The sequence below is a fragment of the Dromiciops gliroides genome, chromosome 1 (genome assembly GCF_019393635.1).
Source record: "Dromiciops gliroides isolate mDroGli1 chromosome 1, mDroGli1.pri, whole genome shotgun sequence".
In the NCBI taxonomy this organism is placed as follows: Eukaryota; Metazoa; Chordata; class Mammalia; order Microbiotheria; family Microbiotheriidae; genus Dromiciops; species Dromiciops gliroides.
Window position 1 is genome coordinate 15,697,851 of NC_057861.1, and position 71,482 is coordinate 15,769,332.

Consider the following 71,482-nt stretch of genomic DNA (forward strand, 5'->3'; position numbering starts at 1 on the left):
CCTCTCTCCCTCCTCCTTCCTCCCTCCCTCCCTCCCTCCCTCCTTCCCTCCTTCCTTCCTTCCTTCCTTCCTTCCTTCCTTCCTTCCTTCCTTCCTTCCTTCCTTCCTTCCTTCCTTCCTTCCTTCCTTTCTTCCTCCCTAGTTCATTGAGCTAGAAGGGACCTCAGAGGACATTGAGTCCAACCCTCTCATTTTACAGAGGACAAAACTGAAGCTCAGAGAGCCCAGGATTTGAACTCAGGTCCCATGACTCCATGTTTAGTGCTCCAAGTAGGATGTTCTTTTTTGCTGCACCACAATTCAGGTCTTTGTGGTCCTAGTACCCAGCACTGTGTCTGGCATACAGCAGTTACTTAATAAATGCTTCTTGATTGATTTAGATTGCCTGAGAGCAAAAGGGGATCTCAGGGATGATCTCTCCTGTCGCAAATGTGGAAACTGAAGCCTGGAGAGAACATGATTTGTTCAGGATAAGGCTTGAGTAGTAAATAGTGGGGCTAGGATTTGAGGGTTCTAAGTCCAATGTGCTCTTCCCATGACAGCAGGCTGGAAAGAAGGAAAGCATGAGAGCAAAAAGAATCCTGAAAAGAAAAATGGATACAGGCATGAACTCAGTGGGACTGGATTCTCTTTAGCTGTTTAAAATGGGAATAATAACTTTCCTTTCTTTCCTTCTTTTTTTTTTGGGGGGGGGGAGGCAGTGAGGTAAAGTGACTTGCCCAGGGTCACACAGCTAATACGTATCTGAGGCTAGATTTGAACTCAAGTCCTCCTGACTCCACGACTAATGCTCTGTCCACTGTACCACCTAGCTGCCCCTAAGAACATTGATTTCCTAGTGCTGGAAGTGTACTTGGGAAAAACCTCAATTCAAACTCTGTCTCAGATGCTTAATAGCTGTGTGACCCTGAGCAAGTCACTTAATCTCTCTGTGCCTCAGTTTTCTCATCTGTAAAATGGGTGTCATAATAGCATCTGCCTCATAGAGTTATTACAGGGACCAAAGAGATAACATGTAAATTTCCTTAAAACCCTTAAATCATTATATAATTGCTATTGTTATCATTATCATTTTCATTATTATTCCTATATATATTTTATTGGGGGCAGCTATGTGGCACTATAGCAGATGGAGTGCAGGCCCTGGAGTCAGGAAGACTCATGGTTCTGAGTTCAAATCTAGCCTCAGACACTGACTAGCTGTGTGACCCTGGGCAAGTCACTTAACCCTCATTGCCCCGCAAAAAGCCAAAACCAAACCAAACCAGGATTAGATGATCTTTGGGGTCTCTTACGGTGTTAAATTCCAAGGGAACTCTATGAAATAGAGACTAGAGATCCCTTCTCTGCTGACCTGCTGACCTGTTTTCATGATCAAACAAGATAACAGATCTGAAAATTCCTTGGAAACTTCCAGAGTGCTTTTGTCATCATTAGTGAATGCTGGGAGGTACCTGTTGCTGGTCTTTTTTGGAGAGGACCAATGACATCACAGGGTGATGTCTTGACCGAGCCTGAATTGGCTTCAAGTGAGACAGTTGTGCAAAGTCACTCCTTCTGAGTCATCAAAGTCCAGAGGCAGGACAAAAGTCAGGATGACTGACAGCTCGGGAGGTGGCGGATGACTTTGGCTTCTGCAGCGTCTGACCAAGCTCTGAGCACTCCACAGAGCCTGCTTCATGGTCATCGGGACCAATTGTTCTCATTGGCACATTCCAGTGGGGGAAGTCTTCACGTGATTGGGGTAGACCCCCCTCCCCCAGACTCACCGATGGGTCTGAGGGCCGTCAGCACCTATAAAACAGTAAGGGAAAGATGCCACTCGTCTGCTCCTAGCTTGGGTCACCCACTGGCCCACCTACAGCAGATGAGTCTCTCTATTCTCAGTTAGGGCCATTCTCAAACACCAAGCACCATCCACTGTCAGGCCCATCCTTAAAGTCGTGGTGGTTCTCGCCAATGAACATACTTGTCTGTCCGAGCCTTTGAGAACCCCGGGCTCACCATTGCTCCGCCATGATACCCTTGCTGGGGTTAAGCCATGGGAAAGAAAACCTATTTGTTGACATCTGGCTGGGCACGCCTTAAGGCAAGCAGCTGGTTCTTTTTTTCCTTTATTACATCCCCCGGCACCTAGTAGGTACTTAACAAATGCGTTTTGACTTGAGTTGAGGCATTGATGACTCAGGAGAAAAATGGAGAAATGGAAATTGAGTTTGGTGACATGATGTTTTCAGTTGTTGGTTTGGGGAAAGGGTGCAAGTTGTTTTGGCTGATGATAAATGATACTGAATAGGGCTCTGGGCTTGGACCCAGTGACCTGGGTTCAAATCTCATGTCAGACACTCACCAGCTGTGTGACCCAGAACAGGTCATTTGACCGCTTCAGGCATCAGTTTCTTCATCTGTAAAGTGAGCATGGTGAACTCCATGACCTCTAATGCCTTTTTCTCTTCGGCGTGTTCCTGCTATAATGGAGCCCCGTATTCCTGGAAACTGACTTAACCAGCCTCCAAGTGGGGATTGCAAAGCTTAAGACTCTCATAGGCTGGTCCTTCATCATTCTCTGATATAATGGAAAACAACTAGAAGAAAAGGGGAGAGGCAAAGGAGGGACCAGGGAGAAAAGATGGATTACCATCTCCTCACAGTCTGCATTTTATCTGCAAATTGTCTTGTTTTCAATTTATTATTTTTAAGTGGGTACGCCTACGCCTACGCCTCAGGGCCTGAGAACAAATCAGACAGAGAATATCCCGGAAATCCCACGTCCTGACCTGCCTGGCACCAAAACTGCCTGGGAAAAAAAGGTTGGGAAAGGTGAGCTTCAGGTGAATGGAAACTTGGAATCAGGAGGACCTGAGTTTGAATCCTGCCTCAGAAGTTACCTAGCCTTGAGTTTCCTAATCTATAAAATGGTAATAATAATAGCACCTCTACCTCCCAGGGTCCCTGTTTTGGACCAGATATTGTCTGTAAGTGAGATTTTATTTGTAAAGCACTTTGCAAACCTTAAAGCCCTGTGTAAATGCTAGCCTTAACAGCTGAATGTGCCTTCTGGATGATTGTACACTCTAGGGCCAAAAGGGAACAAAGTTAATCAATCCCTCACTCCTGGGACAGCCTTTCAAATACTTGGGCTGAGTCCTAGGAAGATTGGCAGCTGAGTAGAAGATGGGCTGGAGTGGGGAGATCCATGAGGCAGGCAGACCCTACCAGCAGCTATTGCATTAATCCAGGGGTGAGGTGATAAGGGTCTGCACGAGGGTCAGGTAGGGTCAGAAGAGGGTGGGGGTTGTTTTTTGTTGTTGTTGGGGTTTTTTTTGAGAGCTGTCACAAAGCTAAAAATGATAGGACATAATAAGGCAGCTAGGTGGCGCCATAGTGCATAGAGTGCTGGAAGACGTCTTCTGGAGTTCAAATCCAGCCTCAGACACTTACTAGCTGTATGACCCTGGGCAAGTCACTTTACCCTGTTTGCCTCAGTTTCTTTATCTATAAAATGAGCTAGAGACATTGGCTTTTAATTTTCACTATTGATAGAGAGAATGTTAGAGTATCCGGGCTGAAAAGGGGCCTTGGCAGCATAAATTCATAGAATTGGCAGGCCTGGGAAGGGCCTTAGAACAGGGAATGTCATAGGAAAGAGAAGACTAATGAAAATTAAATATATATGGGGACAAGGTACTTTTATTCCTGCATTATTCGCAAGTTCTCAAAGCTGTCTCCTGGACTCTTTCATCTGTGCGAAAGATATGACTCATTCCCATCTGCTACATTCCCTTTCTTTGAGCTAAAGGACAATGAGATGCCCAAGTCAGGTGTCCGGTTACTCACTGTATTGGCTGGTAAAAAGTCCATCTCAAACACTGTGTACAGAGACAGCAATATTGTTTGATGATCCAAGACAATCCCAAAGGACTACTGATGAAACATACTATCCACCTCCAGAGAAAGAACTGATATTGATGGAACAGACTGAAGCACGTTATTTTTCACTTTCTTTCATTTTTTTTTTCATTTAATCAAGTTTTCTTCTATAAAATGGCAAATATGGTAATACTTTGCATAATCATGCATGTATTTTTTTTTTTTTTGGTGAGGCAATTGGGGTTAAGTGACTTGCCCAGGGTCACACAGCTAGTAAGTGTTAAGTGTCTGAGGCCGGATTTGAACTCAGGACCTCCTGACTCCAGGGCCAGTGCTCTATCCACTGCCCCATCTAGCTGCCCATAATCATACATCTATAACCCATATCTGACTGCCGCCTCATGGAGGGGGGAGGAGAGGGAGGGAAAGAGGGATAAAAATTGGAACCCCAAACTATAAATAAAAATGTTTATCACATTAAAAAAAAAGTCCATCTCAAGCTTCATCAGACCAATAGGGTTACGTAATGCAGGCAAAGGTAGAAAATGCATTTGTTGCTCTATTCCTACTTTCTTTTCTTTTTTCTTTCTTTCTCTTTTTTTTCTTTTTTCCTTTTTTTTTTTTTTTTGGCAGGGCAATGAGGGTTAAGTGACTTGCCCAGGGTCACACAGCTAGTAAGTGTCAAGTGTCTGAGGCCAGATTTGAACTCAGGTCCTCCTGAATCCAGGGCCGGTGCTTTATCTACTGTACCACCTAGCTGTCCCCTCTATTCTAATCTAATACTTGTCCTCAAGAAGTTTCCATTCTTTTTCATAATTAGGACCCTGACGTCAATCAGGGACAGGAGAAGTATGTCTCTGGAGTTCTGAGAGAGTAGGAAAGGAAAGAAAAATGCCTCTCATTATCGTTTGGTTCAGTCTTCGGGGCCACATTTTATGAAGGATGTTGATAAGCTCTCAGGGTAGGGAGAGGGAAGATGGTGAAGCACTTCAAGATCATGCTACATGAGGACTGGTTGAAGCAACAGGAGCTGTGTGTCCTTGAGAGAGTCAATGAAAGGGAACAAGACTGGAAAGACAGGTGGGAGTGAGATCATGGAAGGTCTTAAATGTTGAGTTAAGGGGTTTTCATTTTATCCTATAGATAATGGGAACCACTGAAGACTTTTGATCACTGCCCTTCCCCATTCAAAGGAACGATGGAGTCAGACCTGTGCCTTTAAAAAATTATGTTGAGAACATGAGAGAAACGTGCAAATACTCTGTGACATTGAATGTAAAGATGGTGAGTGGACCCTTCTCCATGATTCTATCTGAGTTGGCAGATGAGGTTGATGGAAACAATCACCTGAGTTGGCTGCTAACACTGGGAGGTGGTAGATTACTAGAGTTGATTTAGCATATTGAATTCCTATTGGAAGGATGGCATTGGGAGAATTTACCTGTTGTTCAGTCATGTCCAACTCTCTGTGACCCCATTTGGGGTTTTCTCGGCGAAGATACTGGAATGGTTTGCCATTTCCTTCTTCAGTCCATTTTATAGATGAGGAACTGAGGCAAACGGGGCATACTGACTTGACCAAGGGTCACACAGCTAGGAAGTGTCTGAGATTGGATTTGAACGCTGGTCTTTCCTACTCCTGGCCAGGTGCTGTATCCACTATGCTACCTAGCTGCCCCCACATTTAGTATTTGCCTATAAGAAGCCAATCATCCAGAGCAGCTAGGTGGTGCAGTGGATAGAGCACCGGCCCTGGATTCGGGAGGAGCTGAGTTCAAATCCAGCCTCAGACACTTGACTCTGGGCAAGTCACTTAACCCCAATTGCCTCACTAAAAATAAATAAATAAATAAAAAATAAGCCAATCATCCTGCCTATCATGGGGCAGCCCGTGATCTCATTGACTACAGGTTAGGAATAGTGATTACTGTTTTGTGAGTTGGTAGAAAGTTACTAACTTATCATTCTTTGTCCCCTCTCTCCAGTTTGGAATTCTCAAACCAGGGTGTCTGGATAAGCAGGATTGGGTGAAGCAAGGTTTTTAAGGATGTGGGGAAACTACTAAACTTTGGGTGGAGCAGACTTGGGAAAATTATGACATGCTTTCAGTTGAATAAATTACTTACCTTTGTTGAGTCAACCTCAACCACAGTTAACCCTATAAAGCAAGTTGATACCAGTATGTAACGAGGAGAATGGGTAACCTTGACCCTAGGTGCATGGAACATTAAGGATAGGATTTAAAGCTGGAAGAGACCTTTGAAATCATCTAGTTCAACAGGCTCATTTTACTAAGGAGGAAAACTGAGACCCAGGGAGAATAAGGGGTGTAGCCAAGATTCAAGTCAACTCAGAAAAACATTTATTAAATACCTTCATTGTGCTGAGTGAGGGTCAGCTTGGGCTAGTGCGCAGAGAACCCCCTGGAGAGTCAGGAAGATTTGGGTTTGGGTCTTGCGTCTGACTCAGTCTGTGTACCTCTGGGCAGTTGCTTGCTCTCTAAGACCCCGCCCCCCCCATCTCCACAGCTCTCTAAGCTCAGTGGTCATTTTACATTATTGATAGAGATTTCTCTGGCAGCAGTTTTTGACATTGGTGAAATTTCAGGGCCAAACCAAAGTGAAAAACATGCCAGGCTCTGTGGTCTCCTAGGTAGCAAGCAGTCCTACTGACTCCAAAGCCAGGTTCTTTCTGCTGCCCCCCAAGCTTGCTTTTGTCCCAGATCTCTCTCTTTCTCTCTCTCTCTCTCTCTCTTTAGTGAGGCAATTGGGGTTAAGTGACTTGCCCAGGGTCACACAGCTAGTAAGTGTCAAGTGTCTGAGGCCGGATTTGAACTCAGGTCCTCCTGAATCCAGGGCTGGTGCTCTATCCACTGCGACACCTAGCTGCTCCCAGCCATTCTTCTGAATAGGCCATCCACAGTGAAACATATCTCAGGGAATCAAGTAATATCTCTGAATGGTGCAATAGTTCTCTGAGAGCTGAATCACTCTGGTGAGCAGGAAGGGGCGCATCTGAATGAGAAGCCCCTGGACTTCTTGGGTTCCTCCTCCTGTACCCCAACAGGTGACATTAGTGGTGAGACTGCTAGATTTGGAGTCAGGAAGACCTGAGTTCAAATTCTGATTCAGACACTTCTTAGCTGTGTGAGTGACCCTGAGTGTCGCCTACCTTCTCTCAACCTCAGTTTCCCCATCTGTATCATAAGAGCAGCTACCTCTCAGGGCTGTCGTGAGGATCAAATGAGATAAAGTATATAAAGTACTATATAATAGTTAGCTGTTAATAATAATATTAATGATAGCTAACATTGATACAGCATCTACTATGTACCAGGCACATATTTTATAAATATAAACTCTTTTATAAATATCATCTCATTTGGTCTTCTCAACAACCTTAAGAGGTATCCCCATTTTGTAGTTGAGGAACCTTGTTAGGTGACTTGCTCAGGGTCACACAGTTAGTAAGTTCATGAGGTCAAATTTGAACGCAGATCTTCCTGACCCTAGACCTAGTTCTTTAGATTTTTTTTTTTTTGCCTTTTTTTTTGGGGGGGTGCAGGGCAATGAGAGTTAAGTGACTTGCCCAGGGTCACACAGTTAGTAAATGTCAAGTGTCTGATGTCAGATTTGAACTCAGGTCCTCCTGAATCCAGAACCACTGCTTTATCCATTGCGACACCTGGCTGCCCCCATAGACCCAGTTCTTTATCCATTGTAGCACTGAGATCCCTCTATTATTCTGATATGCCCAAACAATCTTTGATGGAAAACCTCCAATTACAAGGGATCTCTCAAGGTAGCCCATTCCACTTAAGGACAGTTGGTGGGGGTGGGTTGTTTGTATATTTTTGTCCAGATCTGGGATTTTATCCATGCGAGGAACTGCTAGTGTGGAAACTCCCTCCACCAGTACAGATCAGCAACACATATGTAACATACAGAGAACTGCCTTGGGATGCTGAAAACTTGGGGCTAGTATGAGTGAGAGGCAGGATTTGAGTCCAAGGCTGGCTCAATATCTTCTAGGCCAAGCAACGTCTCTGGCTCTGATCATTAATATTATTATTATTAATATTTCTTTTTTGCAGGGCAATGACTTGCCCAAGGTCACACAGCTAGTAAATGTTAAGTGTCTGAGTTTGGATTTGAACTCAGGTCCTCCTGAATCAAGGGCCTGTGCTCTATCCACTGTGCCATCTAGCTACCCCCAAAAAGTTTTTCCTTTTATCAAAATCAAGCCTAGATCTTCCCTATGACTCCTACCCATACTTTCTAGATTTGTCTTCTGAGATCTAGCAAAACAAGGCTTATCCCTCCTTGACATAGCAGCCCTTAAGAGACTTGAAAACATGGGGGGACAGCTATGTGGCGCAGTGGATAAGGCACCAGCCCCGGATTCAGGAGGACCTGAGTTCAAATCTGGCCTCAGACATTTGACACTTACTAGCTGTGTGACCCTGGGCAAGTCACTTAACCCCCATTGCCCTGCAAAAAACAACAACAACAACAAAAAACCAAAAAAGAGACTTGAAAACAGCTCATGTCCCCAGAATCCTTTCCAGGCTATACTTTCCTGGTTCCTTCTGTTACTAAATATGAACTCAAGGTGACATCCTGGTCACCGTCCTTCAGACTCTCTAGTTTATTAATGTCCTAATACATGGTGCCCATGACTAAACACACTATCCCAGAAAGGGTCCAATCATAGCAGAATGCAGAGGAATGACCCCTTTCCCAGTGCTGCCTCTGTTAATGCAACTGCAGACTACTTTAGCTTTGTGGCTGCTCCATCACCTGTGCTTGCAACCCACTGAAACCCTCAACTGTTTTTTAAATAGGAATTGTTATCTAATCACATATCCTCCCTTTGTGTATTCATGAGGTTGATTTTTTTGAATGCAAATGTGTGACTACATTTCACAATCACAGCAACGATGCATCAGTGATGATAGGGGGAGTTGGGCAATGACAGCATCCCTAGTCTTATAGGGAAAGTTGGCCCATGGGCAGTGATCTGCTTGTATAACTGCTTGGGGAGTGTGGAATCATGCTTGACATGTTGGTGCTTGTTTCTTTTGATTGGTGGGTAGGATTGCCACCCAGCAAGTCTTTAACTGGCTTGGCCAGTATTTTATCAAAGATGCCAGTTGCTACTGATGTATCATATTCTGGCCTAGTATCTTTTTTGTTGTTTTCGATACCCTTATTGGTATGTAAGGTGTGGGTTTTAGAAACCAAATATCTTTTTTTTTTCCGCGGGGCAGTGGGGGTTAAGTGACTTGTCCAGGGTCCCACAGCTAGTAAGTATAAAGTGTTTGAGGCCGGATTTGAACTCAGGTCTTCCTGACTCCAGGGCCGGTGCTTTATCCACTGCGCCACGTAGCTGCACCCCCCCCCCCCCGAATATCTTTTAGACTGGGGAACAAGGGAGGGAAAATACTTAGTAAGCACTAACTATATACTCTGGACCTGAACAGAAATCCCCTCTATATCATTCCCAACAAGTGGCTCTCCAGCCTTTTCTCAGAGACCTCCAGTGATGGGAAACTCACCACTTCCCACTCTCCTTATGGATGGCTCTCATTGCTAGGAACTTTCCCCTGATACCAAGCCTAAGTAGATTCTTTCCCTTGCTTTTGCCTCTAACGTCTGGGGCTGAGCAGAAACAGTCTTTTTCCTTCTCCACATGACAGTCTTTTAGATAACCGAGGACAGCTCCCAAGCCATTCTCCCCAAGTCTTTTCTTCTCCAAACCAAACATCCTTCCACTTATTCTCTTGTGATACGATCTCTGTGTCCCTCCCCATTCTAGAGATGCTCATCCAGTTCATCAAGGCCCCTCCTAAACTGAACAGTGTTCTAGTGTTCTGGTGGGGCCATCACCTAGTTACCAGCAGCTCCTGCTGCCTATGAGGTGTTTCATTCTTTGTATTTGTGCCTTCAGTGCCTGGCACATAGTTTGTTGTTGCTCTTCGGTTGTTTTCAGTCATGTCCTACATTCTGTGAATCCATTTGGGGTTTTCTCAGCAGAGATACTGGAGTGGTTTTGCCATTTCCTTCAATAGCTCATTTTACAGATGAGGAAACTGAGGCAAACAGAGTGAAGTGGCTTGCCCAGGGTCACACAGCTAGTAAACGTCCAAGACCGGATTTGAATTTAGGAAGATGTACACATAGAAGGCTCTTGTTAAATGTTTGTTGATTGGTTGATTTCCGGAGGCCACGTATCTCTTCATGTAGCTTCAGGCCACAGTTTTCTCAGCCTCTGTGACATTTGTGGATGAATATTGAGCTTGTATTTCATTAAAAACCCTGGATTACCTGGGGTGGCCTCCCAGGCAGGAGTGGGCTGGTTTAAAAACTGGCTCTCCAAAACCAAAATGTTGGCATGACGCACTTTGAAGTTTAATCTAAGTTATTAACGCTTTCTTTCGTCCATGCAATCACAAAAACAATAAATCATGCCCTGATTTGTAGCTTTTGCTAGTTTCCGAGGTGTAAGCATGCACACTGAAAATGTAACAGTTGGCTGCCTCCAGCACACCCTAGCTCCTAGGTTTGCTACTTACTCATGAATGCCAGGCTCTCTTTTGTGCTCATCTTCTTCATCTCTAAGATGATGGGCAAGTGGTGTAGTGAATAGAGTGACAGGCCCAGAGTCAGGAAGACATCTTCCTGAGTTCAAATCTGGCTTCAGACACCTACTAGCTATGTGACCCTAGGCAAGTCATTTTGCCCTGTTTGCCTCAATTTCTTCATCTGTAAAATGAGCTGGAGAAGGAAATGGCAAACCATTCCAGTATCTCTCCCGAGAAAACCCCAAATGGGGTCACAGAGAGTCAGACATGACTGAACCACCACAACAAAAGATAATTGAACTACGTGATCTCTAAGGGGCCTTCCAGATTCACATTCTTTTGATTCATTCACTCACTCATTCAATTTAACAAGCATTTATTAAATACCCACTGTGTACCTAGGTGCTATGCTAGGCACCGGGGATACAAATAGCAAACAATCTTTGCCCTCGAGGACTTTTATATTTATATTTTTATTTAATGTGCAGAGAAAAAGAATTATGATATATAAACTAAGTAAGTGCAAAATAATTTCTGGGAGTGGGTATTCGTATCTGAGGAGATTGGGATAGACCTTACAAAAAGGTGGTACTTAAGCAGACCCTTGAAGGAAGCAGGTGTTTTTGCAGAGATGGGAAGGGAGAGTATACCATGCCTTTCGAAACAACCTGTGCACATGCAAATGTCAGAGGTGGGATTATTGAGAGCACCAATAAGCCAGTTGGGTTAGAACAGAGGAACAATGGACAGTAAGCCTAGAAAGGGAGGCTGGCTCCAGATTGAGATGGACAATCATTAATTAACTAACTAATTAATTAATTAATCGGTAGAAATCATTAAATCAACAACCATTTATTTCACTTAATCAATAAACATTTATTAAGCACCTACTAAACTGCCAGATAGTGTGCTAAGTGTTGAAGTTACAAAAAGGCAAAAGACGGTTCTTGCCCTCAAGGAGCACAGGATCTAACAGAGGAAGATGATATGCAAACAAATACATGCAAAGCAAACGCTGTACAGAAATAAAAAGGAAATCATTAACAGAGGGAAGGCCCTATCTACCAATTAATCAAAAGACATTTATTAAGCACCTGCTATGCTTCAGGGACTGTGCTAAATGGCGGCAAGAGGAAAAATCCCTGTCCTCAAGGAGCTTGCCATCTTACAAAGCAAACAAATATCTACAAAGCAAGTTCTATACAAGATAAATAGGAAAGCACTGGAGTTAAGAGGTTGGGGAAGGCTTCGTGGAGGGGTGGGATTTTAGGTAGAATTTAAAGGAAACTGGGGAAGTCTCCTGTGTGGGTGCTGAGGATAAAAAGGCAGAAATGAAATAGTTTTTATGATCAAAGGGCTTTCATTCAAAATGTATACACATCAGTCTAATCCAAAGCCAAGGGGGTTGAAACACTGTGCCACTCCCTGATTTCTGCCCAGGCATGTGGTTTGGACCGGGTTCAGTCCTGAGGTGTCTACCTCTAATGGTCAGGGTAAGGCTTCCTTTTCTCATATCCTCTGACTCATTCCCTGTCTACCTCCCACCAGCATCTGGGGAAAGAATTACTTGTATTTTATGTTATGGTTAGGGTCGTCCAAAAAGGGAGGGAGTAAAAAGCTATTCTGTACCATACAGAGGACAATATGAATCAGGCATGGGACAGGTAGTTTATTCTTGCAATCAAAAAGAATGCTAAACACACAATGCGCAAGGATGCATTTAACACTGACAAAACAGGACTCAGCAACAACATTGATCCAGGCTGCTGGAAGGATCATCCTCAAACCCCATCAGAAGATAGAGGAGTTGGGGCTTTCTACATTTCGCCTTCTTCCTACACTGGTGTTCCGGTCCAAAGCAGAATCTCCTCTAATGCCTTGCTTAGTCCTTTCCACCATCAATGACTCCTCCAACATTTGCTGCAACCTTCTGCTCCTCTCATTGGATGCTGCTCTTCTGGACCTCCAGAGGTCACCTCTAAGCCTGGACATGTTCATTTTTTTTCAGTTCTAAATATTTTATTTTTTCCAATTACATGTAAAAACACGTTTTAACATTAGTTTTTTTAAAAAATAATTTCAAATTATCTTTCCCTCCCCTCCCTCCTCATTGAGAATGCAAATGATATGATGTAGATTATACATATGGAGTCATGAAAAACATATTTCTGTTATCCATGTTGTGGAAGAAAACACAGACCAAAGGGGAAAAAAAAAGTAAAAAAAAAAAAGAGTATGCTTTGATCTGTAGTCAGACTCCATCAGTTCTTTCTCTGAAGGCAGATAACATTTTACAATGTAAGTCCTTCAGAATTGTCTTGCATCATTGTCTTGTTCAAAATAACTTAAGTCTTTCACAGGTGATCTTCATTACAATGTTGCTGTTACTGTGTACAAAGTTCTCCTGGTTCTGCTTATTTTACTTTGTATCAGTTCATGTACGTCTTTCCAGGTTTTTCTGAAACCATCTCGCTCATCATTTCTTATAGCACAGTAATATTCCATCACAATCATATACCACAACTTGTTCAGCCATTCCCCAGTTGATGGGCATCCCCTCAATTTCCAGTTTTTTGCCACCACAAAAAGAGCTGCTATAATGTACAGCTAGGTCCTTTTAGCTTTTCTTTGATCTCTTTGGGATATAGACCTAGTACTGGTTGTTGTTATTTATCCTTCATTCTTTTTTTTTTTTTAAAGTGAGGCAATTGGGGTTAAGTGACTTGCCCAGGGTCACACAGCTAGTAAGTGTCAAGGGTCTGAGGCCGGATTTGAACTCAGGTCCTCCTGAATCCAGGGCTGGTTCTCTATCCACTGTGCCACCTAGCTGCCCCTATCTTTCATTCTTAAGAGGATCATGACATCAGGGTATTGCTGGGTCAAAGGGTATGAACAATTTTATAGTTCTTTGGGTATAGTTCCAAATTGCTCTCCAAAATGGTTGGATCAGTTCACAATTTCACCAACAGCTGCATTAGTGGGACATGTCCATCTTGAGGCTGTGGTTCAATCATCTAGTCAGGAAAGGGGGGAAGAGGGTGCCCAGGTATGAAGTCCCCTAGTTGCGTCTGCTCCAACTGGGAATAGCAGCTTGGTCAGTTAAGATGCCCTCCCAGGGAGTCTCTCGACAGAGTCTACTACGTCCCATACAAGACAGTCAAGGACATTCTCTTGATACTCTGGGGGTGGTGTGGGGGTGGGAGGTAAGGACCAAGGGGCTACTCAGCATTTGTCATTTAGTTCTTTCAGCTCTGGCACACTACACAGCAGGAAGCTCATCATCCCCTGAAGGCCAAAGCAATGAGTCACCATCCTTGGAGACCTGAAGTGTACAGAGGAACTCTGCATTCTGGCTTCCCTGGGATGGCCAAATCAGCCTCCTCTTTATACATCTATACAAGATACCTACAAAATGAATACAAGAGAGTTCCAAGAGGGAGTATATCTTCCCAGCTGCTTACATGTCATCATTCTCATTAGACTGTGAGCTCTTTGAGAATAAGGTCTGGGTATTTGCCTTTCTATGAATCCCTCACACCCAGAACAGTGTCTTGCACACTGTAAGCATTTAATTAATCCTCACTGACTTGATATAAAGCTACTGGGAGGATTAGGAGAGGCTTTATTCATAAGGTAGTCGTTTCCTTGAGTCTTGAAGCCAGGGCTTCCAATCCAGGAGGTAAAGAAGGAATTCATTTCAGGCATGGGAACTAGCCAGTGCAAAGGCATGGAGGTGGGAGATGGAAGATCACATAGAGAACCAGCAAGTAAATGACAGTGACCACATTACATTATGCATCAGAAGATTTAAATGTCAAGCTGAGGCATTCATATTTGATCCCAGTGGGAACAGAGAACCACTGGAATTCATTGAGTTATAGGGAGCCACTGAAATTTATTGAGTAAGGGAGTACCAAGGTCAATGTCGGGGAAAATCACTTTGGAGGCTATGAATTGGGGTGGGGAGAGAATGAGGTAGGCTTGGAGGCTATTTTAGTAGTCCAGACAAGACACCATGAGGTGGTATGAGTGGAGAGAAAGGGGAAGATCTGAGAGACAACAGATTGGATCCACAGGGTGGATGAGTTGAAGATGATACCTTGGTCCTGCACCCCAAGTCAAACAGTAGGTTCAATTGTGGCAGAGGCAGCTCCAACAGCTCTCAAGTGAGGTTAAGTGATTTGTCCAGGGTCACAAAATGACAGGTAGAGGCTAGTTTTGAACCCAGAACTCTCTTCATTCCAAATTCAACGTGCTTTCCACTTCCTTCAAAAGTTTTGCTGTCTTGGCAAACTGGATCTTGGGTTTTGGGCAGCAGGTCACAGGTTGGGTATTACTGAGGTGACCTGGGCTCTGTGAGTAAAAGATGGTAACTATGAGTTTGATGGAAGCAAATGATGTTCCCAGGGACCTCTGGTAGACCTGGCACCCCAGAAAACAAATGGGATGTTAGAGCGCAGGGAGAGAGGGTCTAGGGGCAGGCCAGAGAAGTGCCGGTGATCCCTTCTGCTGCCCTGCAGGGAACACATAAGGCAAATCGTGTCCATTTCTGGCTGTCACAGATTAGGAAGGACTTTGCCAAGCTGGAGTTTCGGCAGGTCAGAGGCTCCTGGACCTAGGGAACTGTGGATGGGCAGAGCCTGCCTAGCACAGTAAGGAGCAGGCAGCTAATAGATGTTGTTGAATGAATGAGTGAACAAAGGGCAGCCTTAGGCAGGGAATGGGAGTTATCTTCAGAGATTTGGAGGGTGATCTTTAGCAAAGAGTAATAGACTTTAGGGGAAGAACTGATTTTATCTTTGTATCCCAAGGGCCCAGCACAATGATGGTACATAGTCAGTACTTAATAAATGCAGGTTGAGTGACTGATTCATTTAAAAATTTCCTCATAATTTACTACATGTTGTTATTACATATAATAATAGGAATTTTTCATATATCCATATATATATATATATGGATAGATAGATATCTTCTATATATAGAAGGCAGCTGGGTAGTACAATGAATGGGTAGAGTAGAGTCTTGGACCTGGAGTGAGGATAGACCTGAATGCCGGTCTATTCACACTGTATGACCCTAGGCAAGTCACTTAACCTTGGCCTGCCTCAGTTTCCTCATCTTGTAAAATGAACTGGAGAAGGAAATGGCTCCAGTATCTCTGCCAAGCAAACCACTAATGGGGTCACGAAGAATCAGAACACGATTATGCTGCATGTTTGCGTGTTGAGTGTAACACATTGGACTGTAAGTTTCAGGATGGGACAAACTTGTGGTTTTGCCATGACAGCCCCGTGCCTGGCACATAGTACACAGCTTGTTGACTAACAATTAGAACTCTCCAATAGGGGAATCAGTTGAATTGAATAATGGAAGTGGTTGCCATAAGCTGCACCGGCATCTAGTGGGTGCTTAATAAATGCGGGCTGGGGGGCGGTAGTCAGAGAAGGGCGGGGCAGTGACCAGGCTGGGTCGGTTCCGGTTGGGCGAGGTGGCCGGCAGGTTAAACCTCCCCTAGCCTTCGGCTCCGTGCCCCGGTAGGGCCGGGCCAACCGGGGCGGCACCGCCCTCACCCTACCGTCCCATACTCACAGAGTGGACGGGGCGGGCCCCGCTGGCCGGGCCCAGCCAATGGGCGCCGCGGCTGGGGCTGGGGGCGTGCCTTAGGGCGGGCATTGAACAGGCCGGGCTGAGGGCGGCCTCGCCATTGGTAGAGCCATGCCGGGGGCGGGGCGCGCCGGGTGGCTTAGGCCGGCGGGAGGCCGGCGGGCGGCGCTGCTGGCTCGGCAAGAGGCTGGGATCGGCGGCGCGACTCCAAACAGCGGCGCGGTGGCGGAGACAGGAGGCGGCGATGGCGGCGAGAAAGCCGCGAGGGGCGGGGAAGGAGGCGGCGCAGGCGCAGGCGCAGGCCCTGGCGCCACGGGGGGGCGCGACCCGGCGGCCGCTGCCGCCTTCCTGCTGGGCCCGAACGCCGACCCGGCCATGGCGCTACTGGCCGAGCACCTGCTGAAGCCGCTGCCGGCTGACAAGCAGATTGAGACGGGCCCTTTTCTGGATGCCGTGGCTCACCTGCCGCCCTTCTTCGGTGAGTCCGCGCCCTTCGCCGCCTCCGCCAGGCAGTCCTCCGGATTGCGCGCCCCTCCCCCGCCCCCGGACCTGGGAGGGGAGAGAGACAGGGACTACCCGAGCTCCCCTTATGAAGCCCTGCCCCATCACCTGAAGACAGCCCCCTCCCCTTGAAAGAGAGTTCCCCCTGAAAGAGACAGCCCCCTCCCCTGGAAAAAGACATCCTTTTCCCTTTAAGAAACTTCCCATGGAAAGAGATATTTTACTCCTCTTGAAAAAGACACCCTCCCCTTTAAGAAGTCTCCCTTCCCCTGGAAAGATACCCTCACACACACTTTTAAAGTGCCTCTTTTTTGGGGGGTGGGGGGGCAAAGAGGGTTAAGTGACTTGCCCAGGGTCACACAGCTAGTAAGTGTCAAGTGTCTGAGGCTGGATTTGAATCAAGGTCCTCCTGAATCCAGGTCTACTGCACCGCCTACGTGCCTCCTAAAATGCCTCTTTAAGAAATCCCCTTCACCCATACTTCCTTATCCCTCTCTTCTAAAGAGCCTCTTCCCTTTAATTAGTTCCCCTTTTCCTGGAAAGAGCCCTCCCCTTAAAAAGTCCCCTTTCCCCTATAAAAAGACACCCCCTCTTTTAAGAAGCCTTCCTCCTGCGCCCCCTAGAGATTGCCCCCTTTAAAAAGGCTTCCTCTCCCCTCCTGAAGGGTCTCCTCCATCATCCTTTAAAGCTGCTAACACAGTAAATAATAAAAATACAGTGCAACATAGATAATGCTAATTTATGATTTTCTAAGGCAATATGTGCCCCGCTGGGCGTTTCCATTTGAATTTGACACCACTGTTTTAAAGAGTTCTCCCTCCTCCTGCTTTTTGGGGCTTCCCCTTCTTACCAGCCCCAAAGTACTCCCCTTCCCCTCTTCCTTCAGTCCATAACACTCCCTAATGTGGATGGGCTTAGACTCTGGGGCTGCCAGTGGACACTGAGCGTCCCCTGCCCTCCCGGTGGTTATATTCTGTAGGGGAGGCAGCTTATATTCTGGAAGGGAAAGGTTTCCCCTTGGGCTTCCCTACCCCCCAAGGGGCGAGGGTCATCCCTTCTCTGGGTCTCAGTTTCCCCTGTAAGATGAGGGAGTTTGGGTTCCAGGGTCTCTGAGACTCCCTGTGTCTGCGGGGGAGTCCTTAGGGGGTTGGAGGGAGGTCCCTCCTTCCAGCCTGGAGTGCCCAGCTTCCCTGGGGGAAGCATCTCCATCCATTGCCCCTGTCCCACGGATAGCATGCCTCTGGGTCCGTGGGGGATCAGGAGCTGTGGGTTTCCCTCTCCCCACCTCCAGTGCCTGGATGAGTGCCCAGTGATGGACGAGAAGTGGAAATTTTCCAAACCGATCATTGCTGGGCTGGCCTGGCCATCTGGCCTTGTTGGAGCGGTCCCTGTGCCCAAGAGGAAGCCAGAGTCATTTTGCTTCCTTCTCTTCCTGGATAACTTCTCTCTTGCTGCCCCTGTGGAGCTTATTTGGGGTCTCTATACCCCATGGGGAAACCAAACCTTCAATACTTTCCCAGGGGGAGCCCCCAATTCACAGAAAGGTCAGACTTGGGGTGAGACCCCTCTTTAAAGGGAGCCCTGCTTGGAGCTGATATCGACCCCCCCCCCCTCCTCTGGTGGGTCTCAGGCCCTTCAGCACCAAAGTTTCCTGGGCAGTAGTGAGGCAGGCAGGCAGGCCGGTGAGAGCTGGCATAGGCCACCCTTTGGGCGTGGGAGCACATGGCTTCTGGTTTGGCTTGTTGGATCCTGGTGGTTGGATCAGTTTGGGCATAGATGTTCTTAATCGTGAGGCTGGCAAAGAATTCAGAGGCTAAACCGGCCATTTCTCCCTCGGGAAATCCTCTACAGTTATTACTTTATATTCACTCTTTGTATACCCAGCGCTTGATACAGTCTAGCTGCTTTGTGGTTGATTAAATGGCGAGGAGGGAGTCACTGATTTAGAGTTGAAGGGACCCCATGGAGTCTAACCCCTTTATTTTACAAGGGAGGAAACTGAGAGCCCAATGGAGGGGGCGGGGGGGGGCTCTTCAGGCTTTACATGGAAGACCAGGGGGGCCCAGGACACAGGCCAAATGAAGAACCCCTGATGTCGAAGGCTTAGAATGGCAGCTTTTCCAGGGCAGGATCAGACTCAGTGATCTCTCCACGCCCCTTGACCTCTGAGATACTGACCATGGAGGCAGTGATTCATTCCTGGATTCTCTTCTAGCCTCTGCTCCTTCCTCCCTGAACTCTGACCTCGTCTAAACTGCCTTAGATAAAGACTGAGGAGCTGGAGATAAGGGTCGGGCTGCCATCCCTGATTTAGGGTCAGTGAGGCTCCTTCCCCTTGCTTCTACTCCCTCAAAGCGGTCCTTGTGTCCTCAGAGCTCTGGGACAGAAAGGCTTTATATCCTCCTTTTAATGGGGCTTTGTCAGTAAAGAGTTAATGACCACACTGGGGCAGCCAGTGCCAGACTGGAAGTCAGGAGAGACCTGGATTCGAATCTTACCTCAGATACTAGCTGTGCGACCATGGGCCGGTCATGAAAAGCATAACACCCACATCAGAGGGTTCCAAACGTGCTGTAATGTATGCGAAGTCCTTTGCAAACTCTGGAGTGCTTTGTAAAGGTCAGTTAAGCTCAGAAGACCAGAGATTCAGAGTTGGAAGTGATCTGGGCCTAACCCCTCTTTTTTTTTTTTTAATTAAATTTAATTTTATTTAAAAAAATTTTTTTTTATTTTTAAATTAATCTAACCCCTCTTTTTACAGAGGAGGAAACTGAGGCTTAAGGAGGTTAAGCCCTCTGGTTATAGGACCTTAGACTGAGACCAAACCCTGTCATTTTAGAGAGGAGGAAACAGGCCCCAGAGGGGAAACAAACAGTCTGGGCTGAGAGCTGAACTCAGGTCCTGGGACATGAAATCCATTGTACCTTCCACTCTTTCTCCTCCTTCATCACCATCACCAGCATCATCATTTCTCATCCTGACTCTAACCCTCACTGGGTGGGCGATCGTGGGTAGGACTGGCTTTCCCCATCTGTGAAATGGGTTTGTTATTACCCCTCCAGGGCATCTGTGACCTCACTGATGTGATGTGTCCCTCCAGCAACTTGACCCTAAACTCAGCTGTGCCAGCTTGTCCTGTACGACTTTTCCATTTGTCAGTCAACAAGCATTTATTAGCACCTACTATGTGCCGGGCCCTGTGAATACAAATACTAGTAAAAAGATAGTCCCTGCCTTCAAAGGGCATCTCTTCTGTTTTATTTTTTGTTTTATTCATTCATTTGTAGGGGCCAAATTTAATATGGGGAGAGTTAATTGGACAGCTTGCCAAACTATTGGGGTTCAGAAAATAATGAGGGACCTCTAGGTCCAAAGGTTTCTCCCCTCCGGACTGCCTTTTTTTTGGTTATTTCTCCCAAGCCAATAAGAAAGGAGCTTAACAGCCTCTTTTCCACAAACAAGTCAGGTTTTATTTAATGGGAATAAAATACACAGCAACGGTGAAATTAATAAGGTCAAGGACAAGGGAATAGGGAAAAAAGAAAATGGATTTTGGGTCCTGGAGAGGCCAAGCTACAACACATTCATTCATTCGTTTGTTTGTTTGTTTATTTAGAGGCAGTGAGGGTTAAGTGACTTGCCCAGGGTCACACAGCTAGACTTGAACTCAGGTCCTCCTGAATCCAAGGCCAGTGCTTTATCCACTGTGCCACCTAGCTGTCCCGAATGACTTACCTTCTAATGAGGGTAGACCACCCGCAAAAGGAGGCTGAAAAAGGAAGGGAGCCGTAGTACTTGGTAAGGGGCCACAGGAGAGAAGGTCTGGAGAGGAATGAGACACGGCCCCTCCACGGATGAAGGTTCTGTGAGGAGCTGTCCAGTCAGAGGGGGAGGCCAGCAGGGGCACAGGGTCTCAGGGGTGGCCCAGAGAGGCTTGTGCATGTAGAACTGCCCATAGGTTCACCCTAAGTTAGGGCAGAAGTGGAAGAGTCTCTGACCTCTGATGATGCGGGCATAGAAACCAAGAAGTACATGTAGGGCAGGTGCTAAGTTATCCAAGGCAGTGTCCTGGGGAGGGGGGAGAAAGGAGAGAGAGAGCGGGGGAGGGAGGGGGAGAGAGGAGGAGAGAGAGGAAAGAGAAAGAGGAGAGAGAAGGAGAGAGAGAAAGAGGAGAGAGAGGTGAGAGAGGGAAAGAGAGGAGAGAGGGATAGAGAAAAGAGAGAGAGAGATCGATCTTAAGCTGCTAATATTTACACACACACACACACACACACACACACATACACACACACACACACACACACTCTCTCTCTCTCTCTCTCTCTCTCTCTCTCTCTCTCTCTCTCTCTCTCTCTCTCTCTCTCTCTCTCTCTCTCTCTCCTGACCCCCGCAGGCCTGTTTTACTTCTGTCTCCATCCCCAGCATCTAGCACAGTGCTAGGCACATAGTTGGTACTTGATAAATGATTGTTCATCTTAAGTATGACCTAAATAATCAGTATACCTAAAGCACACCTGGCCCTCCAGACTGTGAAGTTTCCAAAGGCCCCTTTCCTGAGGCTCCTCACCCCTGAGGGCTGGTCAGGCTCTCTCAGGAAGATGGACTCCAAGGGCCAGGTGAGGTGGCAGAGGTCAGTGGGTCTGGAGCTGCTGTTTTATAGATGAGGAGGGAGGCTCCTGCCCAGGCCTCAGCTCGGTTTCAGTCTGGGGATGGGAAGGGATTTCTTCTTAATCATAAGTGAACACACAAAGCAGCAGCAGTGCCTGGAGAGCTGGCCTCCGGGTGTTGAGTCCTCTCTCTGACCCCTCTGGCTGTGTGATCCTGGGGGAGTCTCTTGACCTCTCTCTGCCCCTGGGTTCCTCTGTCTGTGGCCCAGAGGTTGCCCATCAGCATCAGTGGAGGGAGCTTGCTCCCTGGGAGTTCTCCGGGGTGATAAAATCTCAGGTCTTGGTCCCAAACTGAATAACAGCTGACTTCTCATTTCAAGTTTGCAATGTATGTTCTGCCCATGTCTCTTCAGACATGGTGAGGGCAGATTCAAACCCATCTCTTCCTGAGATCGTGTCTAGGCTTTTGTGCTGTTCATTATGCCAAGCTTGCCTTCACTACGTGGGCTTCATTGGGATGGGGCTGTGTGTGGGCACGGAGGGCCTATGAACAGGCCCCTGCTGGGCTCCTTCCCCTTCCCTTTCTCCTTCCCCTCTCCCTCCTGCTTCTCAGCCTTCTTGCCTGATCCCATCTCATTACTGGATTTGCTTCATTGTATCGTCCCAAGGACAAAGGCCTTTCTTGACAAAAAGAGACAAAAGGCAATCCCTGCCCTCACGGAGCTTACAGTCTAATTAATAGTCCTCTTGGGCAGAGGAGGCATGGGGTCATGCCTGTGCTTTGGGAATATTCCTTTGGCAGTTTTGTAGATACTGGAGTGGAATTCACAGATATGGGCCCAGAGAGCTTTCTATTTGATACCACTTGAGCCTTGTTACCTCCCCGTGAGGTGTCAGAGTCCCCACTTGGTAGATGATAGAATTAAGGCTTGGAGTCATGCAGGGTCTCACAGCTAGTAAGCATTGGGGGGTAGAACTTGAGCCTAGATCTTCCAGATCCAAGTTGTGGCTTCTTTCCATCCTTCCAGATTGCCAGCAGGCACTTTCCGTGTTTATTGAATGAATGAAGCCCACACCGAGCTCGCTGAATAATCTCATAGTGTAGAGTTGGCTTTGCTCCTTCCCCAGTGGACCGACTGGCACAGTCCTTTGGGCCTCGGTTCTGGTCCCATTAGGGTGACAGCCCCTGTGTGGGATCCCTGATCTTATGCTGCTTTCTGTTCTGCTGGAATTTGTATAAACAGTGCTGTCTGGGTTTCCCCCTCTGGGGAAGCAGGGATATGGTGGGAAGCCCCCCATCTGCCTTCTTTTAGAAGCATCTCCTTGCAGCCTATTCCAGGTCTGGAAATCTGGCCCTTGGAGGAAGCTCATCTTGTCCAAATTCTCCCCTCTTCAGAACTTCCTTATTACTGTCCCAGGCACCACTATCTTCCCACTCACCCAGTCACTCCAGCTTCTCCCTCTGCCAGCCCATTCTCTGCATAGAACCTGACCCCACCCCCACCTCCTCTGCGCATCGGGCTCCAGATATCTTAATTGCCCTCAGACTCAACTATCGAGTCCTTTGTTTGGCATATAAAGTACCTGTAACCTGGCCCCTTCCTATGTACTCCATCTCTGCACTCTGCATTTGGAGGGGCTGGCCCTCAGGCCGGAATGGTCTCCCCAGCTTCCTTCTAGTCGGCTCAGATCCTCCTTCTCCAACAAGCTTTTCCCAGTCCCCCTTCCCCTCTCAGATCACCAGCCGTCTGCTCTCTGGTTATTTTCATATTAGATGTAGGCTTATTTCCCACTGCCTACAAACATGCCCAGGTCTCCGCATCTCCCAAACTGCTCACTTGGTGTATCCATCCCCAATGACTATTGTCCCATACATCTCCCTTTTGTGCCATAGACAGTGGGAGCCTCATGACCTCTCTGCTCACTCTCTTCTGGCTTCCATCTCTCAATGAAGCTGCTTTCTTCTTCAGAGTTACCAGTTCGTAGCTACTAAACCTATGGCCTTTCCTCAGTCCTCATTCTCCTTGACCTCCCTGCAGCCTTTGACACTGTTCATTGCTCTCTCCTCCTTGGTATTCTCTTCTCTCTAGGTTTCCAGGACACCCTTCACTCTCTCCTAGTTCTCCTCTTACCTGTCTGACAGTTCCTTCTCTGCCTCTTTGCTGGGTCCTGTAGGGGTCCCCCAAGGACCTGTCCTGGGCCTTTTCTTCTTCCTCTTCTGTTTCACTTAGTGATCTGATCAGTTCCCATGGATTCAATTATCATCTCTGTTGGGGATTCTCAGATTAATTTATCCATCCCTAACCTCTCTGTGACCTCATAGACTGCCTGTCTCCCATTTCCAATTGCCTTTCAGACATCTCAGACTGGATGTCCCATAGACGTCTTAAGCTCAGCATGTCCCAAACAGAACTTGTCATCTTTCCCTCCATGCCCTCCCTACTTCCAAACTTCCCTATTATTGTTAAGGACACCACCATCCTCCCCTTCACCTCGACTTGAAGGCTATGAGTCAGCCTAGACTCCTCACTATCTCTCACCCCCATATCTTAGCAGTGGCCAGTGCCTGTCAATTTCACTACTGTTGCATCTCTCATCAATTTCACCTCTGCCCTTCTCTCATCAATTTTACCTCTGCTGCATATCTCATCAATTTCACCTCTGCCCATCTCATCAATTTCACCTCTGCAGCATCTCTCATCAATTTCACCTCTGAAGCATCTCTCATCAATTTCACCTTTGTAGCATCTCTCCTCTATTTCTCTTTTGTATCATCTCTCCAGTATGCCCCCATCTCTCCTCTGACACTGCCTCTACTCTCATCACCTCCCTCCTGGACTATTGCAGTAGCTGCTGGAGGGTCTGCCTGCCTCAAGTCTCTCTCTGATCTAGTCCATCCTCCACACAGCCATCAAATTATTCTTCCTAACGTGCTGATCTGACCATGTTATCCTCCCCCCCCCCATTAAATAAACTCCAGTGGCTCCCTCTTACCTTCACGACCAAATATAAAACCCTGTGTTTGGCTTTCAAAGTCCTTCATACATAATCTGGCCTTTCCGTACCTTTCAGTCTTCTTATACTTATAGCCTTTTACTAACTCTTTGCTCCAGTGCTCCTGGCCTCCTGGCTGTTTCATGAACAAGACCCTCCATCTCTGGGCTCAGGGCTCCAGCCAGCCCCCACACCTGGAGTGCTCTCCTTCTTCATCAGTCTCTTGCCTTCCTAGGCTTCCTTCAAGGCCTCAGCTAAAGTCCTACCTTTTGCAAGAAGGCATTTTCATCTTTAATCATCAGCCCTGGGGGCAGCTAGGTGGCACAGTGGATAAAACAGTGGCCTGGATTCAGGAGGACCCGAGTTCAAATCCAGCCTCAGACACTTGACATTACTAGCTGTGTGACCTTGGGCAAGTCACTTTACCCTCATTGCCCTGGAAAACAAAAACAAAAAAACAAAACAAAACAAAAATCATCAGCCTTCCCTTTTAGATTATCATTGGCTCATTCTGACTATATTGTATGTGTATGTAGTTGTTTGTATGATGTCTCACTCTATTAGACTGAGCTCCTAGGGTTTAGTCACTAGATTTGTTGTTGTTTGTTTGTTTAAATTTGCTTGGGTTTTTTTTCCTTTCTTTGTGGATTGTAAATTCTAATTGACCTGACTTCACCCTCCTGGTTGGCACCCCCTGGCTGTTCCCCAGCTTATCAGTCTTCCTTAAACAGTGCTGCGTAGACCAGAACCCAGTTTTCTCCCTGGGGAGTCTGGGCTGGGTAAATTACAGAGGGCCTATCATTTCCTTCCCTACGGCCTAAACTCTTGGGAGTGAAAAGAAGTGGGGAAGAGTCTCCTCCCTGTGGGGGAGACAGCTCATCCCATAGTTGGACACCTTCCTTCATAAGGACAATTTTCCTTCTATCTGTGCTAAGATCTTAAGTTTCTTTGATGTCCGCCCACTGCTACTGTGTTAACTCTCCCAGGCACCCCACTGTCTGGGTGTGGAAACAAGGGATGTGTGTGTCTTTTTCTTCCTTTTAAAAATGGCTCCACATCCCTGACAGCGATATGATCTGGGCCCAACTTGTTCATACTCCCGATTGGGCAAACCAAAGCCCATACATACACCCTTGCCTCTAGCCAGAGGTTACCAATGCTGGGTCTAAACCATGTTTCTTCATCTGGATGGAGGTTTTACCCCTCAGCCTTATTATACTTACCCGGGACATTTAGAGCCAGCTTTTTAAAAAATTGATAGCTTTTGCTCTCATTTCCAAATATATTCCTTCCTCATTGCCCCCCCCCCAAATCCCTTGTTATGAAGAATAAAAAAGGAGGGGGTGGAGAGGGGAGCAGTTCAGCAAAGTCAGCCAACATGTCAGTCAAGTCTTCATGGTGCTCCTAGCACTGGGGCTGGAAGGTGAGAAACCATGTAAGCCAGCCCCCTCATTTTACAGATGAAAAAAACTAAGGCCTCCTCAGGTTATGAGACTTGCCCAAGGTCACTCAAATAAATAACCATCAGAGGGCCCCAGACTGGTAGTCTGGAAGACCTGGGTTCAAATCATGCCTCTGACACTTCCTAGCTGTGTGGCCCTCATGCTTGTCCTGTTGTCGATCTGGGCCCCAGTTTCCTTATGTGTACAAAGAGGATACTTGCAGCCCCTACATTGGGGGCTCTCTCTCACACTGCATAGAGGGCAGTTTGTAAGACTTTCAGCATTGAGTTTGCCAGATTGAGTGTTCTTTATATGGAATGTCTTGAAGCCTATGAAAAAACAATAAAAACCACCCATCCCTCGTGTTTAAATCCTGACTCTGACACTTAATAACCCTGTGATTTAAATGGTAAAATGAGGGCATTGGCTTGGGCAGCCCCTAAAGCCTCTTCCTCTTCTGGCCCTTTTGAGCCAGTTTCTGTGGAGGGCGGGAGCCCCTGGGTGGGCTCTGCCCCCGATTGACTCCTCCTGTGTGCTGGCTGCATCCCCTGTGTCAGCCCTCCCCCATCCCGCCTGCCAAGCTGGGGATTAATAAATGATTCATCTCAATTAGAAGTAACTCCAGTCCAGTCAGCCTCCTTCCTTTGAGGCAGAACTTGTCAGGGTAATTGACGTGGTCCTTGTCTCAGCCTGAATTTTATTTTCTGACTCTGGGAAAAATTGGATTTGAATCAGAGCCTCCCCGGCCAGATTGCCAACCTCCCAGTGGAGGTGTTGCTCATTTCTCTTGTTGTGCCATCCTGAGTCATCCAGGCTGGAGAGAAGGCCGGGAGTGGCCTGGAAACACGGGGTATTACCTTAGTGGAGTCTGCCCTGGAGATGGAGCCAGGGGGTGGGTCTGGCTCGGGCGGAGATAGTTGTTACCTTGTTACCAACCTTTAGAAAATTACCACTTAGGAGATGTGGGCTCTTGAAGAAACAAGTGCCAAGGGCTGGTTTGGGAAGAAGGATTTCCAAATAGATGCTGGGGTAATTTTGCTTGTAACATAATGATGGGCGTTCTCCCAGCCCAACTGAGGCCAAAAGATGAAAGATGCTTACTGTCCTCATCTTTCCGACAACATCTTCTCTCTGGAATCGAGCCAGGAAGCAACAAGGATTGAAGATGGAGATGTCTGAGGCATTGTAGTACACAGTCTGAGTTCTGTGCCCCAAAGATGATCACTTGGGGAGTAGGGAGATGGGGGGTGCTATCACTGCAAGTCATGGAGGGGGATCTGTGTTCAAGGTGGCTTCTGAGGCCTCCTGACTCAGTCAGGAGTGTCTGCGGCCGAGTCCCTGATGCCCTTATAGAGCTCAATGACTCTTAACTTTACACACAGTTATAACTTTCTTGGTGAAGCTGGTTTTCAACCTCATAGCAGACTAGTAGTATGACTTTCGAAGGTGGGAGGGGGAAAGGGCTGCTATAAGACAGGATCACAGAAGAGAAGGGAGGACTTCTAGCAAGGAAGCAGGAAAACAAACCATGGACATTTCTTTAAAAATAAAACACACATAGTGACTTAGAATGCACAGTAGTCTGTGGCTGTTCCGTGTTAGGGCAAAAAGCATTTCCTTAGTAGCTCTTACAAGCATGGCGATGGGCAGAAAGATGGTCTTCGATCTATCAACACAACAAGAAGCACTTAATAAGTACTTATGGTATACTAGGCTACTTCTACCTGTGTGACATCAGGCAAGTCACTCACTTCTTTGGGCCTCAGTTTCCTTGTCTGTAAAAGGAATTGGGGTTGAACATGAGGTCCTTTGAGGTACCTCTGAGTCTATAAACTTGTGAACCTGGAATCCCAATATGTTGTCTCCTGTTCCCATCCCTTTGCATAGGTCAGGTCAAATCAATAAGCATTTATTTATTTTCTTTTATTTTTAGTGAGGCAGTTGGGGTTAAGTGACTTGCCCAGGGTCACACAGCTAGTAAGTGTTAAGTGTCTAAGGCCGGATTTGAACTCAGGTACTCCTGACTCCAGGGCCGGTGCTCTATCCACTGCACCACCTAGCTGCCCCAATAAGCATTAATTAAGCACCTACTATGGCCTTATTTACTAGCTGTGCGACCTTGGACAATCACTGAGCCTCTATTTGCCCAGGAGGCAGCTACGGATAGAGCGCTAGGCCTGGAGTCAGGAAGACTTGAGTTCACATTTGGCCTCAGACACTATGTGACCCTGGGCAAGTCACTTAACCACTGTTTTCCCTAATCCACTGGAGAAGGAAATGGCAAACCACTCTGGTATCTTTTCCAAGAAGACCCCACGGACAGCATTGGCATGCTGTGGTGCACAAGGTTGCGAAGAGTGGGACACAACTGAACAACACCACGTGCCACGTACTGTGCCAAAGGATGGGGATACCAAACAAACAAACAAGAGCCTTGCCCTCAACGAGCTGCCAGTCGAATGAGAGAGACAGTATGCAACTGCTGAGTACAAATGAGGTCTGCGCTTAGCCATGGTTTGTTGGTTTGGATTGAAGTTATACAGAAAACCCTAACTCTCAAATTTCAATTGAAGAAGGGGGAGGGGGTTGTTAAATTAGGTTTTCACATGATTTACATCCAAGCTGGGTAAAACAAAGGGCTTTCTGGGGCTGTCTGGCAAACTTTTAGTTCAGAATAGAATGGAAGTTGGGCTGGGGGAGGTTGGGGTGGGTCTTCCTTTTGCCTTTGTATTCCCAGCATCTCCTGGGCTTTTTTTTTTTGTGGGGCAATGAGGGTTAAATGACTTGCCCAGGGTCACACAACTAGTAAGTATCAAGTGTCTCAGACTGCATTTGAACTCAGGTCCTCCTGAATCCAGGGCTGGTGCTTTATCCATTGTGCCACCCAGTTGCCCCTCCCCATTGGATTCTTTAAAGGAGAAATTCTGACCTCCCTCATTTAAGCGCTCACCCCTATCTGTAGCAGGAGGCTGGTCTCCCCAAGACCTGGGAGACGTAGAGCTCCTTACATTTCAACCGGGCCTTAAGAGGTGCGATGACAAAATCCTAGATTTAGAGGTGGAGGGAATCTCAGAGGTGAGAGGGTCCAGCCTCCTCATTTTGCAGATGAAGAAACTGAGGCCCCGAGAAGGAGAAGTGATTTGGACTTGGGTCTTGCTGTCTCACAGGCCAGCACTTCATTGACCATGCCATGGGTGAGTGTGAAGGAGCCTGTGAGGGAGGTAGTGCAGGCCCTCTCACCCCCATTTTACAGGGGAGGAAACTGAGTCTCAGAGAGGGGAAGTGTCCACTCTCACACAGCGAGTTAGTGTCTGTGGCAAGATTTAAGCCCGTGTCTCCTGATGCAGGCGTTCTCCACTGAGCCACGCTGCCCTGGGCCACAGCCAGTAGGTGGTAGTTTGAAGAATCAGGTTTGGGTTAACAGCGAAACTAGTAAAACCAGACTGGGTGGTAATTTAGGGCAGGGCATCAGCCATCTATGTGAAAGGCAGGGCTGGAGGGAGCCCATGGTGGGCTTCCTCCTTTTGGAATTGTAAGCCAGAGAGGCAGGGCTGACAGAGGGGAAAAAAAGGCTTATCTGGGGGCGGCTAGGTGGCGCAGTGGATAAAGTACCGGCCTTGGAGTCAGGAGTACCTGAGTTCAAATCCGGCCTCAGACACTTAACACTCACTAGCTGTGTGACCCTGGGCAAGTCACTTAACCCCAATTGCCTCACTAAAAAAAAAAAAAAAAGGCTTATCTGCTTGGAATCTGTCAGAAGGGGCTTGGGATAGTTCTGTTTAATCCACAGGCCTTTATTAAGCACCTCCACTGTACTGGGCCTTGTATAGGGGGCTGGGGATATGATGGCCACTGAGAAGCAGATCCTTTCTGCAAGGAGCTGACATCCCATCAGTGCAGAGAGTGTGGACACACACACTTGAGCTGTGTCTTGAAGGGAGTTATGGATCCTGTGAGAGGGTCATCAGGAAGGGCATTGCAAGCATGAGGGCAAAGGTGTGGCAATGGGAGATCGAAGGGCAGAGGGGGCCCGTTTGGGTGGACCTTGCAGCATGGGAAGGGGAATAATGTATCATCAGACTGGAAAAGTAGGCTGGTGCTGGGTGGCGTGGGGCTTTAAAAGCCAAAAAGTCTTGGTGGTCCGTGCATTTGATCAGTCACTTAGTATTTATTGAACACTTGGCTGTACTGAACAGCCCCTGAGATACAAAGGAAGGCAAAAACTCGGTCCCTGGCCTCAGGGAGAAACATCTGTTGGAAAGAGCTGGGACGAGGCATCTGTGTGCCTAGGCAGGGTTATAAAACGAGGCTCCCTTGCATTTTGAGAAGTGTGTCCACTGTGAACCACCAGTTGGAGGCTTTGCATCTCTTCTGGGGATGTTTAGATGGGTCTGATTCTTCGTGACCCCATTTTCTTTTCTTTTCTTTTTTTTGGCAAGGATACTGGAGTGGTTTGCCATTTCCTTCTCCAGCTCATTTTACAGATGAGGAAATGGAAGCAAATAGGGTTGAGTGACTTGCCCAGGGTCACACAGCTAGTGAGTGTCTGAGGCTAGATTTGAACTGAGGAACATGAATCTTCCTGACTCTGGGCCTGGCGCTCTAGCCACTTCACCACCTAGCTGGGTACATCAACTCTGATTTGTCCCAGCCAGTGTGGTGTTAAAAACACAGATGTGACCTCATTGTGCAAAGGGATGCTTCGAATGCCCCTTGTTGAGCCAGAGTTCGCTTCCCCCTTGCCCACCCTTAGGCCTGGCTCTGCAGAACCAGTTGGGGGAGTTAGTTGGCATTCATGTGAAGATTGTTGACCTTACACATTTATATGATCTTCCTTCATTCTGCCTGGGAACCCCTTCTCACCCTCCCTTCTGCTTCTGGAATCCAGTTGGGCCGTGTGTTATCCGGGGATCTCTTTCTGTCTCTCTGTGTCTCTCCCTGCTCCCTCCCACCCCTGCATTCAGCAGATGGAATTTTTGGCCACATTTTGATGCCCGTGTCCCACAGGGACCAATGCTGTCTGCCCCCAGCCCCCCCAAGTCAGCCCACAATGGCTGTGTTCTCTGCTGTTCTGGAGCTTTGGTACAGAAACCTTTAACAAAAAGGCTTTCTTCCCATCACAAAGGCTGAGCTGCACAATGGGCCCTTTCTGATGCTCTGAGCCACCATAATTGGCCTCCCCCCCCCTTTTTTTTTAATTGTGAGAAAAACCAATGAAGTAGCTGGCTTGTGGGTGCCGGGGTCACCAAATGCCTCTTCATTTCCTCTTCTTTGATGTGAATAATAACGATAATAATCCTAACAACAATAACGTGTATTTCACTAGTGTTCTCACCCTCCAGCTCGCCTGGAATGGAGCTGATGCAGGTGTCTGTCCCCACTCTACAGAAGAGGGAACTGAGGCAGGCATCGGTTCTGTGGTGGGAAAACTAATGGAGGACCTGGGTTCCTGGGGTCGTAGTTAGGGCCAAAGAGACCCCAGAGGCCTCCATCCCACCCCTCATTTTACAGATGAGCCCAGGGAGGAGAGGTCTCCTATGCTTTTTTTTTTCATTCATTCACCAAGCCCCCTCTTGCTCTTGCCCTGGCTTCAAACCAAGGAAGGAGCCAATGGCTGGGAGAGGTCATGGTATTGGTCCTAGAGCCGGAAGCAACCTGGGAGGCCACATCCTGTCCCCCTTGTTTTACAGAGGAAGAAACTGAGGCAGAGGTCATCTAGCTCCATCTCTTTTTCATAGATGAGAAATCTGAGGCCCAGAGAGGGTAGTGACTTGCCCATGGTGTCCCACAAGTAGCAAGTTTCAGACCCTTAATAGGATCCTGAGGTTCTAGGGTGAGAACCCAAAGGGGCTTCGGGGGCTACCTATTCCAACCCCCCCCTCATTTTACAGTTGTGGAAACTGAGACCTGGGGGAGGGATGAGATTGTCCAAGGTCACCTGGGGAGTGAGAGAGGCAAGATTTGGTCCCTCGCCTCCAGAACTGGGCTCTTTCCCTTGTGCCAAGATGCCCCTAGGCTGCCCAGTTCAGAAAATGACCACCACAACCTGCCTGGAACCCATCCCTTGGGAAAGACAATATTCCCATCCCGACAGACATCACACTGGCCAAATTGGGTAAGAGTCAGCATCCCGGTGATAAGATCGAGGGTGAGGGTGTGAGATTAAAGGGAGTGTCCCAATAATTAAGTCGATAATTGCTAAGTGGCTCTGGGCTGGGCGGTTGGCAGTTGGCAGTTGGCAGCTGGCAGCCACCATTGCCTGGGCGAGGCCCACATAGGCCTGGTGTGGCCCCTGCGAATTGGGGGAGATGCTTTTTCCCAGAGTGGGCCCTGCTTGCCCACTCTCACACCTCAGTGTCTGGAGCTCTCTCTAAGGTGACCCCCAGGAAGGGCCAGGGCCTCTGTCTCCCGCAGGGCCCAAGGAATTGTTGCAGTGTCTGGGAGGCCCCTGGGATGTGGCACACACTGAGTCCCTGGTAAGGGAAAGAGTCTGTGGCAGGGGGCATCACCCAGGGAGGAGTTACCAATGCAGAAATAGCCCTGGGGAGGCTTGATGGATAGAGCAGCGGCCCTGGAGTCAGGAGGACCTGAGTTCAAATCCAGCCTCTGACACTTCCTAGCTGTGTGACCCTAGGCAAATGTCAGGTGTGTCCGGGGTCATCTCTTTTGTGGGTCATAGGATCTGCCTCCCCCAACCTTGCCTCCATGTATTTCTAGAATGGAGCCTCCGAGCTGGAACACTCTGGAAATCCCCCTCATCCGGGTCCTGGAAGGCTGGCCAAGCTGGATGGGCCACCGTTCAGGCACGTTGAGACAGGCTTATCTGCCCAGACGTAGCAGTGACTGCAAAACGATAAAGGCTTTTGGCCATGCACTTTATGAAGATGGTGTGTTTATAAAGGCATAGGGAATGGGCTGGTTAGCCTGGTATGCCTGGGACTGTGGAAAGACCCCTGCAGGCTGAGGTCCTGGGTTCCAGTCCTGCCTCCTGCACTTATTCCCCTTGTGATCAGACATCTCGCCTAACTGCCCAGGGCTCAGTGTCCTCTCAGGCAGAATGAAGGCCCCCCCCAGGTCCCTACCACCAGTACCAGGTCATGGGTTCAAATTTTGGATCTGCCAGTTACTACCGGTCACTCCCACATTTCTCCAAGGCATATTGGGCTGTACCCACCAATTTTTTATGTTCTAGTTTAGAAACTGAGGCTCAGGTGGGTGAGGTGACTTGTCCAGGGCCACACAGAGCAGAGCTCAGGGTTTGAACTCGGGACCTCTGACTTCTGCTCTAGCGCTACACTATCCTGCTTGCCAGTCATTCAACATTAAATGCCTACGGGTGCCAGCCCTGGGGAGACAGGAAAGGCCAGAGACAGTGCCTGCCCTCAGGGAGCTTATAGTCTGGGGATGGATGCCCTGGCTGGGCTGGTGACATCCCCCATCCTCACAAACTCCAGGCTCCTGCATACTCTCCCTGTGGACACTCTCGGAGGAGGGAAGCTGGCACAAAGACCGTTCTCTCCACTTTACAGATAAAGAAACCAAGGCCCACAGGACTGACTTACCCAGCCAGGCTGCCAGAGCCAGGCTAGAAATCCAGTCCCTCAGGCTCTGCGTCTGCGCAGCAACATCCCCTTTAGAACAAGTGACGTTCCGGCCATTAGGCCAAGAGGGGGAATCCTCTACCTCTTGGGTGCTGGACTCAGAAACTGAAAAGCCTGAGTTTCAGTCCTACCTCAGACACACCCTAGTTGTCTCTTCTCACTTAAGCCTTTTTGAACTTCAGTTTCCCCCTCTGTCAGATGAGAGGCAGCCTTTTCCTCGGACTGGAAGCAGGAAGTTGTTCCTAATGTCAGGGGTTAGAAAATGAATAGTCCCAACATCCTAGGCGCCCAGCTTGGCTCAAGGATGAACTTCAAGGGCCTGGGAGTCCTGCTTTGCCTAACCATCAAGGCCATTCTCTGGGGCTGGCTTTAGAAAATGTGTTTAATGGATGGATGCCTTCTGCTTTTCTATCACTGTCAGTTCTTACAGCCTCCTGACAAAGAAAAATGGTTGAGGAAAACATTCAATACGACTTTGTGCAAATATATATAGTATTCAGTCCCAGTAGACCCCCACCTCTGCCCTGGGGAGGGGTTTCAGGGTCTCTTCTCTGTGACTGCTCTTCCTCTTTTAGTGGTCCTTTCACATGGCTGTGACCGTTCACAGGACTCAACTTATTTTGCTCATCATCAGGTTACCCAAATCTCCCGGGGACACACTTTTGATCAGCTGACTTTGTTACTGTGATTTTTGGTCTGAGCAACATTATGTGTTGTGTTCTGATATTGTGTGGATATCTTTGCCCTTTGGTTTTTAGAATACAATCAATAGGGCAGCTAGGGGGCACAGTGGTTAAGCACCGGCCTTGGAGTCAGGAGGACCTGAGTTCAAATCTGGCCTCAGACACTTGACACTTACTAGCTGTGTGATCCTGGGCAAGTCACTTAACCCCAATTGCCCCGAAAAAAAAGAAAAAAAAGAATACAATCAATAAGCATTTATTAAACACCTACTGTGTGCCAGATATGGGGCTAAGTGCTAGGAATGATACAAAGACCAGCAAAAAATTTCCTACTCCCCCCACTTCTCTCCCTCCCTCCCCACCCCATCATCTGTTTCTCTCTCTGCTCTGTTTTTCTCTTCCTCCAGTCTTTTTCTTCTCATTCTCCTCTTTTCCCTCCCTTTCCCCCTCATTCTTCTCTCTCTTCTTCTTCTCCTCACCCCCTTTTTCCTCCCCTTCCCTCCATCTTTCCCCCTTTCTGTCTCTCCCTCTCTCCTCTCTCTCCCCATCTCTTTTTCCCCCCATCCCTCTCTTCTCCTTCCCTTTCTTTCCTCTCCACCTTCCTCCCCTCTGTCTCCCCCTTCCTCTCTCTCTTCCCCCTGCCTCTTTTCCCCCACCCTCAATGCTGGGGTGTCACCATATTGGTGCAGACCCACTAAGCATTAGCCCCATTGCAGCTGTTTCTCCCTGGTACAGGCACACACCACCATTCCTGGCCTTCATGTCATTATTTTATTTTATTTTTTTTTAGTGAGGCAATTGGGGTTAAGTGACTTGCCCAGGGTCTCACAGCTAGCAAGTGTTAAGTGTCTGAGTTCGCATTTGAACTCGGGTCCTCCTGACTCCAGGGCCAGTGCTCTATCCACTGCGCCACCTAGCTGCCCCATGTCATTATTTTTCAAGGAAGTAAACAGAAGCACAGAAATGAAGAGATGTGGGGGTCAGATCTCGAACTGGAAGGGAAGACTGGTCCAACTCCCATATGTGACAGATGGGGAAAGTGAGGCACCAGGAGGCCAAAGAGCTTGTATGGACCTCATTATTGGCATGTCGTCTTTTCCATTAGATCGTAATTTTCTTGAGGGCAGGGACTGCCTTTTGTCTCTTTTTGTACCCCCAGTGTTAGTGCAGTGCCTGGCGCGTCTTAACTTGAAAATTCAGTTTTGATTTAGTTTCAGCTAACTTTCCTCAAATTTCTAAGTCATTACAGCACAAAGGAACCTTGGCCATTGAATCAAATCTCCAGGATTTCATTTTATTTATTTACATTTTAAAATGGATATATTCAGAAACATTTGGTCTCAACACAGCAGACGTTTCCCAGCAAACCCCCTAAACAAGCAAGGAGGCCTGTGCCCAATACCCTCTGACTTTGCAGAAAAAGAGAATGAGGTACAGAGATGAGAAGCTCACCCTGGGTCGTATAGTTACTTAGATGTGGAAACAAGACATGAACCCGTGCTCCTAAAAGGTTTTCGGTTTTTTTGTCCACTAGATAATGGGGTCAGAGAGTGTTGGAGGTGGTGTGCAGCTCAGAGCCCCTTCCAGTGCCTCCCAACTCCCCTTCTTTGTCACAGCCCTGAAATCTTGCCTCTTCTTTTCCACCCCAGATTGCTTTGGCTCACCTGTGTTCACCCCGATCAAAGCGGATATTAGCGGCAACATCAAGGTATGTGCAAAGAGCCTTGGTTCTCAGTATCTCAGGAATACTTCTGGTAGACGCCAACCCCGTCTGCAGTGCCGTCAATCCAGGCCTGGGTGAGAGTGCCTGCTGAAGTCGTGGGTGCCTTGTTCCATAATGTACTGTGATGGTGAAGAGGCAAAGGACAGTTGTTTCTTGGCATTGTTCATGGTGAGATGAATAGCACTGAATGAGCAGCTCTTGTTTCTTCATTCCTCTCCCCATAATCTGGGAGGGTTTTGATGGTTCAGACCATTGGATAACTACACCCAGATAATGTTAGCTTTTCCATAGAAGGGAAGCCCCTTGAGAGTAAGGGGAGGGGGGCCCTTTCTCTTTGCATCCCTAGTACTTAGCTTAGAGCCTTGCAAAGAGGGTGTCTAATCAGGCTGGTTGTATGGACCTGTGGCTTTTTTTTTTTAAAGCAAAATCTACTTAAAAAAAAATTGGGGAGGGGGGTCTGGGCAATGAGGGTTAAGTGACTTGCCCAGGGTCACACAGCTAGTAAGTGTCAAGTGTCTGAGGTTGGATTTGAACTCAGGTCCTCCTGAATCCAGGGTTGGTGCTTTATCTACTGCGCCACCTAGCTACCCCCGCAAAATCTACTTTTAAAAAATGGATTCCATTTATAATGCAGTTTCTATTTTTCATTAGACTAAAAATGGTCTCTATGTGTAACCTTGGAAGAAAAGGCAGAGGTCTGGTCTCACAGTCAGTAATTCAATTTGTTAAGCATTTATTATGTACCTACCGTGTGCCAAAAATGAAACACTCTACCCTCAAGAAGCTTACATTCTCCTCGGAGGAAACAATGCAGAAGCAGATAAATAAATATTTAAACCACATACCAACTAATTTGGGGGAAGGATGGAGAAGAAGCTTTGGGTTCAAGTCCTGCATCTGGCACATCCATATGTGTCATCTTGGACGAGTTGTTTGACTGTTCAGTGTTCCCGGCATCTCTCTAAGACTGGTCGTTGCAGAGGAGTTGCCAGTCTGCATTGGTAGATGGACTTTGTACTCCAAGAGTTCCATATACTTTTTTTTTCTTTTTCTTTTTTTTTTTTTTTGGTGAGGCAATTGGGGTTAAGTGACTTGCCCGGAGTCACACAGGGTCTGAGGCCAGATTTGAACTCAGGTCCTTCTGAATTCAGGGCCAGCGCTCTATCCACTGTGCCATCTAGCTGCCCCAAGAGTTCCATATACTAATGAAATCACAAGTCTGGACAACACACACACACACACACACACACACACACACACACACAGTCTCTCAATCCATTCCTCATGTGTATCCCTATGTATGTATATATGTGTGTGTGGACTCATAAGAATGGATTGAAAAACTGCATATATGCATATAAAAGCATGGTGTTTATTGTTGATTCCCACAAATAGCTTAGGTGGGGTGATCACCTGATCACCTCTCTCTACCTGCTATTATCTCATTTTCTTGATTTCATTTTCATCACAGGTTCTAAGGCAATCCAGAGAGATGTTTTGATATTTCCTTACTAATTACTCAGATTGCAAAATCTCTAGTGAATTAGCTCTGAGCCCCCACCCTGCTTGATTAAGCATTACTTGATAAACTGAAGAAACCTTCTTTTCCCTTAGGCTTTTTGCTCATCTCTCTAATCTTCTGGGTTTAAATAAGCATGGAGGTTATTGGCAATACTGTTTATTAACAGCCTGAGCAACAATAAAGCAACTACCTAAATAATTCTTCACAACCCCTGCTACACACATAAGCACATAAATATGTGAACTTATATGTATGTACATAAATAGCAGGTTCCTCATAATGGCCCTGAGAAGTGATTGCTGTAATTATTATTATCTTCACTTTTTAAATGACATCTTTGAGGCTCAAAGGAGGTGAGTCTGGTTGACTCTAGACGCACAGCTAATAGGAGGGAGAGTTGGAACTTGAACGAAAGCCTTCTGACTGATTCCACTGAACCCAGCACCCTGTGGCACTGCCCCCAAGCTGTGTGCTCACATTGGATTCTCCCGCCTTGAACTTTCTGATGGTTTTTCCTGAAATCTCAACTCTCATTGCCTCCAGTGGGGCAATCAACCTCCCCCCCTCATCTGAGACATGTTCAGGGAGAAGTCAGTGATCCCTGGGATGGAGGGAAGGGAGGTGGACATGGTGACTTCCTTCCCACTTCCCCTTTTTTCTTGGACAGAGGTAGTGGACCCTTCTTGTTGTGGGCAGTGCTTTTCAACCTGGAAACAAACCGGAATTTTTGTTTTTTATTTCAGACAATCCGGGCCGTTTATGACACAAATCCCACCAAGTTCCGAACACTGCAAAACATCTTAGAAGTCGAGAAGGAGATGTATGGGGCCGAATGGCCAAAGGTTGGGGCCACGCTGGCATTGATGTGGTTGAAAAGGTGAGAGAGAGAGAGAGAGAGAGAGAGAGAGAGAGAGAGAGAGAGAGAGAGAGAGAGAGAGAGAAGAGAGAGGAGAGAGTGAGTGTATGTTTTAAAGCCCTTCACTTCACATAGCGTGACCAGATTGCTGAGCTTGGAATCAGAACTGAGTTCAAATTCTGATTTTAGCCCTCACTAGTTGCATGACGCTGAGCAAGACACTTTACTGTAACTCTCACTGGGAGCTGTTCTGTTCAGCTATAAAATGAGGCTTATGATCAGACCTTGTGGTTGCAGACTTTCCTGGGCCTCAGTTTCCCCATTTCTGAAATAAAGGAATTGGGTTTTATGGCCTTGGCGGTCTCTTCCAAGGAGGGACTTCTGGAAAGTACTTTGCAAACATTGGTGCCCTCTAGGAATGTCTGGTTAAAACCAGCCAAACAGACTTGTTAGTTCTCAAGATGGGCTCACCTTAGCTCCCACCCCTCCTTCACACACTTTCCTTTGGGACATTTTTGTCGGCTTCAGTGTTGGTGTTTGGGCCTCCAACAGCCACTGGAGGTTGTGGCTGTGGGGGCTGTTGTCCCAGTCTTAAGGATGAGGAAAGTGAACCTCAGAAAGGAGCTGGCTCACCCACGATGACCCGGCTGGTCAGTAAGCGGCAGGATTCTAACCCAGGCCCGGCCCCCTGCCTCCCTAAGCTGCCTCTCTCGGTGTTGGTTCTGTCTGTTGGGCTCTTATCCTGCTCCCTGACTGTTCGCCCAAGGAGGACAGGGCTGGTGTCTGCCCCAACCTGGGCCTTCCTCTCCCTGCCACGCCTGCTACCCAGCACACAGATCTGTACACACTTGGAACTTAGTAAAATGTGTGATAAATGAAGAGACCGCAAACACAGCGAGGTCAGGGGTCGTAGTTTAGTGTGACTGGTGAATGCTTCTGGGTGGATCGATAGCCTACTGTGTGCAGGTACTGAAGAAACAGAAGCAAAGGAAGTGGCTACTGCCCCCTGGAGCTTCTCGTTCCCCTGGGGTCTGTGAGCTGGGGAGGGAGAGGGAGAGCAGGGGCTGGGAGGGCACTTGGGAGGCTCTGCCCGGGAGGCAGGGGCCTGGGAGCGTGTCCGGATTCCAGGAGGGAATGCCACACTTGGGCTTCCATCGACTCACATTCACTCACAACGCTCACACACACTAACTTGCACTCTCATACACACATGTTGTCTCTGTTTACCCCCCACACACACATTCTCACACTCACACATGCAGTCTGTCTCTTATACACACACTCACACATATTTTCGCACACATACTAACTCACATTCTCATACACACATGCTGTCTCTGTTTACCCCCCCTCACACACACACACCCACACTCTCTCACAGTCACACATGCAGCCAACTCTTATACACATACACATATTCTCACGCACACACACACTAACTCACATTCTCATATACACACACACACACTAACTCACATTCTCATATACACACACACACACACACACACACTAACTGACATTCTCATACACATACATGCTGTCTCCGTCTCCCTCCCTCCTGCTCACACTCACACTCATACACAGACACACCTCTCTCCCATGCCCGATTGGACAAGCAAGAACCCAATGTGTAGCCGCCATGTGACTGAGGAATCTGAGGGTCTGGGTGGGAGGTAGCTGTGTTTGTTTAATTTGTACCTTTGCAGGCCTCTGGGCTCTTACCTCATTGCCCATTTGTACTGTGTTCACCATCAGGTTAAAATACAGTGAAAACTGCCTGGGGCTGGGGTTCGGAGCCAGTTTCTCAGGAGGAAGGGGGAGGTGGTATTTACCTTGTGCTTACAGCCGGACTGGAGGGGGTGGAGGTGAGACCTCAGTGTCTAGAGGACAGACAACTTGGCTGCCAGGGAATGCCGGCCCCAGGACATAAGCCTTGGTGAAAGGCGTTTGTGCCCAGGTGGGAGGCTGACAAGCATCCTTTGAAAGTCCCTAACTCCCTCTTGGATATGAAAAGAGAGGTCTGCACCTCCACTCTCTTTTAATCAGCATCTGCTGACTCTGTCAGCAGGCCATAGTTAAAAAGAATTCAAGGAGGCCCTGAATCCTGCCTCTGACACTCGTTAGACCATGAAGTGGCCTCAGTTTTCTCATCTGTAAAATGAGTTCACTGATAATCTGTCCCACCTTCCTCACATGAGGTGGTTGTTGGGAGAGAGCTTCACAAACCTCAGAGCTTGGAGCTCCTGTCCTCGGGCCTGCCAGCCTCAGTTTACTCCTCTGTAAAATGGGTCTAAGGAACCTGGCACTGTGAACCTCCCAGGGTGATTTGTAAACTTTTAAGTTCCCTAAAAAGTGTGAGCTGCTGTGATGGAGGGGGCCCAGTGATACTTGCAGGTGAGCTGGTCTAGTACGTGTCCAGCTTGATGGATGAATTGTAGGTTATGATAAGAAAGCATGACTCTGCCTTTGGGTGTGCCTTGCCTTGTAGACCCACCCATGGCCAGGAATGAAGCTTGTCCCGATCAGGGTGAGGGACGTTACAGAGATTTGGACTTTGACACAAGGAAAAACTTCTGACCAGTGAGAATTGTCCCAGAATATCGTAGGCTCCCTCCAGAGGTGGGGGTGGGAGTGGACCAGAGAGGACCACCAGCTAGGGAGCAGAGACATCGCACTAGACAGGACCCTACTGGTCTGCTGGTCTGTTCCCCTCGTTTTGCAGAGGGGGATGGCAAATGGAGGAAGAGCTGGCCAGGGCCACGTGGTGAGCAAAGCCAGGATTTGAATCCAGGCCTGGGGGTCCCAAATCCTGACTTCTTTCCTCTGATATCCCATGTGTCCTCTGGCTCTGTTTGGGCTCCATGGCCTGAGGCATCTTTCCACTTCTGGCATTCTGGGACAGTTTACCCAGAGTGGGGGAGGTTGGTATAATCACCCAGTAAGAGTTGGTGAGGGGTGAACGTCCTAATGAAGTGCAGGTGAGTTTACCAATGGACTTGAGGAGAGTTGTTGGTTTAGCGGTGTTTGACCATCCCCAAGAGGCAGCTGAGTTGGGCCAAGATACAGAAGGGAAGCATCTTGTCTGTGCGCTCCCCTTGGAAGTGGAAGAAAGAGCTTTGAACTCTGGTGTTCACTGACTCAAGTCCAGGACTCCCTCCATTCCTGTCATATGGCCTCTTTCTGCATCTGAATAGAGGAAGGTCATAAAGACACAGACCTGGGATTCAGACCCAGCTTTGCTCTTGGAGTCAGGAAGACCCGAGTTCAAATCCTGCCTTGGACACTTAGTAGTTACGTAGCCCTGAGTAAGTCACTTAACTTCTTGCTGTCTGCCTCAGTTTCCTCATCTGTAAAATGGAGATAATAAAGCTCCCACTTCCCAGGGTTGTTGTGAGGAGCAAATTAAATAACAGTGTTTTGTAAATGGTAGTTGTGTTGTTGTTGTTGTTGTTTCCACTGCATTGGGCTACGGAGGAGGAAGACTCTAAAGAGCAGAGTGGGCGACTAGAAAGTGTTTGTAACTGTCCACTGGTAAATCTCAGCCTTTGAAACCCTCCAGCGCCAGCCTGGCCACGCTCTCTCTGTTCGGGTGTAGGTCAAAGGCAGAGCCCAGCAGAAGCCTGGGGAATGACTCGGGGAGGGGCTCCAGGGTCCTCATCATGTCTCCTGGCTCTTCTCCTTCCCACAGAGGCCTGAGGTTCATCCAGGTGCTGCTGCAGAGCATCTGTGACGGGGAGCGGGACGAAAACCGTCCCAACCTCATCCGCGTCAACGTGACCAAAGCCTACGAGATGGCGCTGAAGAAGTACCACGGCTGGCTGGTGCAGAAGATCTTTCAGGTGAGGACCCTCATCCGGAGCCTCCCCCAGCCTCGGTTTCTTCATCTGTAAAAGGAGGGGCTTGGGGGCAGCTAGGTGGCACAGTGGATAGAGCACCAGCCCTGAAGTCAGGAGGACCTGAGTTCAAATCCAGCCTCAGACACTTAACAAGAACTAGCTGTGTGACCCTGGGCAAGTCACTTAACCCCAATTGCCGTACCAAAAAAAAAAAAAAAAAGGAGGGGCTTGGCTTCTGCCTCTGAGGTCCTTTCCAGCTCTGGGTCTGTAATGGTGTGACCTCACCATTAGTGAGTTTGAAGCCTCCTTTGCCTTCAAGGCCCCTACAGTTGTTGTATGTGTTTTCCCATAAATCCTTGATAGACAGCTGTAGGATTGAGTATTTGCAGCTGCCAGCTCCCTCCTCCTCTTGGGCTCCCCACCCCCTCCTTCTCCGGGAAGCCTTTCCCCATCCCCCTTAATGCCAGTGCCTCTCTCTGATGATCATCTTCAGTGATCCTGTGTCGCCCTTGTGTGTCCATAGTTGTTTGTGTGCAGTCTGATCTGCCCCATCAGACTGGGAGTTCCTTGAGAACAGGCACTGGTTTTTGTCTTTCTTTGTATCCCCAGTGCTTAGCATAGTGCCCAGCACACAGTAGGTGCTTAATAAATGGCCTCAGAGGCCAGCTGCTTCAGTCCCCATGGTATACATATGAGGAAACTGAAGCTTGCCCAGTGGAATAGGTCATAGGTCTGGAGCAGGTCAGTAGAGGCTCCCAAATGTGAAGGGGCAGAGAAACTACTGCCCATGCCTGGGGCTGTCTGGCTTCAGAATGTCTGGGAGGCCTGAGTCCAGACCAGGCTTTGTGGCTCCCAGTCTAAAGGAGGATTGGGAGGAACAGGATGGACTGCCCTGGGCAGTCGATAGTAATACTGAGAGTGATGAAAGCCTTCTGCAGTTCTTCTGTTCTGACAAAAGTGCAGGAAGAGCTGATCACATCAGTAAATGAAAGGGAACAGTAAGCTATCTGGCTGTCCTCACTCCCCCTTTCCCCACCCCCAGTGTTGCTATAGCTTCCTCATAGGTTTTCCTACCTCTTTCCCTCCCCTGTTCCCCGCCCCCTCAACTCCAAGTTGGCCCAAATTGTTCCCACTCCATACTCTGATGCCTGAATCTCGTTATGCCACCCCCTTCTGCTCCAAACCTTCAGTAGCTCCCTATTGCTTAACCTATTAAAGTTCACTTGCTGATTTCCTACCTGCCTTTTCAAGCTTACCCCCATACTCTACCAGGAAGCCTTACCTGATTCTTTTTGTCAGTAACAATATTCCTTTTCCCATCTCTTTGCTTGTATCTCTGACTTAACTTAGCCAAAGGACATGGTGTTATAGTCTCCAGAGATGGGGTTGCTTAGTACTGTCCTCAGAGCCAGGAAGATCTAAGTTCAAATTCTTCCTTGGATACACACTGACTGTGTGACCCTGTGTGAGTTGCCTCCCATCTCTCAGTGTCCTAGGTTCAGAGCAGGAGCCCATCTGCCTTGATAGAAAGACTTTCCTCACCAAGGGTTCCCTATACCAGCGAAGTCACAAGGGTGGATTGAATAAAATCATAATAATTATATACAGTATTAAATAGTATCTTTTTTTTTAAAAAAAGTATCTGTGCTGGTGTGTGGTTCCCCTATTATCCTGTGCAGCTAGGGGATTATTCATCTCCAATCTTGGTTCCATCCTTAGCCTGTAGGACAGTGTTTTATAAAAATTAATATTTGGGGACAGCTAGGTGGCGCAGTGGATAAAAAGCACCGGCCCTGGAGTCAGGAGGACCTGAGTTCAAATCCGGTCTCAGACACTTAACACTTACTAGCTGTGTGACCCTGGGCAAGTCACTTAACCCCAATTGCCTCACTTTAAAAAAAATTAATATATGAATTAATGAAGCTCACACTGTCAACTCATATTGAACTAGGAGGCCACTAAGACCCTCGGGTCCGCTTTATACGAACTCTTGTCTGGCCTTGTCTCCTTCATTCTGCCTTGTGAGGTTGATTTAAACAAAAAATAAAGCCCAAGAATGGGCAGCATGGAGTAAAATGGAGATGCTTGGCATCAGGAGGTCCCGAGTTCAGATGCCGCAGATTTGAAAAATCACAGTATGCTATCAGACACATAGTATCCCAGGATCTCACATTCACAGCTCAAAGGCATATTAGACGCCATCTAATCCAGCTTCAGGCCTAGAGAGCTCACCTTTCTATCCTGTTTTTCAGGTTCATCCTTTCAGCCTCACATCTACCTTGTTGGGGAAGGCACTGTCCTCATACTCCCCCCATTTTACAGAAGAGGAAAGTGAGGCTTCGATTAATAATAGACTTGCCCAAACGATTGCCCAGAACAATAGCAACCTAGAATCTTAGTTTCCTTTTCCTGCCTGATATAGATGATACTTGTATTACATGATTATTGTGTCTTCACGGGACCCCAGAGGTCATCTAGTCAATCCCCACATTTTACAGCTGGTGAAACTGAGGCCCATAACGGTCACACAGGTAATAAGTGGCACAGCTGGGATTCAAATTCAGGGCTGCTGGCTCCAAAGCCAGCATTATTTCCACTGAGCTACAGGGACGCATCTCCCAGGTTTCTCAGAGAGGCGTCATTCCCTGGAGGGCCACACAGCTCCTGATGAGCATTTACACACAGTTCTCACTTTATCTAAGTGGACCTTTACATAGACTTCTATGTAACTCAATTTTTGTGAATCAAGGTAGGAAGGAGGGAAGAGGAAAGGGTTCAAAGACAGCTAGGGGCTGGAGAAGTGAGAGGTGAGAGCAGGAAGAGGAATACTGGGGGCCTGGCTGGGGTAGCCACTGGGGATCTAGACATGGGCGCAGACAGTCGAGGACAGGGACAGACATATGGTACTCAAGCTTGGACAGACAGAAGAGTTACTCAGGGGGCAGCTAGATGGCGCAGTGGTTAAAGCACCGGCCCTGGATTCAGGAGTACCTGAGTTCAAATCCGGCCTCAGACACTTGACACTTACAAGCTGTGTGACCCTGGGCAAGTCACTTAACCCCCATTGCCTGCAAAAAATCCAAAACAAAACAAAAAAACCAAAACAAAACAGAAGAATTACTCGGGCTGGTGATCAGAGTGGGGCCCCATTCTGGGAGGCAGTAGAGGTAATGGTCTCTCTCTTCATCTGTTCTTTTGCTTTCACCTGGAAGGTTTTTTTAGGTTGTGTTTTTAGGGTTTGGTGCTGAAGGGGCAGAAACAGGGAGGGAAGAGACATAGACAGAGAAAGAGGGGAGGGAGGGGGGAGAGAGAGAGAGAGAGAGTGAGCGAGCGAGCAGTACTATACACTAAAGGTGATTCTTTTGGAATGTGGATTTTTCAGAATTCTTTATGTCAAGTTTTCATAATGTGAATTTACTTAAAGTGAGAACAGACTGTAGAGCCCTTTGTAACCTGGTCCTGGCCTCCAGCCAGACCGGCCCTGCCTGCTGCTCCCCACCCATGACATGAGGTCTCTTACCTCCAGGCCTGGAATTCTCCCCTCACTCCAGAGTGTTTCCCTAACTCCCGGTTATTGCATCCCTACCTCCCAGATAACTTTGTATTTACTTTACATGTGTTCTATGATGTTTATTTGTCTATCCAATCATCTGTCTACATCTATATCTGTCTGTCTGTCTGTCATGTGTATGTGTGTACAGAAACAGACACATGTTTCTCTGTGACAGTATTATATCCTCCCCCCCACCCCCAGCCCAGCTCCCTGAAGTCAGGGTCTTGTGAGATTTTTCTAGCCCCAGTGCCTGGGGGTTGATTAAGGGGAGTCACCGGACGCACAGTGATGTGTCTCTCTTGTGACACCCCTTCCTTCCTCTCTTTTACTCCCCCCTCCCCCTCTGCAGGGAGCGCTGTACGCAGCCCCGTACAAGTCCGACTTCCTCAAGGCCCTCTCCAAAGGACAGGACGTCCCAGAGGAAGAGTGCTTGGAGAAGGTCCGCCTGTTTCTGGTGAATTTCACGGCCACCATCGACATCATTTATGAAATGTACACGAAGATGAACGCCGAGCTCAATTACAAGGTGTAGCCCAGGCGCGGGGCTCCCCTGCTCTCCACAAGTACCCGAATCACTGTGAAATGAATTCAAGGACTGCTGCCTTTCAGCAACTTAGGGAACATCTCTGGAGTTTTAGGGAACAGCCCGTTTTTAAAGATATCTATTATATTAAATTATATATACCATTTTCTATGCAAACAGAGCAATAAGATTTAACCATCCCATTTCCACTTTGCCTTAGAATTTCAGGAAGTCTACATTGTCTTCATGGCTCTCTTTGAGTGTGATCTAGCTGATTAACGTTTCTAATTAATCAAGTCCTAAGTGGTTTTTGTTTTATTTTATTATCATTGTTATTATTATTTTGCAGAGCGCGTGACTGGGGAAATAATGTATAATTAGGGGGGAAATAAACACGTGGAACATGTAAACTCACTTTTAAGTATGAGACACGTGCTCCCCCATTTGGCCGTTGACTTGTATGTTTTTAAAAACATTATGAAATTTGAAATTATGTAGGATTAAACCAAAAAAAAAAAAGTGTGTTATATCCTTCTCCCTGGCATCTGCTGCCGCTGCTGCTGCTGCTGTCTTCCTTCTTCTGACTTCTGGCCAGATGTTTTTAAACCTCCAGCAAAACCCATAAGCCTCTGTCTGACTCACACCCAGGGATGCTCACCGTGATAATGGCCTGGACTTTTTCCTGGAGGCCTATTCTCTGCTTTCTTCTGGATAACTCTTCCCTTTGGGGACAGTATTTCCAGATTAGTCTTGTGGTTTGTAAGGGGTGGGGGGAGACCTCTGGTGCTGCTGAGACTCAGAGCACCCCTCCACCCCGTCTTTTGCCTTAATTGTGGCTCTTGGGAGCTGCTAAGATGGGATCTAGAAGCATTTTGGTCTCGAGTGAATTGCTGTGCTGCACCCCGGGGAGAAGTTGGGGTACAAACAAAACAAAAACTAGCAGAATAATCCTTATTAAAACTCTATTTTGAAATCACATTTGGCCTCTCGCTTGTTTTTTTTTTTTCCTTGATCTCAGAACGGCCCTGGATCTGTCTCCCCCTCTCTCTCCCCAACATTAAAAGAGGCATGTAGATCTGATCTCTGCCCAAGTTGGTCCCTTTGCTGCCTTTCCGCCAAGATCCCTGGGGAACCTTCGGTTTTGGTACCACTCCTGCAAGCTTGGGGGCATTGATAATGAATAGTGACAAGGCACTGGGACCCCATTTCTTGGCCAAGTCTGGCTCTGTAGGCTTGCGGTGTAATTACTAGATAGAAAATAGAATTGGCACAATGATACTAGCTAGTGTTTGTAGCTCACAGAGACCATTTTGCCACTTAAAACCGGAAGGTTGCCCTGCACCAATGAAATCACAGGTCTGGACTCCCACCCACCCAAAATTGACACCTATGTAATGTGTTTATGGTTTGCCCAGTACTTTTATTTCATGGAATTCTTTGAGCTGGCTGCTAGAAGCTTTTATTGTTTATTTTCCTTTTAAGTAATTTGTCCAGGTTTATACAACTAGTAAGCGTCTGAGGCTGGATTTGAACCCAGGTCCTCCCAATTCCAGGCTTAGCACTGGCTGCCAAACTTCTAGAATGGACCTGTAAAGTGAAGTGAGTGTATTTGCTAACGGCAAAGTCCGAACTAGGAGGGACCTTAGAATAAGTCAATTCTCACCCCCATTGTAATGAGAAAGAAACAGGCAGAGGTGGGGGAGTGGGAAGGAATGACTCCCCCGGGTCACATAGCTTTGGTGCCAGAGGCCAAGGCTTAAAAAACCCATCTCTCTCCCTCCTGTGCCACAGAAAACAACTAGTCATCTCAGTGTGTGCCCAGCAGGTGTCGCTGCCCGCCCTGCCTTTGTTCCCATCTCAGGTTCTGAGCTGAAGAGCACCTTGGTGAGGAAATGGACCGAGAGAGGGGAAGTGAATTTTCCATGGTCACAGAACTAACCAATCAGTGGCAGAGCTGAGTTTTGAACCCAGGTCCTCCAAATCCAAGGTTCTTCCCAGGGTACCCTGCTGCCTCTCAGTGTTTCCTTGCTTTTTTCTAAAGAGTGTTTGCCAAGAAATTCTGGTCTCTTTGCTGTCAAGTTTTAATATAAGACCCGGCCCACAGCCTCTCACTTGCTTGTTAGCAGCTTCTAAACGACTTGACATCTCCCAGTCATTCTGCCGAGTGGTGCTGAGTGAGAGAGTGCCAATGAGAGGCTGCTGGGTGGTGGGAAGGATATCAGAGAGAGGACTGAGATCGAGTCAAGAGTCCGCCAGTTACTGTCTCTGCTTGTCATTTTTCAGTTGTGTCTGACTTTCTGTAACCCCATTTGGGGTTTTCTTGGCAGAGATCCTGGAGCGGTTTGCCATGTCCTTCTCCAGCTCATCTTACAGATGAGGAAACTGAGGTAAACAGGGTGAAATGACTTGCCTAGGGTCACACAACTAGGAAGTGTCTGAGGCCAGATGAGCATTTCTGACTCCAGACCCAGTGCTCTATGCCCTTGTGCCACCTGGCTCCCTCACTAGCTCTGTGAACTCGGGCAAATAGGAGTCACTAATTTATCTGAATCTCATCTGTCAAATAGAAATCAAATCCCTATGCCTTGGACTTCTTTGGTGAGGGCTAGTCAATCATTTCACAATGTTTCACAATAAGCACCTACTATGCACCAGACCTTGAACAGAATAGCAAAAAACAGTCCCTGCTTTCAAGGAGCTCACAGTCTAATGGGGGAAATAATATGCAAACAACTATGTACAAGCAAGCTAGAGACAGGATAGGTTGGAGATAATCAACAGAGAGAAGGCACTAGAATTAATAGGGATTGGGAAAGGCTTGCTCTAGACAGTGAGTGGGATTTGAACTGGCATTTGAAGCAATGCAGGGAAGCCCAGAGACAGAGATGAGGACCAAATGAGAGAATGGAGAAAAAAGTGCCCTATAGATTTTAAAGTGATGAGCCAGTGTATCAGGGTTGGACCCCATATGTATCAGGGCTTTTGTGATCCCTGTGCAAGTATGAAATGTACCTCTGGGGATACTCCCAGCCTACTACTTGAAAACTTGACAACTTGACTTTATTCAAATATTCTTTCACATCAGGTTCAAAGGATATCAGAGGGGCAGCTAGGTGGCACAGTGGATAGAGCACTGGCCCTGGAGTCAGGAGGACCTGAGTTCAAATTCAGCCTCAGACACTTAACACTTATTAGCTGTGTGACCCTAGGCAAGTCACTTAACCCCAATCGCCTCACCAACCCCCCCCCCAAAAAACCCAAAAACAAACAAACAAAAAACAACAAAGGATATCAGAGCATATGTTTCTTTTTTTAATTTATTTTTAATTTTTTTTTTCATGAAGCAATTGGGGTTAAGTGACTTGCCCAGGGTCACACAGCTAGTAAGTGTTAAGTGTCTGAGGCCGGAGTTGAACTCAGGTACTCCTGACTCCAGGGCAGGTGCTCTATCCACTGCGCCACCTAGCTGCCCAGAGCATATGTTTCTTAACAAATTACTAAAAATGCAAGCTCTTTCTCCTTAATTAACTAATTTTCTCTGAGCCCCCACCATGGTTTATTAAAAACTGGAGAAATCTTGGGCAGCTAGGTGGCGCAGTGGATAGAGTACTGGCCCTGAAGTCAGGAGGACCTGAGTTCAAATCCGGCCTCAGACACCTAACACTCACTAGCTGTGTGACCCTGGGCAAGTCACTTAACCTCAATTGCCTCAACAAAAACAAAAACTGGAGAAATCTCTTTAAGTTCTCTCTCCTCTCTTGGTCTCAAACCCCAGTCTCCTAGGCTTAGATAAACATTAGTACTACTGGCTAGATCATTAACAAACAGAAATAAATACTACAAAAGCACAGATAAATATGAGAAAGATCACAACCAGAGCCACATCTAACACACACCTTCAGCTTCTAATTCCTCCAAACACTGGAATTAAGGTTATCTCAAGATGATACTTAGTTATCCAACATGACAGTTATCTCAAGACGATACTTCATGGGATGACTTCTCCATAAAATTTCTTCTTCAAAGAATAATACTTATGGGACAGCTAGGTGGCGCAGTGGATAGAGCACTTACTCACACACTTACTGTGTGACCCTGGGCAAGTCACTTAACCCCAATTGCCTCACCAAAAAAAAAAAAAAGAATTAAAATAATTTTGATAAATATATTTCATAATTGTTTTTCTTTGCAATTCTACATATTTTATTTTGTGCGTTTAAAAACTAGCCTGAAATGGGGTCCATAGGTTTCACCAGATTGCAAAAATTGTTAGAGGAAGGGGGCAGCTAGGTGGCGCAGTGGATAGAGCACCGGCCCTGGATTCAGGAGTACCTGAGTTCAAATCCGGCCTCAGACACTTGACACTTAACTAGCTGTGTGACCCTGGGCAAGTCACTTAACCCTCTTTGCCCTGCCAAAAAAAAAAAAATTGTCAGAGGCCCCGCCATGAAGGGGAACTCTATCAAAGATACCATTTAACTCTCATAGTCTCTTACAGACTCTTTCTCCATGACAGTTATTTTTTTTTTCTTCAGGGCAATGAGGGTTAAGTGACTTGCCCAGTCACACAGCTAGTAAGTGTCAAGTGTCTGAGGCCAGATTTGAACTCAGGTCCTCCTGAATCCAGGGCGGGTGCTTTATCCATTGTGCCACCTAGCTGCCCCAGACAGTTAATTTCTGTAAGGCTCCTCAGAAAGTAATTTTTCTTTACATTCCAAAATGAAAGTTAACTGTTAGCCCCCTGGGATACTGTGCTCCTTTAAAAAAATGATGAAAATATCCAAAGTCTTTTTGAAATGAGCTGTTTCAACTGGGGTTACATGTGGATTGTTTTTAAACTACAGCTGATGAGAACATATTATGAAACACATTCCCTCTCCACAGAGAGGTAGGGGAATGCGAGTGCGAGATGTTGCATACATTGTCATTCATGGTTTTCATGGGATTATAGATTTAGAACTTGAAGAGACTTCAGAGATCATCACTTCACTCAATTCTGTCACTTTACAGATGAGAAAAATAACAAGGGACCGAGAGAATAAGGGACTTGAAAAAGGTCACCAATGGTTAGTGGCAGAATGAGGTTTGGAACCTGAATCCTCTGGCTGCTTGTCTGGTGCTCTTTCTATCTCACCAGGTCACTTGACAGGGTTTTACTTTCTCTCTGTGTGTGTGTGTGTGTGTGTGTGTGTGTGTGTGTGTGTGTGTGTGTGTGTGTGTAAGAGACACAGCAAAGACAAAGAGACAGAAACAGAGAGATGGAAGGGGAGATTGAGAGAGGAAAAAAAGAGGAGAGGGAGAAGAGGAGAGGAAGAAGAGAGAAAAGAAAAAGGGACAGAGGCAAAGAAGAAAAGAATGAGAAAGTAAAAGAGATGGGAGGGACAGCTAGGTGGCTCAGTAGATAAAGCACTGGCCCTGGATTCAGGAGGACGCAAGTTTAAATCTGGCCTCAGACACTTGACACTTACTAGCTGTGTGACCCTGAGCAAGTCACTTAACCCTCACTGCCCTGCAGAGAGAGAGACAGAGACAGGGACAGAAACAGAGAGAGTCAGAGAGACAGAGAGACAGAGAGAGAGATGGAAGAGGGGAAGGGGGAAGTAAAAGGAAAGGAGGCCGAGACATAAAGGGACCCAGAGGGAGAGACAGATCTGGAGATAATATAAATATAATATAAAAAATAAATAAAACTTACTAAATCAGTAAAACTTGCCCCCCAAATCCCCCAGACCCAACAAGACCCTAAAACAGATCCTATTCCAAACAGTGAGGGCACTGATGGGCCCTGGTCTGGGACTCCAGAAACATGGGTTCAAGTCCTGGGGTTCTGCCATCATGTAGGCATTTAACCCTAGGCAAATCACGTCCTTTTTCTGAGCCTTAGTTTCCTCATCTGTAAAATGAGGGCATTGGGGTTGGCAAGATATACATCAAGATGACTGGAGATGGCCCCGGATGTTTGAGGCAATTGGGGTTAAGTGACTTGCCCAGGGTCACATAGCTACTAAGTGTCTGAGGTGAGATTTGAACTCAGGTCTTCCCATTTCCAGGGCAGTGCTCTATCCACTGCACACCTAGCTGCCCCAACAAAATGTTGTGGGGAAATAGGGTAGGGGGTTTGGGATAGGGGTAGGGGTTGGGGTTCTTAGGAATTCCTCTCTAAAGAATTACACCCTCTTGCACACAAATCCAATAGAATAAGATAATAGTTTATTTAGGGGCCGGGGAAGGGAAACCAAGAGAGAAATCCTTGGCCTTCTTCTCATGGGGAGAAGGCATAGCACAGAGGTGTGGCTCTGAGATGCCAATCTCTTTGAGCAGGAGACAGGCAGATACTTTTATAGAGATCTGATGGGGCTGATCATCTGACTGTGGAAAGTTCCCTTATTGAGGAAGGACCATCCCCCACTGGTGGTGCCTGGGGAAGTTGGGTGAGGGGTGGCATCCCATCTCTCAAGCCATCTTCCTCCTCCTTCAGACACAAAGGCAGCATCTACACTTAATTTTATCTCCCCAGGGTTGGGGGAGACTGGAGTGAAGGGTGGTGGTCCTGGAGATAGCTCAGTCGAGATCCCGTTCCACTTATCTCTTTAGGTGTGTCTGTCCTTTGGTTCAGTTTCTCAAGGAGAAGGTTCTTTGATGTACCCCAGAGAACTTCTGGGGTGCTAGGCCCTATAACAAAAATGAAATAGTCTGTTCTCTGCTGAGGCTTGTGTTCTGTATCAAGAGAAATATGGACAAATGAATGAATCCAAATTATGCACAACATCATTGCTAGGGAGAGGGCACAAGTGTAAAGGAAGGGCAGTTTGTTAACAACGGGAACTTCAAATGGGGCACCTGTTGGATGGGGATAATGGAAATGGGAATGGGCTCCAATTCACAGGGATTCTGAGCCGAGCCACTGGGCAGAGGTTCGCCATGCCCTTCATTGTAGCAAAGATCATGTTGATTTGTTTACCAATCATTTTTCTCTAAGCCTCAATATCCTCTTTGGTAAAAATGAGGGCCAAAGGGCAGGGAATAGAGAGCTGGGTTTGGAGAAAGGGAAGACCTGAGTTCAAATCCAGCCTCAGGAAGTTTACAGGTGTGTGACCGTGGGCAAGTCACTTCACCTCCTGTTTGCCCCCTAGAGAAGGAAATGGCAAACCACTCCAGTATCTTTGCCAAGAAAATGCTGTGGCCGCTATTGACATGCTGTGGTCCACAGAATCATGGGAAGTCGGACATCAGCAAATGATGGAATAACACCAAAATAATGAGAGCATTGTACCAGATCGTCTATAAAGTTCCTTCTTGCTCTAAACCTTTTGACTCTAGAATATCTTTTGAGGTCTGCAAACTCCTTTCTGGGTTAGGAAAAGAAAGAGAAATTCTTCGATGAAATTAGCCCTAGAGAGGGAGGAGGTGGGGAATGGCTTTGTCCCCATCCCCCAGGCTTGACTTGCCCCTATGGAAGCTGGGATAGAGTGGCCCGAGTTCTCATCCCCAGGACCCGAGGCTGCCAAAGGGAACTTAATCCCCAAAGTGTTCTCGGGAGTTGGGAAAGTTGCCGTGTCTATGGAAACCAACTGTGGAGGGCTTAGTACCTGGGCTGAAGTTTCAGCCACCCCTGAGAATTCCTGAAGAGCCCATTGAAATTGTTTCAAAGGGAAGCTGGAAGGGTGTGGCCTCTTGCCCGGCCCCCCCAACAAAGAGCAGCACACAGAGGGGGCCCAGCTCTGGGTCTGTCTCAGCTGAGACTCAGACAAACAAATCGTTTGTTTTAGGTCTTCTCCCATCCCCCACTGTAAATCAGGGAGACAACCGGTGAGACTCAGAGGGAGCACTACCTAGAAACACTCTCTGGCTTGTCTTGGGGCAAATCACTGCACTTCTCTCAGCCTCAGTTTCTCCATCTGTAACACGAAAGAGTCGGACTAGATGAAGTCTAAAGCCCCTCCCCTCAGTGATATCCTGTTAAGGAAGGATTTCATACATATAGAAAACTCCCAGGTGAGGGAACTCTCTCCATCAATGCAGATCAGCACCTTTGTCTGTGGTGTCTGGTCTTGGAGAGAAGTGAGAGGTTAAGTCACTTACCCAGGGTCACACAGCTAGTTCGTGTTAGATTGAAGGCAGGTCCTCTGGACATCTAGGCCAGCGCCACATCCACTCTTCCACATTGCCACCCATCCCTAATCCATAAGATGCACGAGCCCAGAGGATTCGGAGAAGCTCAGGAAGCAGTAAGATCTGAATGAAGTGAGCAGCATCCAGGGTGTCCCCAAAGCTTTAATTGCTCCAAACTTCACTGAGTCTTTTTTTTTTTAGTCAGGCAATTGGGGTTAAGTGACTTGCCCAGGGTCACACAGCTATTAAGTGCCAAGTGTCTGAGGCTGGATTTGAACTCAGGTCCTCCTGACTCCAGGGCCGGGGCTCTATCCATTGTGCCACCTAGCTGCCCCCTCACTGAGTCTTTGTATACATGGATTACAACAACATTAACAAGAGGGCGGCTAGGTGGTGCAGTGGATAAAGCACTGGTCCTGGATTCAGTAGGACCTGAGTTCAAATCCGGCCTCAGACACTTGACACTTACTAGCTGTGTGACCCTGGGCAAGTCACTTAACCCTCATTGCCTATAAAAACAAATCAAAAAAGCACGAACAACAACATTAACAAGAAGAGAAGACAAGATAGAATGGTGTATACTTATATCAACCAAACTTGGAACAGGAGAAGAATTGAGAAAATTCACCTCCTTCCCTTTGGGGCAGGGAGGCTATGGGTGCAGAATGCTGTATATGTTATCGGACTCTGTCAATGTGTTGGTCGATTTCAATGAAATGATTCTTTTCTCTTTCTTTGTAATTCTTTGTTACAATGGAAGGCTACTAGTGCTGAGAGGAGGGGGAAATATATTCAGAAATGAAGGTTATATTAAAAAAGATCAATAAAAACAAATTAAAAATCCGCAGTAAAACAATGATAAATGTTGAGGCCAACTCTAAAATGAGATTGAGCTAGCTCTGGGGGTATGACCTTTTTTATGTTATGACCAACTTTAGTAGCCTGGTAAAACCTCAGTTTATTGCCTACATTATATTAGAAGTTAGTGGAGGGGGGCGGCTAGGTGGCGCAGTGGATAAAGCACCGGCCCTGGATTCAGGAATACCTGAGTTCAAATCCGGCCTCAGACACGACACTTACTAGCTGTGTGACCCCGGGCAAGTCACTTAACCCCCATTGCCCCGCAAAAAAAAAAAAAAAAAGGAAAAAAAAAAGAAGTTAGTGGAAATAAAGATGCAATTTTTCCCCCACCTAAGTTCATGAGATCTATCCAGGGTCCCCCAGGTCCCTGTCCTGGAAATTGGAGAGGGGGGGAAAGTGACCAGGGATGCCTGCAATAGTCATGATAGCCAGTAGGTGGAGCCAGAGACACAGGGCACTGACCCTAGGTTTACACCAAGATTCAGCTTTCTCTAGTCCTTTGATACCAGTGGGCAAGCGATGCCAGAGACAGTCAGGCTGCAAAGAATAAAAGGGGGATAGTGTGAAGGCAATTGGGGGAGAGGGAAGCAGGAGAATGACCTGGAGAAGTTGGACGGCCTCAGAGAGAAGAGGGGGACTAGACCCGGGATTTCACTGGTATACAGAACTCTAAGGTGAGGAAGATCCCTTTGCTGATGCAAGTTGCATCTTCTCTTCCAATTAAAATCTTACAAAAGTTAAGTGACTGGCCCAGGGTCACACAGTCAGTATGTGTCAGAGGTAGTATTCAAACCCAAGTCCTCATGATATCCCACACTATCTGAGAACCTGGGCTAAAAATTTGCACCTGCTACTTTCTGGCTGGGTGAGACCGTGGGCAAGTCACTTAACCTCCAGTTATGTGCCTCAGTTTACTCTTCTGTAAAATGGACATCAGAACAATTCCTAAAAAAGGGGGGCAGCTAGGTGGTGCAGTAGATAAAACACCAGCCCTGGATTCAGGAGGACCTGAGTTCAAATCTGGCCTCAGACACTTGACACTTACTAGCTGTGTGACCCTGGGCAAGTCACTTAACCCTCATTGCCCTGAAAAAACAAAACAAAACAAAAAAAGAACAATTCCTATTGTCTCTCACCTCACAGGGCTGTTGGGAGGCTCGAATGAGATAAAGTACAAACCTTCAGCACTCTATAGAAGTCGGTTGTTATTTTCATTATCAGTCCCAGCTTCTGACACTTCTTTTGTGACTTTAGAAGCTTCAGTTTCCCCATCTATAGAATAGGAATATTAATACTATCTACCCCTGGACTTGTAAGGATGAAATGAAAGTATCTCAAATCCAGAGTTTCAAGAAACTTTGGAGGTCTTCTAGTTCAAGCTCCTCATTTTAAAGATGAGGAAACTGAGGCACAGGGAGGGATCCCAGAACTAGAGCTGGAATCGACTTTGGAGGCCATCTAGTATGAGCCTCTCAATTTACAGATGAGGAAATTGAGGCATAGGGAGGCTAAAGTGACCCACAGTCACTCGTCGATGAAATGTGAGAACTGGGATTTGGATCCATGTCCCTTAATTCCAATTCTTCCCACCATACAACAGTACTTCCCTAGTGTATTTAAATGAAGTCCCTGGTGAACCCTGCCCTGGAAATATCTGCTCTTTTTTTTACTTTTATTTTTTTGTGGGGCAATGAGGGCCGAGTGACTTGCCCAGGGTCACATAGTCTGAGGCCAGATCTGAACTCAGGTCCTCCTGAATCCAGGGTCGGTGCTCCTTTCACCGTGCTACCTACTTGCTCACTGCTCTTTTTTGATCATTCACATTCATGTAGAGTCCCCCAAAAGCTTTAACAGCTTAAAAATATATGAAAACTTTTGGGACATCCCATATTGGTAGCAGTTTCCATGTAGGAAGTGCTTTACATAATTCATTTCATTTGGTCCTCACACCACCTTTGTAAAGTGGGAGCTGTTGAAATTATCCCCATTATACAGATGAAGAAACTGAGATTCAGTCGTGTTCAGTGACTTGCTTATAATCACATAGACCCCCTAGTCCAGCCCTCTCTCATCTATGACCAGCATTATCATCAGAAAGTATCACCACCATGCCCATTAGTTGGGGAATGGCCCGACAAGATGGGGGCATATAATTGTGATGGAATACCATTGTCCTGTAAAAAAATGACAAGGGGGAGTGTTTCAGAAAAACCCTTGGAAGACTAACACGAACTGATACAAAGTGAAATGAACAGAACCAGGAGAACATTGTACACAGTAAAAAGTGATATTGTATACTGAACAACTGGGAGTGACTTAGCCATTCTCAGCAATACAATGATCTAAGACAATTCTGAAGGACTTAGAATGAGAAATGCTATACACTTCCAGATTAAGAACTGATGGAGTCTGAATGTAGAGAGAAGTATACTTTTTAAAAAACTTTCTTTATTTTTCTTGTTTTTGTGTGTATGCATTCTTTTGAAACATGGATAATATGGAGATATGTTTTGCACGACTGCACATGTAAAATTGCTTGACTTCTCAAGGATGAGGGAGGGAAAGTAATGAGGGCCCTGGATTCAGGAGGACCTGAATTCAAATCCAGCCTCAGACACTTGACACTTACTAGCTGTGTGACCTTGGGCAAGTCATTTAACCCTCATTGCCTTGAAAAAAAAAGTAATGAGGGAAAGAATTCGGAACTCAGTATTTAGAAAAATTAAAAAAAAACAATACATTATGTGTGATTGGGAAAAATATATATAAAAATTGCAAAAGAAAGAAAGTACTATCACCAGTAGCAGCCAAGTATTCTTCCTTTTGGTGTAGAAGAGTGGAGAAAATTTTCATTTCTAATACATAACACTAATGTAGCTGTGTGAAAAGTGTCCCAGACTAGCTATTCTTGCATTTCTCCATGAAAAATCAAGCTCTACTTTAACAGGAGGATCTTGGGCGATGGGGCAATGGCAACAAGGCTGGGGAAGGGGGAAAATACAGGGGGAAAGCCCCGTATTTGGAGGGAGGGGAATTTCAAAATTCTAGGTCTGTTTCCTACTCTATTAAATGAGGTTCCTTCCTGCTCTAAATCTGTGACCTTGTAACCTGGTGTTAATTCCAGCTCAGCTATTTCTTGCCTGTGAACAAGTCATTTTATCTCTCTCAGCCTCAGTTTCCTCATCTGTAAAATGAAGGGGTTGGATGAGGTGACTTAGATGTCCCTCCCAGCTCTAAATCTAGATTTTAGCTCCACCCAGGAGACAGTCACTTCATTTGCTTGGGCCTCAGTTTCCTCATGTGTAAAGTGAAGGGCTTGGTCCCTAGACTCCTTTTCAGATCTAGATTTATGAGCCTGTCACTTAACTCTATGTGTGTCCTACATGATGTAGAAAAGCAGCGTAGTTTCTTTGAATCCAGTGTCTGGCACATAGTAGGTCCTTAGTAAATGCCTTTTTGATTGACTAATTGGTACAACCAATCAACATTTATGAAGCACCTACTATGTGCCAGACACTGTGCTAAACAGTGGGAAGAACAGGGCATCTGTGATTCAGAAGACCTCTCTCATTTCCAATCCCAGCTTTCTGTGACTTTGGGGAAGACCTTTACATTTTTTAAGCCTCAATTTCTTCATCTACAAAATGGAGGTGGGGGTTTGACCTAAATGGCCCCCAAAGAGTCAGCTAGATGTTGGAGTGGATAGAACCCTGGATCTTGAGTCAGAAAGACCTGAAGTCAAATACGGCCTCAGACATGTCCTAGTTGTGTGACCCTGGGCAAGTCACTTAACCTCTGTTTCCCCAAATTTCTTCAACTGTAAAATCGAGAACATAATAGTGCCTAGGGTTGTTGTGAAGATCAAATGAGGGGGCAGCTAGGTGGCACAGTGGATAAAGCACCGGCCTTGAATTCAGGAGGACATGAGTTCAAACCCGGCCTCAGACACTAGACACTTGCTAGCTGTGTGACCCTGGGCAAGTCACTTAACCCCAATTGCCCCACCAAAAAAAAAAAAGATCAAATGAGATAATATTAGAGCTTAGCACAATGCCTGGCACATAGTAGGCACTATATAAATGCTTATTCCCTTCCCTTCAGATTTAAATTCATCTTGTTGAGTCATTTTTCAGTCGTGTCTGACTCTTTGTGACCCCATTTGGAGTTTTCTTGGCAAAGATGCTGGAGTGGTTTGCCATTTCCTTCTTCACCTTATTTGACAGATGAGGAAACTGAGGCAAACAAGGTTAAGTGACTTTTCCAGGGTCACCCAGCCAGTAAGTATCTGAAGCTGGATTTGAATTTAAGAAGATGAGTCTTCCTGACTTTAGGTATGCAACCATCTAACTGCTCCCTAAATTTATGACCTAGGTTTACTCCCAGGTTTACTGTTTACCACTTCCTCCTCTGGGCCTGTTTTCTTTGGGAAATGAAGGGGCCAGGTCAAATAACAATTTCAGCCAGCATTTAAAGAGCCCTTTAAGTTTTACAAAGTATTTGACAGATATTCTCTCATTTGTTGCTCACAACAACCCTGCAAGGTAGGGACCATTTAACAGGTAAGAAAACTGAGCCTAAGTGATTTACTTAGACCCACACAGTTAAGTGGTTTAGGCAGGATTCAAACTCAGGTCTTCCTAATTCCATGGCCAGCACCCTAGCCATGCTTCCACTTAGATGCCTTTTTTTCTCGTCTAAAACATGTAGGTAAATTAGGTAGTTGGGTGGCTTGGAATCAGCAAGTTTGAATCCTGCTTTAGACACTTTGTAGCAGTAACTTGTGTGACCCTGGGCAAGTCACTTAATCTGCTTTTCTCAGTTTCCTTATTTGTAAACGGGGAATAATAATAATAAAACCAACCTCACAGCTAGCCTATGTGAAGTGCTTGTAAACTTTAATCTAAATGCTAGCTGTGGGGTAGCTGGGTGGCACAGTGGATAGACCACCAGCCCTGGAGTCAGGAGTACCTGAGTTCAAATCCAGCCTCAGACACTGAGCATTTAACTAGCTGTGTGACCCTGGGCAAGTCACCTAACCCCAATTGCCTCACTAAAAAAAAAATAATAATAATAATAAATGCTAGCTGTTATTATCAATAAAATGCCTCCCCCAACTTAAAACACTGTATTATCAATGTTGTCTATTAAATACCATTGGACTAGAGTCATAGGTTGAGTGAGAAGGGAGTTGGGGGTGGGGGGTGTGGTCATCTAGTTCAGGGGTTCTTAAACTTTTCCCACTCCTGACCCCGGTATATAAGTATATAAAATAGGTAAACATAACCTTTGACCTGCCAAAGTTTTCTCAACCCCCACATTCAGTGACTAGACCTTATAAGGGGTCTCAACCCCCAGCTTAAGAGGCCAGGATCCAGGCCAATCGTCCTTACAGTAGAGAAGTCCCAAAGGCCAGTGTGGAGGCCGGGGCCTCAGACCGGGGATCCAGCCCTTTTCCTGGTACTTGCTTAGCTCTAAATCTGTGAGCCTGAGAATCCGAGAAATGTAACCCAAGCCACTCTCAGGCTCTGCCCATATTTGTTCAACCAGGCCCTTCATGGCGAGCTTAAAGATTTCCATTATTGTTGCTCATTTTTTCCCCCTAAGAAAAAAACCTCTTCTCTTATGTGGTAGTGTGAAGTGACCCTTGATCTTTGCCTGGCATGGCTCTGGTAATGTCCACAGCAGAGAATGGTGGCTTCCTCCATCAGGGGCAGACCTTGGGATTTCTGCTGGCCCGGGCCCGGAGCTGGAAGGGACTCCGGGGCCTTCGGATCCACCCTCCTTTTACAGATGAGGAAATCGCCTCCCAGAGAGGAGTTAACTGATGTGCCAGAGGGCACACAGGTAATAGGAAGCAGAGCTGGGGGCAGGCTCAGGAGAGGCAGCCCCAGGGTCAGACTGAAATACATAGATAGAGGCACAGAGAAAAATCCCCACACTGCATATTGACTAAGGAAACAACATATCTATGTTCATTGCATTTTAAATTTATTTTGTTTAACATTTCCCAATTCTATTTTTAAAATATAAAAGTATTTTATTATTTTCCAGTTACATGTAGAGATAGTTTTCAACATTTGTTTTTATAAGATTTCTAGTTTCAAATTTTTCTCCCTCTCTCCCCACCTCCCCAAGACAGCAGGTAATCCGGTATAGGTTATATATGTACAATAACATTAAACATATTTCTGCATTAGTCATGTTATAAAAGAAGAATCACAGCAACAGCACCAAAAACAAAAGAAATAGTATGGTTCAATCTGCATCCATATTCCACAGTTTTTTTTTTTTCTGGATTTGGAGAGCCTTTTCCATCATGAGGCCTTTGAACTTTCTTGTACGGTTGTATTGGTGAGAAGAATCAAGTCTATCACAGTTTATCAACACATAATGTTGATGATACTGTGTACAATGTTCTGGTTCTGCTCATCTCACTCATCATCAGTTCATGCAAGTCCTTCCAGGTTTCTCTGAACTCTTCCTGCTCATCGTTTCTTACAAAACAATAGACCAATTATATTTTAATCTGGTTCCTGAGCCACCTCTAGTGACAGAGTATTGTTAGACGTGGAGGTAGAAGATCTGGGTTCAAATTCTGACACTGACATCTTCTAGCTGTGTGACCCTGGGTGAGTCACTTTTCTTCTCTTAAGTATTGGTTATCTCCAAAAAACAAACAAACAAACAAACAAAAAGGGCAGCTAGATGTCGCAGTGGATAGAGCACTGGCCCTGGAGTCAGGAGTACCTGAGTTCAAATCCAGCCTCAGACACTTAACACTTACTGGCTGTGTGACCCTGGGCAAGTCACTTAACCCCAATTGCCTCACAAACAAACAAACAAACAAACAAACAAGTATTGGTTATCTCAACAGTAAAGTGAGGGGGTTGGACTCAGTGATTCTTAAGGTCTCCTAGAACTTTAAATGATGTGATTCAGGGCTCTTTGTGGGCATGGGAGATTGGTTTCTTCCCTCTTATCTCTGCTTTCTCAGAGCCTAGCACAGTGTCTGACTCATGGTTGTTGTTCAGTCATTTTTCAGTCATTTCTGAACTTGGTGACCCCATTTGGGGTTTTCTTGGCAAAGATCTTGGAGTGGCTTGCCATTTCCTTCTCCAGCTCATTTTATAGATAAGGAAACTGAGGCAAACAGGGTGAAGTGACTAGTCCAAGGTCACACAGCTAGTACGTGTCTGAGGCAGGGTTTGAACTTAGGAAGATGAGTCTCCCTGACTTCAGGCCCAGCACTCTGTCCACTGCTCCGGCACCTTATAATGTTGGGCCTGGCTTGGCTTGTTTGGAGAATGATCAATGGGTACTTTTCCTGGGGTTGCTAATGCCCTTTCCTGGGATCTCCAGTTCAGGAAACATGCTGGGGCAGCTGGAGAAATCTGTAGCAGAAATGCAAAAATATAAACAAATGCCACCTCCCTGCCAGAAATCCTACACCCGAGGCTTCTGGGAGGCAGCCTGGTCTCCAGAGGTGAGGCCAGGCAAGGGTTTGCTTTTACAAGGCGGGGAGGGGGTGGGCCTGGCACTGGTGGCTTCCCTCAGGGATGTCTGGTCCCCTGCTGTTCTCACATTGGGGCCACTGGGCCCTCCCTTTTTGGATAGAGTCAGAGCCAGGGTCCTTTTCTGATTAAAAACCAACCCCCAAAGTCCAAGTTACCCTTGGAAATGTTAGCTATGTGTTTACCCCTAAATTTTGGAACATAGGATAAGTGGTTGGTAGGAATATCAGTCAGTCAAAAAGCATTTATTAAGCACCTACTATGTACCAGGTATTGTGCTGAACTCTGGGGATACAAAAAAAGGTAAAGGCCAGTCCCTGCTCTCCAGGAATTCACAGTCTAATGGGGGGACAACGTGTAAACAATTGTTTCAACAAGCTTGGGTCAGGACAAATTGGAGATAATCATGGAAGGAAGAGATAATCCTCAGAGGCTTTAAGGAGAATCAGGAAGGGCTTCCTGTAGAAGGTGGGGTTTTGGTTGAGCCTCAAGAGAAGCCAGGAGGCCCAGAGGAGGGAGGTGTGGGAGATTGCCAATGACAGTGCTTGGAGTCCAGAAATGAAGGGTCTTGTTGGAGGAAGACTCTTGTCCCTGGATCACTACATGGGTGTGGGGGGAGGGGCAGGTTTGGGAGGATTTTAAACACCAAATTGAAGATTTTATTGTTGATTCTTAAAGTGATAGGGAGCCACTGAAGTTTCTTGAATGGAAGCAGGAGGAGTGATGTGGTCAGACCTGCACTTTAGGAAGATTAATATGACCTCTGAGGGGAGGATGGACTGGAGGGGAGAGAGACCTGAGGCAGGAGACCCCCCAGCAACTATGGCCATAGTCCCGGTGAGGATTGAGGGCATGAGCCGGGGTGGGAGGCAGTGTCAGAAGAAGGAGGGGGCATAAGGAGATGCAGTGAAGGTAAAATTGACAGATCAGGGTATGGGGGGGTGGAGTGAGAGAGAGTGAGAGCCCTGAGTGTGAAAGTGTGGGAAAACAGAAAGTCATGCTGTCCACAAAACATTGTAGAATTTAGGGCTAATCATGACCTCTTGAGCCCCATAGCCAGGAAGACCCAGGTTCGATTCTTACCTCTGACACTAATAGACTGTGTGACCCTGGCCAAGTCACTTGTCAGTGTTCTAGGAAACTCTCTAAGACTTTAAGTTACAGAGGAGTGGCAACCTGTAGTGTAGAGGGACTTTCCTCATCAAAGAGTTCTTTATATCTGTTATGTTTCGTTTGTTTCAGTCATGTTTGACTCTTTCTGACCCCATTTGGGGTTTTCTGGGTAGACGGACTGGAGTGGTCTTGCCATTTCCTTCTCTAGCTCATTTGACAGATGAGGAAACTGAGGCAAACAGGGTGAAATGACTTGCCCAGGGTCACACAGCTAGGAAGTGTCTGAGGCCAGATTTGAACTCAGGAAGATGTCTTCCTGACTTGGCTTGGCTATCTGCTCACTATGGTGACCCTAGCTTCCCCTTATACCTAGCGCCTATAATTTTAAGCCCCCCTCCCCTCCTTCCCTGTCTGACACTGGTCTAGAGTCTTTCCTACCTCTAATACTACGGGTTTTTGACCATTTTGTCTAATATGGCTAAAAGGCTTCAGTGTGGCTAAGTCAGCCAGTCAACAAGCACTTATTAAGTGCCTATTGTGTACAAGGCACTGTGCTAAGTGCTGGAGATGCCAAGGTAAAAATTGTACCTGGCTTCCAGGAGTTCAGATTCTAATGGAGGAGGCAGCATCTAAACAACGATATAGGCAAAGTAGAGAGCAGACAGAGAGTAAGCTCAGCAGGGAAGGATCTAGCAGTTGAGGGAAAAGGGAAAGACCTCCTGCAGAAGATGGGATTTGAGTTAAGCCTTGAAGGAAGCTAGGGAACTAAGAGGTGGAGGTGAGGAAGAAAGCCCATTCCAGGCCTGGGGGACAGCCAGTACAAAAGTGTGGAGGTGAGAGATGGATGTTGTGTTTGAGGAATGACCTATAGGCCAGTGTAGCTGAATCCTAGAGTGCATGGAAGGGAGTCATGCATTTAAAAAGATGGTAGGGGCAGCTAGGTGGCGCAGTGGATAAAGCATTGGCCCTGGATTCAGGAGGACCTGAGTTCAAATCTGAACTCAGACACTTGACACTTACTAGCTGTGTGACCCTGGGCAAGTCACTTAACCCCCATTGCCTCACAAAAAAAAAAAAAAAGATCATAAAAGGCCAGATTCTGAAGAGCTTTAAATGGCAAGCTTTATACTCGATCCCCGAGGGAGTGGGGAAGCACTGGAATTTATTGTGTTGGGGGGGGGGAGGGTGACATGATCAGACCTGTATTTGGGAAAATCACTTTGGCAACAGCTTTGTGGAGAGTGGTTTGAAGCAGGGAAGAGACAAATGAGGGACACCTGCAGTGGGCTATTGCGATAGTCTAGGGGAGAGGTGATGGGGTGGGGTGGAGTATGAGGGAAGAAAAGTGCACCAGGTTTGCAGAAAGAGGCCCTAGGTTGAAACACTGCCATGTTGGTGATGGCATGCCTAAGCAAGTCACTGCCCTCTCTGTGCCTCAGTTTCCTCTTTTGTAAAATGAGGGAGTTGGATGATTTTTAAAGTCCCATCCAGCTATAAATTCTATTGCTCTCAGGGGCAGCTAGGTGGTGCAGTGGATAGAGCACCAGCCCTGGAGTGAGGAGGACCTGAGTTCAAATCCAGTCTCAGACACTTAACACTTACTAGCTGTGTGACCCTGGGCAAGTCACTTAACCCCAATTGCCTCACCAAAAAACAAAACAAAACCCCAAAACAAACAAAAAAAAACCAATAAATTCTATTGCTCTTATTTGACTGATGAGGGAAGCGGGATGCACACAGGAGAAGTGACTTGGCCAGTGTCACAAAGGGTAGTTAGTAACAGAGCTCTGAATTCTGGTCCAAAGGTCTTACTCCTTCCTCTTTCCTATATTAGGAAAAAATCTTTAGCTATGCCTGGGATTGTGCCACCAGGGAGTCATTCCTTTTGGTCTTGAAAGCACCGGGGTGGAAATATCCCTGAAAGTGCTAATAATATTAGCTGTTGCTTCCAGCCGCTCACCAAAGCCATCTCCTTGCTGTCGGACCTTGCCCTTGCCCTTCCCCCTCAGGACCACAGAACCTTCTCAGACTACGCTCTTCTGCATCCAGCATTGGAACTCCCACTCTGGGGTCCATTGGTCCTGATTCACTCTTGGTTTTTTTGTTTTTATTTTTGTTTTGTTGTTTTTGGCTGGGCAATGAGGGTTAAAAGACTTGCCCAGGGTCACACAGCTAGTAAGTGTCAAGTGTCTGAGGCCGGATTTGAACTCAGGTCCTCCTGAATCCAGGGCTGATGCTCTATCCACTCTACCACCTAGCTGCCCCCCCACCCCACCCCTCGATTCACTCTTGAGTTAGTGACTACAAACTCACGCAGCTGGATCCAGCCCTTGCTAACCCCTGCTGCCAGCCCTCCCACCCTCACTATCTTCTGGCCATCTGCCCTTGAAATCGTGTAGCGTACCTCCTAACTCCAATAAAATTAACCGGACCATAGCTTCTGGAAAGTTTATGCCAATCCAGTGCTCCGTGGCTTCACTCACCGTGCCACTGAATATCTGGACCAGAGCTCCCTGCCCTGGCCACCACTCTGCTATAAATAAATCTTAGACTAGAAAAGATCTTCCGAGGCCAGGACTGTCTGGCTTCTGTATTTCTACCCCCACAGCTTAGTCGGGGGTTGAGCTTCCGAAATGCTTTTCATTCATTCAGGGGGCAACTTTCCTACTGAGACTGAGAAACTGAGGCTCTCTGAGACACAGGATAAATGTGCTTACAGGAGTAGAACTACAGAAAAGCTCATCATATTCACTCCTCTGCTCAACTGCCTTCCATGGCTCCCTATTCCTTATACAATAATCCCTTTCCCATCTGGACTTTCCCCATCATGGTTTTTAGATATGGAGTGTCGGTGTAAGAAATCAAATGGGAATTTTGGGGGGAATTTTGCGGAAGCCGCAGATGACACACGAATGGCAGCGGATGACACACAAAAACAGTTTAGAAACTCAGAAATGCCTAAAATATATGTATAATATTGGATAATATCAGCATATTTTCTCTTTTAATACCATAATGATTCAGATTTCTCTGGTAGGAAGGAAGGGCTCAGAATTTTTCCATGAATTTTCCAGATCATGGAGGTACCATGTCCCTACCCCCGCCCCCAACCCTGGGGATGCAGAAGGGATAGCTATAGAATGTAGCATTTGGCTAGGGCCATCCTGTAAGAGCTACATGTGCTCTCCATGTTTGGGAAGCATCATCATGAAGTGACTAACATGCTAGACCTGGAGTCAGGAAGACTTGGGCTCAGATCTTACTTCAGACATTAGCTGGGTGACCTTAGGCAAGTCACTTAACTTATTAACTTGCTAAAGTCAAATGAAGAAGCGTTCATTAAGGCAGTGCCAGGCACTGTGCTAAGTGCAGGGGAAGGGGGGAGGATATAAAAATATTTTCTTCATCTGTAAAGTGGGGGTAGTGATAGTGCCTACCCCACAGGGTTGGTGTGAGGACTGCATATAAAACCCCATCTTTGCAAACCTTTTGTTTTGGTGAGGCAATGAGGGTTAAGTGACTTGCCCAGGGTCAACACAGCTAGTAAGTGTCAAGTGTCTGAGGACGGATTTGGACTCAGGCTTCCTAAATCCAGGGCCAGTGCTTTATCCACTGCACCACCTAGCTGCCCCCTTCTTTTCAAACTTCAAGTAGCTACACAAACGTTAGCTATTGTGGGCTTGGTGAAAGTCCAAGAGATGGAAAGTGTGGGGCTGAGGAGCCTCAGGGGATTAACAGCTATGGATGGGCTGCTTTACAAGATTGTAATGTGGAACTCTAAGGAGGACGTTTGAAAACGAAATCTCTGCCCTTTATTGGGAGAAAGCCGGAGACGAGTCCAGAGAAACATGCCTGAGGTAGGCAGCCGGCCAGAGACTTTGGGGGGCCACCCTGCTAGGAGGGCCTCCTCTCGCTGAGAGGTAGAAAAATGCTGAGGAGCCCAGGTCGCTGTCCAGTGTTGGTTGTCCCTGGTCCTGCCAGACGGTGGGAGGTGGACAGAGGGAAACTGAGACTGAGCCTCACCTCTCACCTTCAAGACCAAAATGTTTGGGGGTAGGGTGGGCGAGCCCCCACCAATGACGTTTCTGGGAATGTCTGGGGACACCAGGGCAGAAGACGGGGCGAAGGTGGGAGCAGGGAGATGAGATTTCAGGTCTTGCTAGGGGCGTATTGAGGGGGAGGGTGGGTTTTGTCGGTTTTTCCAGTAGTAAAGAGACCATTTCATCTACATGTGAATGAGTAATCTTTTTGGATCATAGGAGAAGTTGGGTAAGAGACTGGAATCTTAACGGGAATGGAGATCAGCCAGAAGAGATTTATGAGATATGCTTTGAAGCTACATGACGGAAGCAGAGAGAACATTGGCCCCAGAGTTGCGAAGACCAAGTTCAAATTCTGCTTCAGGTGGTTCAAGATTGGCTGTGTGACCTTGGGCTAGTCAGTTAACCCCTCAGTGCCCCAGGAGACTCTGAAGGCCCAGAAGACTTGGGTTCATAGGCTCATAGGCTTAGAGATGGGACTTCAGAAGTTACTACATCTAACACTCTCTTTTTACAGATGAGAAAACTGAGGCATAGAAAGGTTAAGCAATTTGCCTAGTCATGCAGCTAGCTAGTCCAAGGGATAAAAACTCTGGTGTGGAGTCCGGAATACCTGAGTTCAAATATGGACTCCGACACAAATCACTTAACTGCTCTCTGCCTCAGTCTCCCCATCTGTAAAATGGGGATAATATAGCACCTATGTTGCAGGGTTGTTGTGAGAATTAGATGAGACTATATTTGTAAAGCACTTAGCATAGTGTCTGGCACCATATAAATGCTAAGCTAGAGGCAGCTAGGTGGTACAGTGAATTGAGTGCTGGACCTGGAGTCAGGAAGACCTGAATTCAGATCTAGCCTCAGACATTAGCTGTGTGACCTTGGGCAAGTCACTTCTCCCTGGGCCTCAGTTTCTTCATCTGTAAAATGGGAAGGTTGGATTCAATGGTTTTTGAGATCCTTTCCAGCTCCATAACTCTGATCCTAGGATCAGAAATCCAGAAATTCTTTGATCCAAGACTCTTATCTATGCTTTTTTTTTTTAGAAGGGGGGAATGAGGGTTAAGTGACTTGCCCAGGGTCACACAGCTAGTAAATGTCAAGTTTCTGAAGCCAGATTTGAACTCAGGTCCTCCTGAGTCCAGGGCCAGTGCTTTATCCACTGGGCCACCCAGCTGCCTCGATCCAAGACTCTTAAGTTGCTGAGCAGCTCCTGATCTACATTGATAAAGGATGTTCCTTCTACCAGTGAACTCACAGTTCCAGATATTTCCAGTTATTCACACCCCAAACCAGAGGTTCTTAACCTTTGTTGTATCTTATACCCCCTTGCCATTCTGGTGAAGCCTGGGGACCCCTCCTCAGGATCATGGTGGGGTTTTTTTTGTTTGTTTTTGTTTTTGCGGGGCAATGAGGATTAAGTGACTTGCCCAGGGTCACACAGCTAGCAAGTGTCAAGTGTCTGAGGCTGGATTTGAACTCAGGTCCTCCTGAATCCAAGACTGGTGCTCTATCCACTGCGCCACCTAGCAGCCCCCGGGATAATGTTTTTTAAATGCATAAAATTAAATACTTTGGAATATAGAGAAAACCAACTACATTAAAATACAGTTGTCAAAATATTCATATAAAGAATTCATTGACCCCAGGTTAAGACCTTCCCTACCCCCTATCTGGACAGAAGCTTGGAATGTGGTACTCCAAGGTCAGTCGTTCTGGGAGATTTGGGGACAAGGTTTCCTGTCCAAGTGTGTGTTGGGACATTGTATTGGTACTTACGATATAGAGGGCTAGGTCCCATTCACACCTGCGCAGTTACTCAAGCCAGATGAGAGCTTGAAGATTGTCCAGGGATAGCAATTCCAACAAGGCGCTTGTGTAGTGTAGGTCTCGACCAGTCTCGGACGACTATGGATCAGCGCCTTGAAGAGCCACAGGCCACAGTGTGGCTGTGCAGTATGATAGGAGAGCCACAGCTCCTGAGTGACTTCTAACCGGTAACTGCCACATCCCGTGTTGTATCTGCCCCATGAGGAGTAGCTGGAGTGTCCTCTCCAGGGCGCTGGCCTGGGCAGATCAATATGGAAAACAAGCTGTTGCCCATATAGCAGGGTTTCCCTCACCGCGACACTGGTGGATCCAAAGGAGAGGCAGAGCCAATACAGTTTGGCACCAGTGCCTCTGCAGGAGTTGCCAGAGGGATGTGATGTCCAACATCCAACTGCCTAAGGGACTCCGACTCCTGATTTTTCCTCGGGGTTAACTCCCGAAGCCTTTCCCATATACGGGTATAGCCGCAAAGCAGCGGAGGTTTCAAATCAGGGTTTCCTTCCCCTAGGTGGGTTGCCTGCCAAGGCTAACGAGCCCTACCTGCCCGAAGCGACTGGTTTTAAGGCGCCAGTGACTCACCTTCGCCCCTTTTCCTGTTAGTGGAAACAGTTATGCCTCGAGAAGGCCAGGAGTTGGGCTTAGGTTGTCAGAGGCTATTTGAGATGCACGCTGCTGGAGCATTTTAGAGAGAGTGGGAGCTTATCCCCCACTCCCAGCCCGGCATGACAAACCTTTGGAACCAAGGCGCTTAGTGCGAATGTAAAGCAAGATCTTCTGTGGGGGCGCTCACTGCCCCCTCCCATAAGGCTCTCCATCATTCGGCAGCACCCTACTCTTCTTTCTTTCTTCAGCAGCCCCAGCTCTCGTTTCTTCCCTCTTCATACTGGGAAGCTTGAACAGAACTGGACAGAACACACCCTATGCTCTCATGCCTCTATCTGTGTCTGTGCTCATGGCTAGCGATATTTGGAATGCCCTCTTCTTCCATCACCCAGTGAATTCTTCCCTATTCTTTAAAGACCAATAAAAACATTCCCTGTGATAGGAAGTCTTCCTGGAACCCGCTGGGCTGCCCCATCTGAGCCCTCATCTAGCTGAAGATTTTGAGTTTCTTGAATGCACACAGCATGTAACATTTTCCATTTTGTTATCTCTTCTTGTTTCTTTCCCCCTCTCCCCAGACTATAAGCTCCATGGGGCAGGGGAGTGGGTGTGTGTGTGGAGGGGGAGGTGTTCCAAGGGTATCTTAACTTTCTTATTTTTATTTGTGATTCCCAGCACTCAGCACAATGCCTGACACATAGTAGATACTTAATAAATGTTCATTGTTGGACTGACTGAACTTGATTTCTGCCCTAGCACTCAGCACACTATACTATAGGTGCTTAATAAATGTTTGTTCTATTCAACAAACAATTGTTGGGTGCCTCTGATGTGCCAGACACTGTGGTTGGTGCTGAGGATAAGAAGAGGGGAGGGGGCAGCTAGGTGGCGAAGTGGATTCAGAAGGACCTGAGTTCAAATCCAACCTCAAGCACTTGACACTTACTAGCTGTGTGACCCTGGGCAAGTCACTTAACTCATTGCCCCGAAGAAGAAGAAGAAGAAGAAGAAGAAGAAGAAGAAGAAGAAGAAGAAGAAGAAGAAGAAGAAGAAGAAGAAGAAGAAGAAGAAGAAGAAGAAGAAGAAGAAGAAGAAGAAGAAAAGAAAAAATGAAACAGACCCTGCCCCTACTGGAGCTAACATTCTATTGGAAGGAAGGAATAAGGTAGAGGGTCAAATATTAAGACTCAGGGGGGCATCTAGGTGGTGCTGCAGTGGATAAAGCACTGGTCCTGGATTCAGGAGGACCTGAGTTCAAATCCAGCCTCAGACACTTGACACTTACTAGCTGTGTGACCCTGGGCAAGTCACTTAACCCTCATTGCCCTGCAAAAGAAAAAAAAAAGATTTAGGGCTAGAAGGGACTTTGTTGTTGTTGTTCAGTCATTTAGTCATGTCCAACTCTTGTATGGGGTCTTCTTGGCAGAGACAACTGGAGGAGCAGCTGGGTAGCTCAGTGGATAGAGCACCACCCTGGAGTCAGAAGGACCTGAGTTAAAATCTGGCCTCAG

At 47.0% G+C, this 71,482-nt stretch overlaps 1 protein-coding gene across 1 annotated transcript; it reads left to right on the top strand.

Moving 5' to 3' along the window:
- The first annotated feature begins 16,324 nt into the window (after window positions 1-16,324).
- On the top strand, window positions 16,325-46,874 carry LOC122734723 (glycolipid transfer protein). The gene is made up of 5 exons (XM_043975754.1): window positions 16,325-16,538; window positions 35,538-35,596; window positions 37,877-38,010; window positions 41,678-41,828; window positions 45,728-46,874. Exons 1-5 carry the CDS (start codon window positions 16,436-16,438, stop codon window positions 45,908-45,910), a joined length of 630 nt encoding a protein of 209 aa, XP_043831689.1. The 5' UTR covers window positions 16,325-16,435; the 3' UTR covers window positions 45,911-46,874.
- Window positions 46,875-71,482: the final 24,608 nt, after the last annotated feature.

Coding starts and splice junctions, on each gene's coding strand:
- LOC122734723 (XM_043975754.1), top strand. CDS start 16,436: ATGGCGCTACTGGCCGAGCACCTGCTGAAGCCGCTGCCGGCTGACAAG. Junction 35,597..37,876: donor ATATTAGCGGCAACATCAAG/GTATGTGCAAAG, acceptor TTTTTATTTCAG/ACAATCCGGGCCGTTTATGA. Junction 38,011..41,677: donor GCATTGATGTGGTTGAAAAG/GTGAGAGAGAGA, acceptor TCCTTCCCACAG/AGGCCTGAGGTTCATCCAGG.